Raw genomic sequence first — 72,089 nt, 5'->3', positions numbered from 1 at the left:
GAAATGATATTAACTTTCCTAAAAACAATTTCAAAGAGGGTTGGAATCGTAGATATCATTTCAAATTTTTAACATTATTTCAAAATATTATTTTATTGTCTTTTGATTTTTGGGTTAAAATGTGACTTGGATTCGCCCACATATCTGCTGGGCTGAATTCTTAACACTCAGATAAGCTTTATCTGTGAATGTGTGTTTGTGTTCCGCAGGCAATATAAGTGAACTTACTCAAACATAGCACTCGAACTGAGTTTAAACAAAATCACCATTCTATAACCCTGACCCTGTTGTACTTTTGGACCTTCGGCTAGTTAAAAATTCAGCATAGATATTCAAATATTGCTGTGGCTACTTGATTTATGCACAGATCATAAAAATGTCTACTAAATGATTTCATTACTCAACCCAAAACTCCATTCAATCTGAATGAAAATGGGTTTGATGGCCGAGTTCATCTATTCACTTCAATTTAACATGCTACATCTCTCCTGTCAGCAATATGGTTAATTTCCTGTATTTTCTGAGAAGGCAACTATCAGACTCAGTATTGATTAATGATTATCTGCTGGAGTGTGAATTGAGCACCATGTGAAACAGTCTGGTCTATAACTCTTCATGAAGTCACTGAAGCGGGTGATGAGGTGTGGAAAAAATACCAATCGATATCTGGTGGGAATAGACTCATTGCATGGAATTACATTCAAATCCCATTCGCACACACATCCCCATGGGAATATTAGCTTGGACTCAGTTTACTCCCTTTGAGTACTATCGGTTTCTAGTTTTTACTGTGAGTGGTTGTTCTTGCACTGCAATAGGCAGAAGTATGTCAAAGGACTTTTAATTTTGCAGTAACCTGGGTCAAACGCTTCTGGTAAACTATGCAGTTAAGGTGTATTTTCTTTAAAAGTCAACTATCTCCACTGCCTGATTGATATAAGATAAAAAGTAAGTCTCAGATTGTACAAGAAGCACTGCATTAAATAAAATTTTCTCACGCCATGTCTTTAAAATATGAACATTTATTTTACTCCATTATTTTCAATGGGGTTTCTGCACTCACCTGCTGATGGGCACGTGCATGTAAACAGCTTTTCATCTTGTTTTACATTTGAGCAACTAAATGAATGCTGAAGTCAATTTAACTGATTGTATCTTATTGATATTACAAGATTTATGCTGTCAAAGAAACTGTATACAATTGAAAAAAGTCACAATAGCTGTTCAACGGAAGTGTATCCGTATAGGAGGAAACACTAGCTGTGCATATACCCTATTGTTTCTCTACTTAAAGTATAATAATTAAAAGCTTCTGTCAGTAATAGATATACAGATGTTACCCTGGATACGACTTCATGGATGGAGGGAAAAGGGATTTTTATCTCTCATAAGTGGAGAAAATGACTCTACAGTTCTGCAAGGACATGTCTTTATGACAGTCTGTGCAAATCAAGTGATTATATATTCCCTTACTTGAAAGAGCTCCAGCAGAATAATGAGTTTTAAGATGCATTAAACCTTGTGTACATAAATTATCAAATCACACACAAAAAAAATTGTTTAATGTAAACAAATCCAGGAAATTAAGCACTTTTTTATTACACTTGCAGTTGGGGAAAAAAAGCTAGAATTGTGTGATGAAATATGTAGCAATTGCCTTTAATCTTATTCTTATTCCTATTAGTAATAGTAGTGGTAGTAGTAGTAGTAGTAGTAGTAGTATAGAATCACAAAATGTAAACTCAAAACTTTGGAATAACACAAAGCTAATAACCAGCAATTGTGGGATATAAATTTGGTGGTGAGGGGAAAAAAGGCAACTACTAAATGTACTGTAAATGCACATTTTTGGGGTTTGTATCTTTTTAAGTATGAAGAAAAAAGTCATTTATCTTTTATTTATTGTTTATCCTGCAGTAGAAACAAACTTGTACTGAGTGCTTCATTATTATGGAATGCAAATTGTCATAACACAAAATGATAGTTATGAAGATGTCTATTTACTGTTGTGTTTATGCATTTGAAGGTCTTTAGAGAAAATTACTGTTAATTGTCCTTAAATAGCTTTGCAAAATGTCAAAAATTAATTTGGATCACAGACAGTACATACCTGCTTGTTGCCATGCTCTATGAGTGAGTGTGTGTGTGTGTGTGTGTGTGTGTGTGTGTGCAGAAACCCACATCTTTCATTTACAATCTTTAGCAAACACACAAAGAGCAGGCGGAGGCTGCATCTGCTGACGTACAGCCAGTGGCAGTGAGAGAGTCCGTTTGCTCAGTGCCTCTGAATCACAGAGCATCTCTACAGGACCATCGCCAACAAACAAGCAGCGCAGGATTTTCAGAGATAACATCTGGAGAGCTGCAACATCTGACTCTGCAGTGATCCTGCAAAGCTTCTTTTATTATTATAATCCATCCCATTATCTGAGTTTTTTTTTTTTACTCATTATTTGCTTATTCCTTTATTGCTCTATTTTTTGTTGTGTTTTGTTTGTTGGTTTCCTCTTTAATTTCCACCTCTGATCTGTTCTTCTTCACCAATCCCGATGAACGACTCACATCTGCAGTTTCTTAAAGGACAGAAATCTGTAAACAGCACTTCTTTGCCTCCTAATGGCAGTTTGGCTGATTCTCCAGCAGGGACGCTGTGTGAGCAGGTCCAGATCCAGGCGGAGGTTTTTCTCACCCTGGGCATCGTGAGTCTACTGGAGAACATCCTTGTCATCTCGGCTGTGGTGAAGAACAAGAACCTTCACTCTCCTATGTACTTTTTCCTTTGCAGCCTGGCTGCTGCAGACATGCTGGTGAGTGTGTCCAACTCTTTGGAAACTATTGTCATTGCAGTACTAAACAGTCGCCTTGTGGTGGCCAGTGACCAATTTGTGCGTTTGATGGACAATGTGTGTGACTCAATGATCTGCATCTCTCTTGTGGCATCCATCTGCAACCTCTTAGCAATTGCCGTTGACCGATATGTCACGATATTCTACGCCTTGCGCTACCACAGCATCGTGACCGTACGCAGAGCTCTGGTGGCCATCGCCGTGATCTGGCTGGTGTGTGTAGTTTGTGGGATCGTCTTCATTGTGTACTCTGAAAGCAAGACCGTTATCGTGTGTCTGATCACCATGTTCTTTGCCATGCTAGTGCTTATGGCGACTCTCTACGTACACATGTTTCTTCTCGCCAGACTTCACGTCCAGAGAATTGCAGCATTGCCCCCGGCGGCTCCTGGTGCTGGAAATCCAGCTCCACGTCAGCGTAGCTGCATGAAGGGAGCCGTCACCATCTCCATCCTCCTCGGGGTGTTTGTGTGCTGCTGGGCACCGTTTTTCCTCCACCTCATTCTACTGGTGTCCTGTCCTCACCATCCGCTCTGCCTCTGCTACATGTCTCACTTCACCACATACCTGGTTCTCATTATGTGCAACTCTGTGATTGACCCGCTCATCTATGCCTGCCGCAGCCTGGAAATGAGGAAGACCTTTAAGGAGATACTCTGCTGTTTTGGCTGCCAGCCTGCACTTTAGGTGTTAATAAAACGTCTGATTTGAACTGAGAATGGATGTGGGAAGAAACCGTTTACCTTGATCTACTGTAGGATGCCAAAGCTTGGTGGTTGTATTGATTTTTCTCATTCTGAGGTCAAGTGGAAAAAGAAAACATTCAGAAGCGTTAAGAAAAAAAGTTGAGCACTGTGGAAATCTCAGGTGGTGTAAGAAAATAAGAGAACTTTGGGGGGTCGATCAGATGTGACCTTTTGCTTGTTGAAAAGGGCAGATCAATTATGTGTTGGTAATGTCTTTCATGTGCATACATAAAGGGGTCTGAAACAAAAAGGGTCTGAAAATCCTCTAAAATACATGCAACAGGTGAGTTTTGGGATGTACTGTACTGTAACTCAATATCGAACAACAACAACAACAACAAAAAAGAAATACGACAAACATTTAAAAGAACTATTTTAATTCATGAATTGTAATATTAATTAAGGGATTTAATGATATTAATCAAGTAAATCATATATTCAGATGCAGATTAAAAAAATAGTTTCTCAATAGTTGGAAAGTGAAAACACTTTCATTACTGTACTGTGCATGCATTAAGACATTGGTCCCCAACTTTTTTATCACCCCAGAGTGGTCAACACTTGGCAATGTTAATGCAGACCAGGGAGGGAGGTTGGGTTTGTATATTACAAATGTTTGTATTCCATACAAGCTGAAGCTGATCGCGGCATTCATTAAACTGGGTGCATCTGAGAGTTTGTGCGTTTGTGCGCGCAAGCTACACACCTTGATTAAAAATTATGAACTTGCTCAAACTCTAGAAAAGAGAATGGGAATATGGGAATGACTCCTAAAAGGCAGCCATCATTTGCGATCTCTAGCTGTTGATCTTCTTGCATAGAATTGGTGGATTCACCTGATTTGTTGACACAAATGGCTTGTGTATCCATTTCTTGGCCGCTCGCAGGTGCTTTTTACCTTAGCAAAGAAACTTTCCAAAGACGTTTGTTTCTTACTCATTTTGCTGCTTGTAGGTTAAATTTGTGTGCTCAAGTGACCAAGATGTAAACGAGAGAATACACTTACATTAAAAAAATGTTCAAAATAAAAGATTGTTCTGAATCAGATAATAGATAAAACAGAATTAATTAACGATTTCTTGTGCACCCCAACCAATTCGATACCAATCCACAGCCTTTTCGGTTAAGGACCACTGCATTAAGAGACTCTTTGACCAATGTCAGTTTTGCATGGCATTTATTTACATTCCAGCTCTTTAAACAATTGCCACAAGGCAATATGTTGAGGAAAAACACCAATTTTGTAAATGTATCGACAGCGAGCTATGGGTAACAGATGAATATAAAGTTGTAAATGCAAGCAAGAAAATACACTATAAAACAACAGCTCTGAATAAATATTCTATGTCCTTTGAAGAAAAGCTATCTGGAGCATGTACAAACTGACATCTTCAACAATGTTGTCAAAACGTCTATCCAAAACAACTGCTGTATAACATCATCCACCATTTTAGCTGAATTGGTCACATGACTAAAAATGAGTTGTCTTTTTTGAACGCCTTCATTTTTGCAGTCCACAGTGCAACACAAAGCTTTTTTAAATTTGTGCACTTTGGAGAGCGTTTTTTGGAGATCTCAGTGTGAAAGGAAGTCCAAATAAATTAGAAAAATATGCATTTTTAAACAAAAACATTGGACATTATTTGAGTCTATAAGTGGCAAAGCTATGAACACCTGAATGTTTAGCCTAATTGGTGATATTCAGTTGTCTCAGCCATCATGTGGTACAAGTCAGTACAAGTTCTAAAGGGGCATATAAGCTTTCAACAACTAGGTGTCTTGTAATAACAAAGCACATTTTCAATTGAAAAAAAAATGTATATTACTTCTTGGCTTTTTGTACGATTGATAATGTTGATTGCTGTGTTTGGAGGGAAATTTATGTTTAATTTTTAAAAATGCATCTTTAATACAAATTATTAAAGTTCGCATGAGAACGACTTGCTGAAGCATAAAATGCTAACATCAAGTTTTAAACAACCAGAGTACAAAAGTTGAACAAACTGAATAATACAATTAATAAGAAATATTTACAGTAACAGTTCAACTAGTTGCATCACACATTGTGACCCCAAAGTACAGTGTTCAAAATGTGTAAATAGTCTATTTTTGTCTACTCTGTGTAACAGTGTTTAAGCCATTTTGTCTGATAACTTTGCTTAAATGTTTGTGTTCAAAGTGGCTAAAGTGGAATTTTAACAGTGCTTAGGTCAAAGTTGCTTTAGGGCCATTAAATATGTTAGGAGTGCATTGGTTCTCTTTTAAGGTGTTGCTAACGTTTCATATTTTCAGAGTCGTATTCAGCTAAATCTGCCTTTCATTACCAGCAACAGTAATCTCAGCCCAACTGCTGCATTCAACATGTGGATTATGTAGCTGTCAAAGGCTCACATTTCTGTATTTTTGCATTTTAGTGGCAAAATGTAACTGAAAACTTGCCATATATGTTTTGTCTGAGATGTAATATAGCAAAAGACAACTAAGCATGTCAGTTACATCAGCAAATGACATTAATTTGGGGTGTTTTCTTGCCTTTTATTTAGAAGTCTAAAAAAGGCCAGACAGGGTTAGAAAGGCAAGATTCAATCTCAGGTCACCCAAAGCACAATCACCCTGTGCTTTTATTAATTATTAAGTGCTTAGTGGTTTAGGTTTGCTATTCAGCTTATTTTCTCTGACCAGTATTGAGTCTCACGGCAATGTTATCTATTACAGTAGCACATGAGCTTTAGCACTTGACTTGTAACAGTGGCCAAAAGCTTCTACTGATATCTGCAAAAGCAAAACAAAAAAGGTCAAATAAAAGGCTTTTGCTTAATGACAGTGTTTGTTCCTCTGTTCCTTGATGTTGATTACGCAAAGACATGATTCACAGTTTGCGCCGTCTATGTCTATTAGACAAATGGCAATATTCAATCATTCAATATGTTATGCTTTTTAAGAATATTCACATTGCTTTTGCAGTGTTCACAACAGCACCAAATGATTGAGATTTAATTGTTTAGCTTAATAGTTAGTATTATACATTAGAATTATAACTATTAGATTTATATTAAGTATTTTATTATTTATTTATATATATATATATATATATATATATATATATATATGTATATATATTTATTAATACATTTGTATTATATATTAGAATACTAATACATAATACAAACTAAGTTAATTAAGTATTTTATTAACATTAACACAGTTTTATATAATAAATCAGTTTGTCCATTAATTCAATAACTGCCATTTACTAATGTGACTTTATTGTAAGGTGGTAACTGTTTTACTATATAATTTATAAAGTTGCAAAGCTGTAACTTTTGAAATTTAATTTGTTTGAAGCATTTGTTTACTTGAATATTTATATACAATAATGCAATACACTTATTTTTGTCATACCTGTTAAAGTAATATTTTTGCAGCTTAGGTCAATATCGTGATAATAAACTTAAGCAATTACTCACAACAAGAATATTAGGTAACACTTACAATAGCAGTACATGAATAATGATGTGTTAACATGTAAACTAAATATTACTTTATTATGAACTAATGATGAGTTAATGTTTTTGCTAATCATGAGTAGGAACTACAACATAGGTCACATGAGTGATTAATGGCTACCTTAATTACTTGTTAGTACATAATCATTTGTTATTTGATGTGGTAATACCAAATTAGTTAGCTTAGTTTAACCATTATGAACTTATGATATGTTAACGTATAATTATATCATGACTTTACTTGGAGGGGCACATCATCATTAACCCATAACTACTCATGAACTCCTCATGCACGTCCGTCTAGTGTGTTTACAGTTTATACCAACAGAAAAGTGTTTAAAAGTGTTGACATTAACATGAACAGCTTAAACACTGGAGTTCATGAAAAGAAAAGGATAAGTCGATGATATTGTGCCCCTCCAAGTAAAGTGATGACAATTATACATTAACAGTTCATGAATTCATGTTGGTTACATTTAGCTTAAATTTAATTGTTAATTATTAATTAACAACCATATACTTACAAGTAATTAAGGTAACCGTTATTTATTCATGAACTCATGTGACTCATGTGACTGTAGTTAAAGTTAGTTCATGATTAGCGCGTACATTAACTTATCATTAATTTATTATAAAGCATCATTTAGTTTACATATTAACACATCATTAAAGTGTTACCGAAAATGTGATACTATCAAAAAATCTAATGTCTATGTGTGTACAGACTTGATTAGTCTTCCAATGATCTAAAATGTCCTCATTATTCAAAAATGTCCTCACCATCTAACGAAACCTGTTGAACACTGACTAGTATGCATTATTATACAACCAAATGATGTCTTCACACATTTAGTGAAGCAGTGGTTCAGGTATTCACTGTTCTCCAACTCATAAGAGAAACGACATATTCATCAGCTTACTTAAGCTAATATGTCAATAAATGCATTTTATTACTACAGTTATTTATATCATCTAAAGTGTCTTCTTAATACAACATAGATTTACTCTACTGTATATCGAATTGATCAGTAAATGGTGACTGAATGCAGTTTATAGTAGAATTCATAAAACATTGAGAAATTTGCAGTATAAACTGTTATATAGGGGGCAGTATGGTGGCTCGGTGTTTAGCACTGTCACCTCACAGCAAGAAGATGACAAGTTTGAGTCCCGGCTGGGCCAGTTGGCATTTCTGTGTGGAGTTTGCAGTGCCAGATGCCAAAATAGTTGGTGGTTCATTCCGCTGTGGCAACCCCTGATAAATAAGGGACTAAGCCGAAGGAAAATGAATGAACAAATTATGATGCTGTAAACTGATGAGCCAAAATATTAGGACCTCCATTCAGGCATGGAGTCTATAGACCCCTGAAGATATTTCGTGATTTCTGGCATACTGCAGATGCTTCGAGTCATGTTCGTTGCAAGGGGGAACTAATGTGGATTAAACTTGGTTGAGCACAAATCACAGATGCTCAATGGATTCAAATCTGTAAAGGCTAGTGTCAACACTTTTTACTTTTCATCGAGTTCTTTTCCTAGTTACACTCAATATGATCAAATATGATCGATATGATCAAAGACTTTCACTGAAACAAAATCCATACTGTGGCTTCAGTAAGGATTTTAACACTTTTAATGCTTCCACCCTGTACATGTTTTTTGCATTTATAAAGCGTCTGTGTTATGAGGTCGGTTTTCTGTGTGCTATTTGATTGGACAGGAATTACTTGACTGATTATTCTACTTAGCCTATCACCGAAGAAATGAAAATACAAACATATATCCAAATCTACTAGTGTACCCACGTAAAAGTAAAAGTTCACATTTTTAAAACCCTTACTGAAGTGCAATGACAAAACTACGCAGTTACAGTATTTGTAATTTGTTACTTGACACCACTGGTCTGCTGTAATGATTATGCAGATTCTAAGTATCAAATTGTCATCCACATGAATGTTCAAACTTAGTTTGCCAACCAATTATTGTCGAGAGCATCACACAAATGACACCTTGGCATTTCAGAGACACTGTGATCCAGCTGCCTTGCAATAATGATTTGGCTCAGGTCCTCATCCTGTCCATTTCTTCTGAATCTAACATATGATTAAAAAAGGTCTACATCCCTTCCAAGAGCCTCAGACCAGGGTGCACTTTACCTACCATCAAATTTATGTTCTACATTGCTTGCTAATTGTTCTGCATTGTTTTTAGATGATGATTGACTACTATCATTGTTTTTGCTTACTAATGAAGGTTGGATTTGCATTCTGGCATTCCTCTAGAGTATTTTAGAATTAAATATTAAAGAAAATTAAAATTTGCATAACCCACCAATCAATTTTGTGTTTAAATGATGTCTAATAGATGTTTAAATATAAAAACAAGTCTTTATATGTATGTGTGTGTGTGTGTGTGTGTATATATATATATTTATATACATACAATAATTACTTATTCATTCATTGATGTCCGTTTGATGATCAATCTATTTTTTAGACTATTGTTAGATGTCTATTACATTTTCACTGACAGACCAAATTTAGGCTGTTTCTCTATCTATGTTTAAAGCAATCCTCTCGTGTACGTCATCATCAACTGCCAGTGTTCAGTTACAAAACTCAGGAACGGAGGAGGTCAGGGATGTGTTCTTAAAATCGAGGATGCATCGAATGCTGACTTGAGTGCAGAACTCACTCTAGAAGTTATAGAAGTCATTGCGGCTGAATAAAGGAGGTGGGAATCACACCATTTTATACATTAATATATTAATAACATTCAGAAATTTAACTTTCCATAATAAGTTTCCCTAATCAAGACGCTGAAATAATCATTCACATCAAAATATTAATAAAGGCACATTAATAGTGTTTATATACAATTGAAGTCAAAATTATTAGCCCCGCTTTTAATTTTCTTTCTTTTTCAAATATTTCCCAAATTATGTTTAACAGAGCAAGGAAATTTTCACAGTATGTCTGATAATGTTTTTTCTTCTGGAGAAAGTCTTATTTGTTTTATTTTGGCAAGAGTAAAAGCAGTTTTTAATTTTTTTAAAAACATTTTAAGGTCAATATTATTAGACCCTTTAAGCTAATTTTTCCAATAGTCTACAGAACAAACCATCATTATACACAACTTGCCTAATTACCCTAACCTGCCTAGTTAACCTAATTAACCTAGTTAAACTTTTAAATGTCAATTTAAGCTGATAGAAGATTTATAAAATAAATCAGTTATTAGAAATGAGTTATTAAAAACAATTATGATTAGAAATGTGTTTCAATAATCTTCTCTGTTATATAGAAATTGAGGGAAAAATAAACGGGGGTAAATAATTCAGGGGGGCTCATATATATGTATAGACTTCAACTATACTGTGTATAGAAAAGAAACAAACAATGAATCATTGTATAACAGTTGTAATGTTTAAAAAGATTTTTGTTAAAATGAGTGAAGGTCATGTGACCATCGGGAAGAACGCAGCATCTCATTTCTCAGAGGAATTGTTCTCTGTTCTTTCTTCCTCGGTTACCAGTCAAGACTGCTCTCCACAAGATCACGAGTCTATTCTCTGCATTCTTGGAATTGAGAAACAGCCTTAGCCTTCTTTTAGGCAAGATGCCTGTGTTTGAATGTCTATTAAAGATATCTTTTAAACACAAACACACACACACACACACACACACACACACGCACATGTGCTTCCAGAGCACAGAGCACCAGAACAGCCCGACACAGTTTCTTCCTCAGGCAATCCATCTCATGAACCCTTGAAGATAGTGATTTTTAAATAAACATAATTTTTTTTTCATACACATGTACACCTATTTATTTAACAACATACTTTACATGTCAATTTGCATCTTAGCTGCACATATATAATGTTGTGTATTATAATTTAGGCCTGTACATATACATGTCAATTTGTATATTTGCACTCACTATTTACTTCTGTTTTTAAAATATATTTAACATCTGTTTTTGTCCTGTCTCTGTCATTCTGTTGAACTGTAGAAACACAAATTCCTTGCATGTGTGAACATACCTGCACTGTAAAAAAAATGCTGGTTGCCTCAAATTTTTAAGCTGAATCAAATTAATCTTATGAGTCCATTGAACTCATATTATGTTAAACTGACTTAAAACAACTTGCGTAACTTATAAAATTAAGTTAAAACATCATTAAAGTTACAATGAACTGAAACATATGTCAGGACTAATTGATCATAATTTTTTACAGAGGCAATAAAGCTCTTACTGATTCTGATTCAAATGCTGGTTGGAATATTAATGGTTGTGCATCCAGTAAAGTGTGTTTAAATATTCTTTCATTAATTTCACCAATAATTAATTAATTCATTCGTTCATTCATTTTCTTTTCGGCTTAGTCCTATTATTAATCTGGGGTCGCCACAGCGGAACAAACCGCTAACTTATCCAGCTTATGTTTTACACAGCGGATGCCCTTCCAGCCGCAACCCATCACTGGGAAAATGTAAATAAGTAATTTGGCAGCAAATTAATTCAAATCAGTTAATAGAAAGATTGGAAGTCAAACTTATGACCTTGCTATAGCTACCAATTGAGCTACAAAAAAACTAAAAATGATTCACTTTCAGTTGAAAGACAGTCAAGGCTAGTAACCTACAGTACAAACCAGCTAAGATAATCCATCTGTAACAAAGCAGAAGAGGGGGGTGGGGGGTTGGAACAAACATGATACAGAACAGTAAGATTCATCAACAATCAGTGAGGATTTAACGTCAATAATGACGTTAATAATCTTGCCTTTGCACTTTCTACACCTCAACTCCATACTCCTGGAGGGAAAGCATACTGATTTCAGTGATTCAGATGATGTTTTGTAGTTTAGCAGGAGTAATTGCCATCCATTATGCTTTGAGGCAAACCCCAAAACAAATGTACAGTACTGTACCACTTACAACCACAGGGGTCAATAATGCACAAAATTGTTGATGAACTTTTTGTTCATTATATTCTGTGCCTTAAACCTCCACATGCCGCCATGGAAAGGTCGCTGGGTTCCATGCACAGATTCATGTTGAGCTTCTCAACTGGAAAGAACGAGATTGAATATAAAAGAGTCATTATTTTGTGCTTTCGGACCCCCTGTAGATGAATAAAAGAACCCGTCTTAAGGAGAAAATCTTATCAGTCATTTATATACACACACTAAAAAGTGGATTTGTAATTCCCAGCATGCTCTGCACAAGATTATATGAGGACAGTAAGGGCTTGTCCAGATGCTTACACCTGAGGTCATGACCAGTTGATAGTGTATGATGAAGTAAGTTTGCATAACTGTTCCAGGTTTGAAAATGACAATAATTTCCCTACCGCACACTGTATCCATGTTGCTGCAATTCACTTTCCTTTGATGAGAACTGATAACTCCCCTACACCCTAGTAACAAAGTTTTTAAAAATATTTATTCCTAATCTACAATCATATTAATTAAAAAAAAAAAAAAGCATAAAAATTGGAAAGCAATACAACTCTGCTATCATATTTACCACCACCAAGCAGGCACAGGACATAAACATGACGTCAGATTGACATTTTATGTCATGGGACGCTGCATGATGTCAAAACCCAACGTCAGGCCGACGTCAGTGTCCAATGTCAGTACATGGATAAAAAAGATATAGATAAGAATCTCCTGTTAATGTTACATTTTTTGATATTAGGCAAGTTTCATATACACAAGTGTAAATGGTTGGAGAGGAAGCCTAACGTCTTCCATTTCAAGGCTGATTAAAAATTTATTTTGAAACTCTTAAAAGACTTTCAAGCCGTAAAGCGACCAGAACTATGAATATTCTTTAAAAGCTAATCTCCTCTTCTCTATGGTAAATGTTATGTATACCCGCTCTTATACTTTAATTGTTTTGTTTTTCTTCTTTCTCTCCTTCTTTTTTCTTTTGTTACTTTGTTATTTTGTAGTACTTGTTTTGCATTTGATTGAAAAATGTTCAGCAAATACAATAAAATGTTTTTTTTTAAGTTCAACATCGGACAAACATTGCATTTTGGTTACTTTCTAACGCAACCTAAAAACATCAAAATATCAACGTCTAATGATTTTAGGTTGAAATTGTGTGGACGTTACTATGACGTCTATCAGATGTTGGATTTTGGTTGCCATACCTGAGGAATAAATGTCAGTATTTGACATCAGTATGAAATTGGTTAGATTGGAATTGATTGGAATTGGAAAGATGTTGGCTTGACGTTGGATTCTGGTAACTTTCCAACACAACCTATCAACAAAATATCAACGTTATTTCACGTCATCAAAATAACATTGTCCTTAGACACTGCTGACTTAAATCTACCCTATAACGTCTTATGATGTTGTGTGTCTGCTGGGAAGATGACACAGATACACTTCTGAAGTGGCTTTTAAATGTCTTTACACAGTTTGTGTAATGCTGCTTGGTGGTGCCATAACTGCATTTACATACATAGAGCATCCAGCCAGAATTCATACCAGGTCTAGAGAATATGATCATATCACCCCAATTTTATCCTCCTTACACTGGCTGCCTGTTAAGTTTCATATTGAATTTAAAATATTACTTCTCACCTATAAAGCTTTAAATAATCTAGCTCCTATTTATCTAACCAACCTTCTGTCTCGGTAAAATCCAACTCACTCTTTAAGATCTCAAAACTCAGGGCTTCTAGTAGTACCTGACTGGATAGCAAAGTCGAGTAAAGGAGGTCGAGCCTTCTCCTTTATGGCTCCTACACTCTGGAATAGCCTTCCTGATAACATCCGAGGCTCAGACACACTCTCTCAGTTCAAAACTAGATTAAAGACCTATCTGTTTAGTAAAGCATACACTCAATGCATCACCTAGCGGGTTCCACACAGGCTTCTGCATCTTGCTTATATACACTATGAACAGCAGCTACGCTAATTATTCTCTTTTTTTCTCCATTTCCACCTGGGAATACTCAACCTGAGGTCCTCAGATTATGCAGAGTCACTGATTGGATCCTAGACCTGCGACGAGATGATCCCAAGGTGTCCATATCCAGGACCAGGCCGTATCCTGAGCTGCTGCTGCGCTGCTGCTCATGGGGGAGTGGAGAGCATGAGACTGATTCCAGTGACACTCCAGGGATAGACGAGTCTTCTCTGAGGCCAGCTTTCAGCCTCCACTGCTGAGACTGCAGCTCTGCACAAGACTTTTGGCCTGCGGAGAAATTAAAATGGTCGTGCCAAACTGAGTCTGGTTCTCTCAAGTTTTTTTTTTTCACTGTCCTATTGGTAAAGTTTTTTTTCCCTCTCCGCTGTTGCCACTGGCTTGCATGGTTCAGAATCTGTAGAGCTACGCATCAATGAATTTGCTCTTCAGTGTTTGGACTCTCAGTAACGATTTCAAACCACACTGAACTGAGCTAAACTGAACTGAACTTAAGCACTAAAAACTGAACCACCCTGATCCAGTTACTATGACCATTTATGTGAAGCTGCTTAGCCACAATCTACATTGTAAAAGCGCTAAACAAATAAACCTGAATTGAATTGACAAAAATACAAATAATTCATCATGAACAGTAAATTTCAAGATTTGTGTAAGAAATACTGTACATACAAGTTGTGTTAATTGTAAAATGTTGCACAATATATCAGTGCAGAAATGAGTATGTGTTTTGTCAAACATTTGTAGCTTCTATTTAACCCACAAATAAATGTACATCATTCTATGAGTTTATTTTGACAAGTAGACTTTGTGCATGTTTGACGGCAAATACAGGAAATGCATCATGGAACCAGAAAATGTGAAAATAGGAAAAGCCCCATTTTCTGTAAAAAGGGGTGTTATGCTTTACATTTGAAAGAATTTCTGTTAAGCTGACATGGTTATTTTGCTGAGGTGTTTTTTTCTTTTTCTTTTAACGATGAATTAAAATTGTTTACCATGTAGTTACAATGCCTGTTGAGAATCATTTAGCATGTCATGAAGCTATCAAATGAAAATGGCTAAGATTTATTCTGTTACCATGGAAATCATACAAATATTATTTTTATGCAGTGCATCTCAAACAGTTTGTTGGTTGAAATAACATTATTTTAATTACCAGCAGAACAATGATTATTGTTAACAGTACTATTTAAAGAATATTGACATATTGTTGATGCTTTGGTTTCTATTCTCATTACATCTCCCTCTTTTGTTTTATCTTTCTCCTTTGTGATTTGTATTTTGGGCATTAATATAATTTGTAATATCCCAGCTTTCAATTATTTATTTATTAGTTTTTTTATGTTATGCACCATTGTTGTGACAAAACTAATAAAATACACTATGAGGGAAAAGAATAATGTTTTAGAGTTCTATAAAAATGTCATAGATGCAGAACAGTCTGTGTGAAATCTGGCTGAAGTGTTCTTTTAATGCCAGACACGAATGGGGTTTCTTTCAGCACAAGGTCTTTTGAGATTTTTCTCTCAGCTGTGTCCACTTTCTGAATTATTTGAGGTCTAAAATCTTTTTTTTTTACTCTTCTGAACGAAGTAAACATGAAATTCAACGTTTTGTTGCTTTTTCAGATGCAGCTCGGTGGAACTAATTAATTTTCTGAATCAGATTTGTTGTCACAGGTCTACCAAAACAGGATAATCAATGTGGAAAAACAATTGGACTGTGAAAATTACACAGGCTCATGGAGCCAGAACAAATGTTGGTTTGCTAAATATCTAAATAGATGTGTGATTTCTGCTTAGCCATAAACCAAAAAGTGTAGGCGAATGCTAAGTCAAAAAGGTAAATATTCCTTAAAGAGTACATATCCACCAAGGAACCTTTCGTGCACGTCCATAATGGCGTGAATTCAAGGCAAAATCTTGAATTTGCTGCCATCTTTTGGCCAATAAATGACTCATAAAACGTATTAAAATTGGGAACATGCTATTTAACACGTGTGTTTTTATGAAGAAATGCGCTTCTAATGCCAGTTACTCTAAAATTTACGGTATGTTTCCGGATGCCTGACCTTGTTTTGATCTGCGGGTTGTCTTCACATTCCAGTAGGTCGGAAAAAATAACTGGGTCAAATTAATTAACCCAAACACAACAGTGGGTTATTTTAACCTTTGAGTTGCTCATTTAACACGACATACACGTAAGGTATAGCTTATTGTATATGGGTTAATATTTAAAGATTAATCATATCCTGTAAAATAAAGAACAATTGTTAAAAACACACAGTTTATTTAAAAACATCAAAAATGTGAAAATGTATGTGAAAAGGTGATAAATAAAAGACCAGGTAAGACTTAGGTGGATTACCAGGGTTTAAAGCTTTAAGAAATGACCTCCACTGATGTGGAAGCAAGTGGAACAGAAAGCGGTCAGGCATCAGTTTTAAAATATTCGTTCATCCTCTTAGCACATCTCAAAAAGTGCTTGTTTCATGTGCAGAGATATCAAGCTGGAACAAAATCAATTCCAATCAATTTGTTTGTGGAGATGTACCAGATTTCTTTTTTTTTTCTTTTTTTCTTTTTTTTGGCCACACAATTATAGGCATAAATGTAAAACCCAATGGCTTTATAGTGTGTAACACATATACACATGTATTTCACGCTACATAGAATCAAACACACAAAGTTATTAACCCTAATACTGGTCAGTTGCTGCATTAATATGTATACAAATAATTTATGATTCTAGATATCAGCAGCACCTGACAAACTGCACCTAAATTGCAATATAAAAATAAATATATGTGAAATATTTTGCTTTCAACACTGATAAGAAATTAATAAAATAAAAAAGTTAATTGTTTACTGTGTGTAAAAATGAATTACTACCTAACATTCATCTCAGTTCGTCACATAAAGGTAAAGTACCATGCGGTGATATTCCAAATAGTACACATCACTTTTATGAATATGGCTTACAGATGCGGCCCCTGTTTAGTTGACATTCTTCCTATACAGTTTACAGTTTTGGAATAATACAGTATATACAGTACTGCAATTAAATAAATAGACATCTTTTTTAGAAATCTGTTGAATGCACTTAATATAAAGCAGACAAAGTATTAATTTCTAAATCAGAGAAACAGGCTCTCACAATAAATGTTTGATGGACTGACAAATATTAATCAACATTATGATTCATCACTAAACAATCTGTCGTTTGTTACTCGTCATGGCAGAATGTAGGAAGGTGATGTTAATGTTTGGCCTTAGGTCATCTTTTAAGTTCACAGAGCTTCTTAAAAACCTGAGAACAGAAACATCTAATTACATTCACAAGCATATGAATTGCTTTTCACAATAAATGCTTTCAAAATCAACATTACTGTACCATTAGAATGTCAATGCTTTTGTCAAGAGCTCTGGCATTGAAATTGTTTGTGTAAAATTCTGATTCAGTAAATCAACTACTTAGAGTCGAAATACCTACCCATATGAACACAGCAGAGAGGACAAGTTTACTCACAGCCACTCCTATACAACCGCAAATTATTAAGTGGTGCTCTGAATTTTCATCCACCTGAGAAACTGGAAAGGTAATGTTTGACCATGATTCATTAATAAACTTGGTGGTGGAATCAAACGTGGTGGGTGTAGATGCACAATCTAAAGAGGCAGAAGAATATTATTATTTGAGGGGAAAATATCTTGAACAATGCATACAAATGATTAAAAGACCTACAGTAAGTAAACTAAAAAGCAACTTGCTGGAAACCTGTTTTGTGTATGTCTGTTTATGGTTGACAAAAATTCACAATATAATTGCAAACATCAATCAAATTGAAAAGTCAGGGCGGAATATAAATCTGCATGTTGTCACAATTGTTTTATTAGTAATACCTGGGATATTCAGTCGAATGTCCTTCTGACAGTTCATTTCTCCAACTTTGGCTCTTATGAAACACTTGTAGGTCCCAGAGTCTGCAGGAGCAACTTTCCTTAAGACCAAAGATGCATTTTTGTCCAGGGACACTGAATTGTTGTGGTTTTCGTTTTGAATGACTTTTTCCGACTTTATGAGGATTATCATCGTAGATTTGTCACTGCTGTTATTGTGTAACTTTGGTGGGAAACAAAAGAGAAAAAGGAAATGATGTATCTAGTGATGAATATAACATTTGTAGCACTAAAAAGGCTAAGAGAGAATTGTGATTCAAGGCAATTCATGTTTTCCTAACTTTTAAAGTTTACTCTATAAAGTCAACTGTATATTGAAAAACTTAAATTGTTACAAAAATCTAAAATAAATTAATGCTTCTTGAATAATTAAAGGGTGAAAAACGCTTGGTTGTAACATGTTCAAGTAATTTATTTTAAAAAGTTGACACAATATCAGATTTTAACAGTTTACATTTAATTACTTATCGTTTATTTAGCACACACACACCATGATCAGGTTCATTTCATTATTATAATTCTTTAAACTAAATATACTGTAAGTATGTATACTTTCAGTATGTAACTCTCAGATAATATGCACTCTATGAATATAGGCAATATATTTTGATGCATTTTAAACAAAACAGCTTTATTAAACAGACATGTTTATTAAACTATTATATTAGTGTCCATAAAATTGAAATTAAAAGACAATACAATTAAATTCAAGCAAAATATTGCAAAAAAAAAAAATTACAACCTACAAAATTTCAACTAAATTTTTACATTTTTTTGTTTCTCTTGATTTTTCCTCTTTTTTAAATTTGTATTTAAGATTTGTTTAATAACATATAAATTTAGGTGTACTAGTTTTTAGACTGTTATCGTAAGTTATTTTGTTAGATAATCTCCAGATTTGGCTTCAGTTATGACTAATGTAATGTATATGCACAAAACTAATATTGTATAGCTTCCTATTAAAAATATTAATTTAAAAGACAGATTTTGTGATTAGACTTATATATGCTAAACATTGTACTTCTACTAACTAAAAGGTTTAAGAATATTTGGCTTATACTTTCACTCAAATATATATATTTAAAATATAATTAGCTTGTAGTCAAGTAAACTTGAGTAGCCTATTCAATATTTTTTTACATCATTTTGCATATTTTCTGTTAAACTTCACAAGTTTATATAACAAGTCAGCTTTGAGGTGACATAATTCACAAGCATACTTGCATTAACAATTTACAGAAAGTAGGATTTAAAGTAGGGGTGACCAATCTTTTTCTTATGAAGGGCCAAAAACCAAGTATCATTGAGAGCTGTGCGCCAAAGGTAAATATACCAAACTATATTGCATTAAAGTTGCCATGGGTAGTTTCCTAATTTATTTAATAATATTTCAAAATGAATAGATACACTGTAAAAAATTTCCAGGTTTTCACAACAAGTTACTGTAATTTTTCACAGTAAATTACATTAGTATCCCTTCACAGTATTTAACTGAAAAATTCACAGTAATATGTTGTATTCATAATTTTATTGTGAAATTACGGCAGGTAGCATGATTACAGCAAATTACTGTGAAAAGGGCTATATCTTTTGCACGTTAGTTATAGAAATTCAAACCTTTTTTAATTCAACGTAGAAATTAATACAAATGAACTTTTAACAGATAATAACAGAATGTTATAGCCCCCAAAACGATTTGGTTACCAACATCTTTTTGGTTGTACTGCACCTTTATTTAATTTTATACAGTTAACATAGAATAGGAAATAATATTTAATGAACAACTGTGTGCTTAGCCAAAACATAATAAACTGGAAAAAAAAGTAATTAATTAATGAAACCAAAGACTGTTAAACAGCCAACAATTATTTTAATGTCAGGGTAAATGTCTGCTTTAGACGGTTTCATGAGTATTGGGCACCTGTCATCGCCTGGAGGTCACTAATCTCAGAATTAAATATATTTATATATATATATATATATATATATATATATATATATATATATATATATATATATATATATATATATATATATATATATATATAAATTATTATTATTTTTTTATCTATATAAATAAACCACAGATTAGAGTTTTAAACAACTACATTGTAGCATGAAAAACAGTTAAAACTTCATTTTCGGACGCAAATAGAGCCATCGAAGACGGGGCAATTGTCCCAATGTCTAGCCTGAAGACAGGCGCCTCTCGGCGGATACATGAGTAATGAGCGCCGTTACCGCCTGGAGGTCATAGATCTCCGCTACCGGCAAAACACACTTAAAATGACACACAATCTTTACTAACAATCCACAGATTTGAGTTTTGAAGAACTACATTCTCGCATGAAAAAGTGTTAAAACTTTATTTCATTACATATTACAAGCAATATTTATAATATTATGTGCCTTCTCATCCACCATTACAGCTTGATGCAGCTTGGTGCAAAATGAATCCTGGGAGTAAAAAAATAATAATTCTCAATACACTCCAAACGAACTTTATTCTTATTGTTAAAATCAGAGATATGTAATATTTTGAATGGCGAAGAAAATAATTAACTTTATATTTCACTCAATATATTACTTTTGCACTGCTTCGGTTCAGGACTCGTGTGACATTGAATCAGATTCAGATATTTTATCAGACGTGTTCATGAGCTCTTAGTCATCAACAAGCAATTCGTGTACAAGCAGTACACGAATCAAGCAATATGATGAAATATTAATGAATTATATGTTTGCGTCTTACAATATTATACAAAACGGAATCGTTTTCAGGGGAATTCGACTCTTTACTGTTCACTTAAAGGAGCCGAATTCGACTCTTTACTGTTCACTTAAAGGAGCCGATTCATTTAACAGAACTGACTCGACTCGACCGCAAACAAGCGCCATCACCACAGACAACGCCGTCGTCTCTTCACCCAACGGATTCATCCTCGGTAAGTGTTAAAATATGACTTTTGTCCGTTAAATGATTGTTGTATGTGTATTTCTGTATAGTGCATGTCATTTAACAGGAATTTACCGAGTACTTCAGTTGTACTCGAACGTACAGGGTTTAAGCGCGCCTTTTTTTAAAACAAAAAATTAACGACGCCAGATGGTGATTGTAGTGTTTTCTGAGGTATTAGCATAACGTTAACGTTAGTTCCTGAAAAAAGAAAGGGAATTTTCTTTAATTAACTTCTTGTTAACTGCATTTTCTGTTTCAGTACAAGACTGAAGTAAAGGTGAAATGACTAAAGTTAAGGTAAGCTCTGACCTTCACTTAAGTTAACGTTACGGTTAACGTTAGTCACCATCATGTAACGTTACGTTAATTTTGTTCACTGTAACGTTAACGTTAAGTTAGTTAAATAAACTAAACTCATTATGAAACAAGTCTTAACTGTTTTATTAAATTAGGCTTATAATACAATTCAGTTGTATTCTTTTAAACTAACACTAACACAGTACATATTGTATATTTCTCACTGGTGTTAATGCAGTGCTAACATTTAACTGTTACTAATGAGAACTAATTGTATATTGTCACTAACTGTAGATTTTATTTTTTGGTGTTCAGGTGTACCTGATAATAGCTGAAGTGTGAGGTGAGTGTAAATTCTGAGCACACAAATATAACCTAAATTCATTATCACAATCTAAACCTATATATAGAGAGAGAGAGAGAGAGAGAGAGTATGTGTGTGTATGTGTGTGCGTGTGTTAGATTGAGTCTTATTCTACTCTTATTATATTCATATTTTTTTGCAGCCACAGCCATTGATGTTGAAACACTGATGCTACCAATCACCCCTCACTTGATTATTAAAGGTAATGTTGATGCCTTCCTCATTTTTATTAGATTTTTTAATGTCAGGTTTTTCACAGATTTGTTGTGAGCAGTTTCTTGTACAAACTCTTTTTCTTCTTCCAGAAGTTCCACCAGTACCTCCAGTAGTAGTAAATATTAGACAAAGATTTTTTTAAACTATAGTTTTTATTTTTATTAGCAATTTTACTGGGCATGTGTGTTTGTTTGCTTGGTTTTTAATAGGCAGAGCATGGAATGTCAACTTTGTTTCTACAAACAAATTTAATTATTCACAAACACCTCTAATTTAGTTCTTTTTTCCCCCTTTTAGTCTTATTCCTTGGACTCGGAGGGTCGAGTGGTCATGGGACCTCACCTGGATTTCACAACAGACTTTGGATCTGGTCTGAAACTGAAGTATGCTGAAGATGCCTTTTGCACTCTGGAATTTACGGTAATGTCTACAATAAATATTGTAACTGAGGGCTTGTTTTGGGGGGGGTTAAACAAGGAATGTATAGGCTAATACTTTCTAATGTGCTAATGTATAGCGCAAGTCATGACTCCCCTTGTCCCCTTGTTATAAAGGGCTGTGTTGCAGACACAATTTGTTTGTCTGTGCTGGAGACCGGAGGGGGAGCTGTCTTTAAAAGGATGGGGCTCTTATATCATATGTGAAGTTACCTATTCAGGTGAGTGGATTACATGCAAGTCATTGCAAATGCATAAATAATTGGAAATTTTTACTGGGCAGCACAAATTAAGTGAAACTCAAAAAACGTTGAAAAATATTTGGAATATTTGCAAAAAACTTGATTGAAATGAATACAACACAAGTGCTGTATCACTTCAATCAAGTTTTTTTAGCAAAATATTCCTAATATTTAAATCATGAAAAATTAGCTTGATGCAAGAAACATCCTGCTAGTATTCAAGAGCAAGTACTGTGATGCATGTGTTAACTTTGCAATAAGTGTGAACCCAGCATTAGATTATAGTCCGTAAACAGAAGGTGTAAATCAAATCAACTGTTTTAAAATGCTCTGCCTAGGTCATTAAAACCACTATTTGTTGTTGGACTGTTCTTTATTTTGTGTTTGTGATGGAAATGTTTTTCAGATGTTTTTGTTTAAATGATTGCAGTTTGACTGAGCTACAGTATTGTCAGCATGTTCAAACTGAGCTAACAGTAATTTTGCTCTCTAGTGCAGCAGTAGTGTCCCAGTAGTGTTGTATGAAGCTAACTGTTTGTCTGCCCTTTTGCTTATAGGTGCTTTTTGGGCACCAGTTTGGAGATGGAAGACAGACGAAGTCAAAGAAGCAGAGAAGACACATCAACCAGCAAGTGTGTAAAATTATCAGGAAAAAGATTGACCTTGAATAGACGACTGCCTAATTTAGCAAGAAGTTTTTTCTCTTTCTCTCATGTGTGTATGTATGTATATATATATATATATATATATATATATATATATATATATATATATATATATATATATATATATATATATATATATAATGAGAGAGAGAGAGAGCGCACTCTGAAGCACTGCTTTTTATATGTATGCTACATATGATGTCAGATTTTTTTATTAATATGTTCTTATAGTATTTTTTGAGGCTTCACCTTCACCTTTTGAAAGTTTTCTGAAATGTTTACACAGATGTCATTAAGCTGTTAAATAAATCTGTAAAATGTATGTGTGTTTGTTTTTATTTTGATTTTAGAGTCTTTTCAGATCACCCAAAAATGAAGATTCTGTCGTCATTTACGCATCCTCAGGTTGTTTGGACACAAAGAGGAATATTTGATATTTTTATTCCTGTGTTTAACAAAAAAAAAACATTTTTAACAGAGCTGGAACAACCTGAGGGTGAGTAAATCAAGATAAAATTTTCATTTTTGTGTGACCTAAAATTGCTTTGAAATTTTACAGCACCAAACTGTTAAATTACAGTAATCCGGGATATAACTGTAACTTTACAGTTAAATCAGGTATTTAAACTGCAACCTACTGCTAAATCACAGTAATCGTTTTGCAAATTCACAGTAAAATATAGTTAATTCTATAAGATAATACTGTGAAATTACAGTAACAGACTTTATTATCTACTGTAAAGTTACAATATATGGTTGTAATTTCACAATAATTTAATGTGACAAAACCACAGTAAATTACTGTGAACTACCTCACAATAATTTACTGTGAATTTACATAAGTAATTTACTGTGAAAGTAATGCAATTATTAGCCAGTAATTTACTGTGAATTTAAGGTCAAATTTTTTACAGTGTAATATTACTTTAAATTGTGTTATCTAAAGCAGTATAACTTTTTAAATTATAACTTATTGCAATAATATAAAACATAAACAATCACATTTATAACACAGTGGAGTTCAATGCTGAATACAATGGTCAAACAGAATCTGTCTTTGACTTGATTTGGTCTCCAAAGTCTCTGCATTGTCGGGTGACAGTATGCACATTTAAACAAAATCTGATTAATTTACACCATTTAATTGAAGTGTTTAATTTTAGTTAGCTTTTAACAATAAAACAAACAAACAAACAAACAAACAAAGAGTTACATTAAATTTGATTTGACAATCTCTAAAACCATCCCCATCATTCTTCTCTCAACTTTGGCCCACGAGTCCTAGTTTGGGCATCTTTGATTTAAATAGTACTTTCATAAACTAGTATTGCAATTAACTAGTAAATTATCCCTATACCTATTCATTTACTTGTAGAAAAATTGCAAAAAGAAAATTGTAATTGGTGTACTCAGCCAGTGTTTAGCTTATCGCATGCTCAAAGTATACTTTTATTAACAATGCATACAAGTGAATTACTAGTAAACTAAAAATATTGTTGATAAAATCTTAAAATATTTTTCTTCATCTATGAAAAATGTAGTTGCGAAATAGGAGTCAAGTGCAACGGATGTAAAAGGAAATGCATGCGTGTCAGTACTTTTATTTAACGGGGGCTAGGAAAGCGTGTTGCAAAACTAGCAGTTAAAAACCCAGTGCTCAAGTGTTGTTATATTTTTTCTTTCTTCTTTTTTTCCTTCTCACCTCTGCACGCCTTGTCTTTTTAACCACAAACTGCATTCAATGTGTGCAAAAAATGACAAGCAAACACAAACTTAAATATGCATACTTTTTTACTCAAACCACACTCAAAAATGTCTGCTGTTTGTTCAAACTACTTATTAAAATGAGCTGAAACAGCAGAATTCCCGAGGATTTTTGGGGACAACTTGTTAATGTTCAATCCACTAAAAAATGTAAAAACTAATAAGCTAAATTAATTCCTTCATGTTGTACTAACACAAATCATTTGTGTGGAACCCTTTTTTTTACAGTGCACACTATCAGAGTTATAATTTTTTTTTAAAAGTAAGACATTTATGTATTTAAATTAATTTAAAGTATTTATGTCTCTTATTAATATACTATATCAGACATTTAAACTTTTACCATATGTTTCATTTAATTCTCAAAAATATATTCAAAACTAACATCAAGTATACTTCACTTTTACAGAAAAGATTATGAGATTATACAGAGAGTCCCCTACACTTAAAAACAATGTTTACAGTTTGTTCAAACTACTTTAAATTGAGCTGAAGCAACACAATTATTGAGGTTTTGGGGGACAACTTAACTATTTTATGTTCAATAACCTTAAATTTGTGAAAGAAAAAATTATAAATTAACTTAATTAGTTCATGTCGTCGTAACACAAATCAATTTTGTGAAACCCAGCATTTTTTACAGTGTAATAAATATATTTTTTCTAAATATTTCTATTCATTTAATATTTTCTAAATATTTAAAACAGTTTTAATAACTGCTTTATAATTGTACATGTTCAAGTTTACATAGTAAAATATCAAGTTCAGGCTTAAATGGCTAGGAGAAATAGTTATGTATATACATAGTAATAATATACAGAAATAGTAATAATATACATACTATATGTATATTATTAAATTAACTTAAATAGAATATACAATTACAAGCATAAACTAAACTGTTTAGTAAACTATTATTGTATTAGAATTTAGTCACAAGGAGTATTGAAATAGCGCATTCACTTAAAAATAGTAGTTAATATTAATATACCTACTTTATTTCAGTATAATAATATAATAACTTACTTATGATTCTTAGCAATTACCCAAAGAAGCAGTCTTGACAGGGAATACACACAAGCGACTTGTGTACTTATGTGAACTAGGGATAGGGATGTGCAATTCTGAAATAAATAAATAAATAAATAGAGGGTAACCACAATGGAACTATGGTTTTATAATTGTAATTTCATGTGCATTTTCCAACTTCAATAATATTTACACCCAACAGCAATGGTAAAATCATCGTGTGGTATTAAACTTCCCATTTAGAATTTTTGCTTTCTTTTTGTTTCTTTTTGTTGCGCGTTTTGATTTCTCTTTGAGAGGCTGTGTGAACTTCGCCTCAGCAGCGTAACATTATACTACTTTCATTATATACAGTAGCTATAATAAAAGCAGAATGACACTTGTGCTTTGGTGATTTCCAAGCTGTTTTTGGTCATAGATGTTGCAGGTTAATGAAAGCCTCCTGTTTAGCCCTGGATGACCCCAGCCCAATTTAAACCAGGATCCACATGTAGAAATTAACTCACATCTATGGATTGAGTAATTTATTAGTTTTTACAAATTTAGGTGTGTTGAACATAAAGTATTTATAAATTATTATAAATATTTATTAATCAAAAATATATAAAAGTTGTCCCAAAAAAATCAAGAATTGTGTTGTTTCAGTTCATTTTAAATAATTAGTTTGAACAATCAGCAAACGTCTCTGTTATGAGTGCATGGTGTTTCAATATCTTCTCCTATCATCCATTCTTGGTTCTGTCACAGCACAGCACACGGTGAATTTATAAATACTTTCATACAGCGCTTTGAGTTACTGAAAATTAATTACAGTACATACTCAATATAATGATTTGGGATCATTGATAATTATGATAAGATCTCACACAGCATATGAGGTGTTTATCAAATCAGTGTAAGATCTTTGAGGATGTCCGTATAATGTAAATAGGATGCATTTACCTGTGGTCATTTTTGATTTCACACATACTGTACAAGTATGGACATGTCTCACCTTGTACCACGTGACTGAGGTATATTTCTGACACTTCTCTAGGGCAAAACAGGGTAAAACAATGTCCTCATTGCAATCAGCGGTGAAATCTTTGCCAACTACTATACCAAGGGTCAGGGCTAAAAAAAGAAACATTAAACACAATGAAAGCATTAAAATAACTCTTTAAAAACACTGAAAAAGTGACTTGGTGCTTGAATGGTTGGTTATTGGGTTATTGGATTTATTTAATTTATATAATCATTTTACTCCAAATGGTTAAATTATGGTTGATTTTACCATAGTGTAACTACAATAACCGCTTTTGGGATTTAATTGGATTAAAATAATGTTTGTTTTTTCATGTATGCTGGATTTAATGCGTTGACCTAAATTTTGATGTTTTGCTTTCAACTATCAGCAACCCTTATACCCAGTAACACTTTATAGTAGAGTTGTATTAATGCTATAATAATGCTATGATGTAACATGGACAATGAGCAAATCATTTATTACAGTATTTGTTAGATAATTACATAACATTTATGTATTATATAACATTAATCAATGGTAATGAAGGTAGCTCATGTTATATCACATATTAACTAATATAAAACACAACTTTGGATTTTATTAATGCAATTTTTTTAGTAATAGTTGGACTGTGAATAATAGCTAAATGATGTACATGTATTGATAATTCTTAATTCATGTTAGTAGATACATTGACTAATGAAACCTTAATGTTTAAAGTGACAGAAATCTTACTCACCTAGCACTATTAGGCAAATCATCATCGTTCTAGTGAATTGATTTAGATCCTCTTAAACTTTGCTGCTTCCCACACGTTTACGCAACACTTACAAAAGGCGTGGATTTGACAGTAGGCATGTTTTTGCCGACAATTAACTTAAGCTTATGGATCATGTTGCAAATCTATTAAGCATGTAAAAAAAAACTCTAATCAGATTTGTTTTTCAAAGAAGCTGACGACTCCACAATTCCCCTCATATAAACACATTTGCATATGTTGTTTTATTATTGTGCAAATCCGCGGTGGTTTTCGTTTAATTTAAATATACAAAATAAACCTAATGTTTTGCACTTGTTTCTAATCTAAAGCAACAGTCTCCGAAACCAACACCAGTCGGTACTATACATATGCAGTGTGTAGAGGTGTCTGTTTGCATCGTTTGAACCAATCGAGATTTGCCGAGACGTGAAACCTCACACTGTGGTTGGGTCGCTGAAATCATGACCGCCTTCTGTTCTTTTCCTCTCTCTCTCTCTCTCTGATTGGCTGATTTCCCTGTCATTGCTGTAATACTTATCCAAACGATGCCTATAAACTTTCTGCTGCTGGTTCACCACAAAGATCTTAACATGTTTTGTGTTATGTACACCATTTCTCTTGACATAAAGTAATATTGTGCATGGACAATTCTTAGAGTTAAACAGAAATCTTATTATTTATTATTATTACTTATCTGTTATTTTAGACGAATCAGCAAATTTGATTTTGTATAAAAACTTTATGTAAAAACGACTATTCCCTAGTAATTTTCAGATTATAAAAGCCATTACCACTGGTGTTCATGAGAAGTCATGTGACCTTCGGTATTCAGAGAACAGAAACTTTGAGGGGAAACTTGTTTGGAATGCTTGTTTTGTAGCTTTATTTTGTGGGGAGAAAAGGCTTGTCTGCTAACTTTTTGATTCTGGACATCTAAATAATTAAAAAATACTTCATAATGTTTATCTTAATTATATTTTAGCAGCAATTATTGATGAAAACTATTCATTTTGTTAAGATCACACATAGACGTTTTTTTAACATGATTATAAAAAACTTTAAACCTTTTTAATGTTTTTTTTTTTATAATTGATTTGTATGTCAAGATACAAGTAAAAAATAAAGTTAATTGAATAGTGCTCTAGGGTATATATATATATATATATATATATATATATATATATATATATATATATATATATATATATATATATATATATATATATGTATATGTATATACGTCTTACATACTGTCATTGTTGAGGTCTAATCTATATTAAAGCTAAATAGTTTTTGTTTGTATATCTGAAATGAAAACTGTAAACTTCAAAATCATATTTTCTTTTTATTTTATTATTTGGGTGTCTTGTTAGAATTTGACATATTCTGTTGTTGTCTCTAAAAATAAAAAAAAGAAATAAAAAACTAGTCTTGGAAGGAAGCCATCCATGAAGCTATCAGAAATCACGCACTCGTTCACTAATGTTTATTGCAATTTCTTTTTGAACAAACAGAATCATGTTAATATATTATTGGAACTTTTTTGAGTATTAGCTAAAAAATACATTTTTCACATTTAATTGTAATGCAGGGTAAACTTAACATACATCTTACTATAAGCTAGAGAAAGTCTTTTTGACATCAAATAATGCATACAATTTCACAAGTCTTTTCTTGTTTTTTACAGTTGCTTTCAGAGTAAAAAACATGATAACAACAGCACAAGCCCAAACAGTGCATGGAACTATAAGGACTTTAAAATCATAATTGGCATGCAGAGCATCTACCTGGCCAACTGCATGCACATGAGGCTTTATGCAACCTAAAAAAAACAAACACACATATGCGCGCACACACACACACACACACACACACACACACACACACACACACAATATTAATTTGTCACATTTATCATTCATAATCAAAACACAATCTGTGAAAATGAAACAAAAGACATTAATGGGATTTTTTTTTGTCTTTGGTAGCTACATCTCCTTTACTGTAATTTGCTCCATTATGAAGTACAGTAAACTAAATTTACAACTTAGTAAAATTGACAGCTATATAAAACTTTTTAAAATTGTAATTAACTGTGATGAATGTGTACACTTTAAAATATATTTCAAACTATTCAAACTATTATTAAAATGAGCTGAAACAACAAAATTCTTGAGATTTCATTGAGACAACTTATTTTTTAATGTTCAATCCACATAAATTTGTTAAAAGTGTTAACTTAATTGATTTGTGTTGGGTCAACATGAAGGAACTATGTGGAACTCTGCATTTTTATACAGTGTATTGAATACTTTGAACAAACTAATAACATGAGTAAATTTATATTTTCTCACCTTCAGAATACTCAATATTTACTTCCTGAATATAATGACCCAGTGGAGGCCATAATGTGCATCTATAGGTGCCACAGTCGTTTTGTGTCACAGCAGGAATAAGCAAAGAGTTGTCCTCTCCAATTTCATAGGAATGAGCGGCAAACTTATAGAGTGTGGTGGTGTTTTTCATCAAATTCTTTGAAACAAGTCCAGTCAGCACATCAGAAGCTCCTTCAACCTGTCAAATAAATTGACCTTTTAACCCACGCAGGAAACATTCCTTTATGTGTTATGCAATTAACTATTGGATTAACAGCTGGAGCATTTTAAATTGTTTGGTACAAACCTTGTACCAATTGATTCTCCTATACTTCACACCTTTCTCTGTATTAGCTCGACATGGTATTTTAATCCATCCTTTCTCCTCTATCGATATTGACAGGTGAACCAGAACATGGACTAGGGGAAAGACATTTTAAAAAGATATATCTGAGGTTACACTTTATGTCGAATAAAAACACGCTAAAATGAAAGCAAATGGTAGACATAAGCGGAAGGTAAACAATGTGTCCTGTTACACGAATGTCTTATATGCAACAAATTAAATGCAAACAAAATATGCAGATGCATGTACGAATAAATGCATTTTATACTTACACATTAAAAAGTAAGTATAGTGCATGATCAAAGCGTTGTTACGTGCACTTTCTTTCTTGCTTTCAAAACGAAACCGAAAGAAAGACTCGATGATCAACGGCCGATTCTACTTCCTCCTCCTCCTGTTCTTAACTTCATCGCACTTTAATATTACTTAAAGTTTTTTTTTCACTTGCTAACAAACTTTTCAAATCTGTAGTCACTTTTTCAAAACGCTTAACACAATAGCACAACATCGGCCCGTTGTGAGCATAACATTAACATTATTTTCACACAATATTTAGTCAACACATTTCTAAAATATTAGCAATTCTTTTACAAAACTTTCCTCATATCAAAACTTGTATTTTGTTTATTCCAAGTGTTTAAAAGCAGCATGACAGACAAAAAAAACCTACTGTTTCAAACTCTAAATGTAAGATGAAGCAACAGTTTTATAGACCATTTTAAGGGATGTAAACAAAAACAATGGTCCCAATGTATTTCCTGTTTCACATTTTTGATTTCTATACCTTCCGAGAATCAAAAAAGAACCACATATTTATAAATATTGTAATTAAAGCTGTTTTAACATTATGTTACAGTTATGGAATAGTTTGATAACAAGCAGGAACTGTTGATGGGCCAATGACATTTCCACATTGAAATGGTCTGTTTTGACAACAGCATCAGATTATTATTTTTTTTTAATTACTCAGAATTTACACTTTTTCTGTGTGGAGGAGGCTTAAAACTCCTTTCCTTTTTTATATTGAACTAAAAGCAAATACCTGATTGTTATATAAATGTTGTAGCACTAAAAGTGTTTTTATATTTTTTGGCTGTAATCATAGGGGCACCATTTTACATTTACAAACAGTAGCACATATCACATTATCTGTATATCTGTGCTATATAGAATAGAATCAGTAAAATAGAATCAATGATGAACCATTACAGGTTCTTTGTATAATCTAGCACTTAAATTAAATTGGTTCCCCCGAGATTACGACCCAATACTCTTTTTAGAGTGTTTATTTTACAGCAATTTCTGTAAGAGAAGCATTGAACACATGATGATTATTTCTAAGTATATTTCTAAATGAGCTGTTGACATGAAATTGACCTAAATATTGTTAAAACTCAAACAATCTAAACATACCAATAAATTAAACAAATAAGCAAAAACATCTGAAAAATTACTTACGTGTATTCATGATTTATTCAACAACATATTCTTTCTTTTTTTTTACTAATTTGCATTGTGTCATTATTTAATCCAGTTATAATTTGTCCAATATAATATATATCCAGTCCAATATTCAAAATCATTAGCTCATTTAGTATTATAAAATATATATATATATATATATATATATATATATATATATATATATATATATATATATATATATATATATATATATATATATATAAATTAAAACAGCATAAAAAAACATAAACAAGTGGACATGAGAAAACTAAACTAAAATAACCCAGAAATAACAAACACAACAAACAACAAAATATTTTCTGGTTATTTACTTTAATTTATTGTATTTTTAATGAAAATTGTAGTTATCTCTATTCGCACATAGTTGCCTTCTAAAACAATAATTCCTAATGTAACAATTAATAATTAACTGATAGTTTGCAATATTTTGAAGTGGAAATATTTTCAAATTTATTAATTTGCCGTACGAGAATATTATATCATTATTTACTGACCCTTTAGCTGTTTAAACCCTGTTGTCTTTCTTTCTTCTGTTGAACACAAAACATGTTTTATAAGACATCAGAAAACCTGCATACATTGACCCATATTTTTTGTTTATCCTCGCTATACTGAAAGTCAATGGTTACAGGATTTCAGACTTCCTCAAAATACTTCTTTAGTGTTTAACAGTAGAACGAAAATCATAAAGGTTTGGAACGACTTGAGGGTGAGTAAAAAGTGAGTAACTTTTATTTTGGGGTTAATTATTGACTTTTTGTTGTTGTTTTTTCGGCACGGTTGACAAAACAAAATCTAGAAAATATTTCAGAATTATAACTGCAACTGTACTATTATAATCCGAATAATACACATTAATGGGTCACACTTTACAATAAGGTTCATTAGTTAATGTTAATTAATGCATTTACTAACATGACCAAACAATGATCAATACATTTACTACTGTATTTGTTCATGTTAGTTTACATTAGTTAATGAAAATACAGTAGTTCATTGTTAGTTCATGCTAACTCATGGTGCACTAACTAATGTTAACAAGCATAGACTTGGATGTCAATAATGCATTAGTAAATGATCAATTATGATTAATAAATGCTGTACATGTGTTGTTCATGATTAGTTCATGTTAGTAAATGCATTAACTAATGAACCTTATTGTAAAGTGTTACCCATTAATGAGTTCAAACCAATTGTGTCCTTGACACCTGCACACTAAGCGTTTTTGTTTCTTTTTTGCTTATTTTAATTATAAACAACACAGAAAAGCTTTACCGGGGGTTACAATGCCTGTTAAACAATTGAACCACATTTTCTCTTCAAGTTGACTTTGAGAGTACTTACAGTATAAGCATCTGTACAAATTAATTTTTACAATTTTGTTGTCTGTATCCTGTTTGTTCATATAAAAATATATTAACCTCTGAGATCCATAAAAAACACAAACATTAAGAAATATACATATAGATTGCATATACAGTACATATAACAGTAGATTACTGGGGGTGGAAAACAGTAAACACAAAGTGCAGAGTACAGATCTATTGAATTTCAACTGTTTCTCAATGACAACCTTCAATTAAATAAAATGCAGAGGAGTTAAAATAATCAATTTATCACAAAACTACACTCACAAAATGAAAAACTCCAACCCTTTCAAAGGCACAGACAACCTTACAAAATATTTACAGGATGAACTGTTTGATTGTTTTGTTGCTATTATTTTTATTTTCAAATCTCAGTCTTTACAACTTGAACTTTTTCCATTTGTGTTTCTTCGTACATCCTGTTGTTTTCTTCTTGTTCTAAATTTGACCTGATCACACACCTGTGAAAGGAAACTTAAAGTCAGTTAGGTGTCAGAATCACTGCAATCACACACACACACACACACGCGCAAGCGAAAAACAGACATTCTCTCACATGCTCGAAGCAATCAGTCTATGCCTTTTCTTCCAATAACTAAATACAAAATTAAACTGAAAACAAGTCAGTTACAGTGAAACAAGCCAGTTTATAAACCTAGCTGATGTTTGCAACCTGACCTGTTTGCTGCAATGCTCTTACAAAATTCTGCAGAAAAACAAAATCCACGTCCTGTCATAAGTGAGGCCCCCTTTGCTTCACACATATCCCCCCACTTACATATATCAAACCTTTGCTCTGCTTCCTGTTATGTAAAAGCAGTACAGAAGAAAATGTTTTCAGCAAAAGTGCCTTAATCTGCGGATCATTATTACTGTTATGACAGAAACAAACCCCCCCAACCAAACACACATAAAGTTGAAGTCAGAATTATTAGCCCCCCTGAATTATTCACCCTCTATTTTTTTTTTCTGTTTAACAGAGGGAAGATTTTTTATTTAACACTTCTTGTTTTTCAACAATTCTAACCCTAATAGTTTTAATAACTCATTTCTAATAACTAATTTATTTTATCTTTACCATGATGACATCATGGTAAAGATAAAATTCTGACTTCAAATGTATAGTTTGTTTTTTTATTCATTTTAGTAGTATTATTGAATCATTTGCATATTTTTATATTAGATTATATGTAATATATTTTTATTATTGTCATTATTATTATTATATTAGCTGAGTTGATGTACTACTACTGTAGCTTTGTTTACAAACAAGTGTTTCACACTCACACACAGGCTATTTCTCGTTATACATACAATTAATTTAATTAATCTGTCTTGCAATAGATGTAAAAACCAGCAACAGCAAGGGCTCTATTTTAACGATCTAGACACAAAGTCTAAAGTGCATGGTGCAAAAGCATTAAGAGCACATCCGAATGCACTTTTTGTTATTTTAAGGACAGAAAAATATGCTCTGCGCCCCAGCGCATGTCTAACAGTGTTGTGCTTATTCTCTTAATGAGTTATGGGTGTGTTTTGAGCATTAAACCAATCAGAGTCTCATCTCTCATACCCTTTAAGAGTCAGTTACATCACGCCATGGCACATTTGCTATTTGCATGGCAGACTTTGTAAGTGGAAAAACTGAATGCTTTACTAGCAAGATAACAGTTAAATAGACCATCTGCAGTGCGAGAATAAATAATGAGCCTCCTCCATTTGACCTCTTTACTTTCACTTTTCTTTACTTTCACTCTTTACTTTACTCCTTTACTTTTGTGAATAAGGAAACGGTCATTCGTTAGACATTCATTAGCCTGCATATTTCATTTAGAATGTTCAGTTTTAGTTTTCCCAGGTTCAGTTTTAATTTTCAGCAAATAAATAAATAAACAATAATAACAAATTGTGGTCAAAAAATGAGTTATGTCCAAACACACGACCTATGCCCCATATGATCCAAAACACGACAGGTGGACAAATCTAAACTTGTTTTTATTAAAGCAAATATAAATATGCATACAATAAATAATGCTGCTAATAATAATATTATACAAAAATCAAACTGTCATGAATAAACTGAAAAAAAAGCTTTTACATGTTTGGTGGAGGACTGGTAACTGTCAATGATGTAAGAGGAACGTTCGAGGTTACTAGAGTAACCCTTCGTTCCCCGAGGAGGGGAACGGAAGCACTATAAGTGGATTTGATTTGTAAAATCCACGCATTGGGAGGATTCGGATCAGAAGCCGCTTGTCTGGAGAGTATTGAACGGGCCAATGAATGAAATTAATTGGCAGCGTAAGCTTGCGCAGGTGTGCGACATCTGCAATTATCTCAGCATATAAGCACACCTGAAGCCAGCAGACGCCATCCTTTTAAGCTGAAGAGACTTTCAAACAGCTAAGGGACAGTCATTATGGCGACGGAGTATAGTGCTTCCGTTCCCCTCCTCGGGGAACGAAGGGTTACTTTAGTAACCTCGAACGTTCCCCTTCGGGGGGAACTTCAGCACTATAAGTGGATTTGATTTGTAAAATCCACGCATTGGGAGCCCATTGAAAGCGCCATAATGACTGCACCTTACCAACACCCCCGATGAGGAGATAGTCAAGCAAGCGTGACGCACCCACATCATGGGGGGCGCGGTCCTCCAACGTGTCCCTGGCCCTAATTTATCCTACTTCAACAGAAGTTTTACGGATTTAGATATATTTTTTGGGAAGTCGTGAGCATCTAGATAATTCTAGGAAATACGACAGTACGTTGGGAAGCGTGCAATCCCGATAGGGAGGACGCTGCGGAGGCCATCCGTTACCCAAGGGGGGGATAGATGGCAGAATTTACATATGGACTAGCCCTAAAAAGGGGGAGTACGCATAGCAAAAGAGTGGTTAGCGGAGAGGGAAGACACGGGTCCGCCCAGGGGGGGGACTTAACCGTGGCGGAATAAGCATATGGGATCGCCTAGTGGGGATCACGCATAGCAGGCACCTATACCCAAAACGCGGGCTGACCAGCGGGCAGACCTACAACGTAGTGGGCCAGCAAGTGACTCCTCCGCTGAGTCAGTGCTGGGGGCCACGGAGGAATCTGCAGGGCTCACCTGACGGGGAACTTTACTGACAGAAAAAAAAGGGCGCACGTACCTCCGTGTTAGGGAGAATAGCGCAGCAAGCGTGTTTCAACACCCTACCGAGTTGTCTCCTCAATCACCAAAGGGTTACCTAATACCCTTGAGGAAACCGGCTCCACTCGCAGATTGTAAAACCTTGCAAATGTGTTGGGTGTCGCCCAGCCCGCAGCTCTACAGATGTCTGTTAGAGAGGCGCCGCATGCACGCGCCCAAGAGGATGCAACGCTCCGAGTGGAGTGTGCACGAACTCCCGGGGGACACGGCTGACCTCGACTCGAATAAGCGAGTGAAATGGCAATCTTTGTTTTGATACGGCACTTCCCTGCTGCCGACCGCCATAACAGACAAAGAGCTGCTCAGATGATCTAAAATTCTGAGTACGGCCCACATAAATGCGCAGAGCGCGAACTGGACAAAGTAAAGAAACGGCTGGGTCTGCCTCCTCCGGGGGCAGCGCTTGCAGGCTCACTACCTGATCTCTAAAGGGGGTGGTAGGAACCTTGGGCACATAACCGGGGCGGGGTCTCAGGATGACGTGAGAGTAATCCGGCCCGAATTCCAGGCACGAGTCACTGACCGAAAATGCCTCCAGGTCCCCGACCCTCTTGATGGAGGCCAACGCAACCAGCAGAGCTGTCTTCAGGGACAGAAATCTTAGAGATACTGATTCGAGTGGCTCAAAGGGATCGGATCGCAGACTCGTGAGAACGAGGGCGAGATCCCAAGAGGGCATGAGAGGGGGGCGAGATGGATTAATTCGCCTAGCACCCCTAAGGAACTGGATGACCAGGTTATGCTTTCCCACGGTGCTGCCAGCTACCGCGCTATGATAAGCGGAGATGGCGGCCACGTAAACCTTGAGAGTGGAGGGCGACAGCCTGCTGTCCAACTTCTCTTGAAGGAAAGAGAGCACAACACTAATCTGGCAATTTCGGGGGTCTTCTCTGCGAGAGACGCACCATTCAGTGAATAGACTCCACTTCAGGGCGTAGGCGCGCCTCGTAGAGGGGGCTCTAGCCTGAGTGATGGTATTAACCACCGCAGTCGGTAGGTTACCTAAGTCTTCCTCGCGTCTAGGGACCACACGTGGAGGTTCCAAAGATCGGGGCGAGGGTGCCAGATGGTGCCCTGTCCCTGAGAGAGTAGGTCCTCTCTCAAAGGGATCCGCCAGGGGAGGGCCGTCGCGAGGAGTGAGAGCTCTGATATCCAGGTCCGGTTGGGCCAAAGGGGCACAACTAGCAGAACCTGTTCCTCGTCCTCCCTGACCTTGCACAGAAACTGCGCGAGCAGGCTCACTGGGGGAAACGCATACTTGCGCATGCCCCGAGGCCAGCTGTGGGCCAGTGCATCCGTGCCGAGAGAGCCCTCGGTCAGGGAAAAAAACAACTGGCAGTAAGCGTTCTCGGGGGAAGCAAACAGATCGATCTGGGCCTCCCCGAATCGCGCCCATATCAGCTGAACAGACTCGGGGTGGAGTCTCCATTCTCCAGGACGTAACAGCTGTCGTGAGAGCGCATCGGCTGCACGATTGAGCGTGCCTGGGACGTGAATGGCGCGCAGCGATTTCAGCCGCGGGTGACTCCAGAGGAGCAGACGGCGGGCGAGCTGAGACATGCGGCGAGAGCGCATACCCCCCATGCGGTTGATATACGCCGCCGCCGCCATACTGTCCGTCCTGACCAGCACGTGTTGCCGCTCCAGCACCGGTAAAAAGCGGTGGAGAGCGAGGAACACTGCCAACAGCTCTAGGCGATTGATATGCCAATGCAGCTGGGCACCCTTCCAGAGGCCCGCAGCCGCATGCCCGCGACACACGGCCCCCCAACCCGTGTTGGAAGCGTCTGTTGAAACAACAACATGGCTGGACGCCTGTCCTAGAGGCACACCGGCCTGTAGGAACGAGGGGTCGTTCCAAGGGCTGAGGGCGCGGCGACACAGCGCAGTAACCGAGACCCGGTGTGTGCCCGCGTGCCATGCGCGTCTGGGGACCCGATCGTGAAGCCAGTGCTGAAGTGGTCTCATATGGTGCAACCCGAGCGGCGTGACGGTGGCTGCGGATGCCATATGCCCCAGGAGCCTCTGAAAGAACTTCAGTGGGACCACTAGTTTGCTGTCGAGCTCCCTCAGACAGTTCAGCAACAGGCGAGCGCGTTCCTCGGAGAGGTGCGCTACCATGGTGATCGAGTCCAGCTCCATCCCGAGAAAAGAAATCCTCTGCACGGGGGCGAGTTTGCTCTTTTCTCGGTTGACCTGAAGCCCCAGTAGGCGGAGATGCCGAAGCACCTTGTCCCTGTGCATAATCAATTGCTCCCGCGAGTGGGCTAAAATCAGCCAGTCGTCGAGATAATTGAGTATGCGAATGCCCGCGAGCCGAAGGGGCACTAGGGCACCCTCCGCGAGTTTGGTGAAGACCCGCGGAGACAGAGAGAGCCCGAAGGGGAGGACCTTATACTGCCACGCTCGACCCTCGAACGCAAACCGCAGAAATTGGCGGTGGCGTGGAAGAATGGAGACATGGAAATACGCGTCCTTCAGGTCTATGGCTGCAAACCAATCCCGAGGACGAACACATTGGAGAATGCGCCTCTGCGTGAGCATTCTGAACGGCAGCCTGTGCAGACAGCGGTTCAAAACTCGCAGATCTAGGATTGGCCGTGACCCACCGCTCTTTTTGGGTACGATGAAGTATGGGCTGTAAAACCCACTCTCCATCTCGGCTGGAGGAACCGGCTCGATTGCACCCTTCGCCAGGAGGGCAGCAATCTCCTCTCGCAAGACAGGGGCAGACAGGGGGTTGACCCTGGAGAAATACACGCCCGTAAACTTGGGGGGCCGTTTCGCGAACTGAATCGCGTAACCGAGTCTGATTGTGCGTATGAGCCACCGCGAGGGGCTGGCCCGCGCTAACCAGGCAGGCAGAGCCCTCGCTAATGGAGTCATCGCTACAATCGCTGACGTACCAGCGGTGGGGCAGCGCGGAGTGGGTGTGCTGATCCGGGAAGCACGAGGGTCCCGCGGAAGAGCTGGAGGAGAGCGATTCGCTCTGGCTCCGCACCCTGACTCCGGAGAGGGGGCTGGAGGGCTGAGGGAAGGGAGACCGTCCCCCCAGCGCTCGTGAGCCACTGGCGAAGCACGTAGAGTCTGCGAGCCGGAAGGCAGCGCGTCCCGGACTGGCAGAACTCGTGCAGTCACATCCGGGGAAGGGAAAAAGTGCTCTTTTACTGATGTTTGGTGGCACTGAAAAGTACCGTTGTTATCGGGGCCCCGCCCTCCAGCGGGGAAAGAGCAAGTTTCCTCTTCTCCGGATGGCCTGTCTCAGGGACGCTTCGCGGTCCGTTACCGGACTTAACGGCGCCCTGGTCAGGAGGGGCTGCCTGCTTTCGAGGTGAACGCCGCGCCCGCTTGGCCGGAGGCGCAGGCGGGGGCGGGGCAGCACTCGTTGGCGGGCGCCCTCGGCGAGGAACAGCGGAGGTGGATGGCTCGGCGGGCGGAGCGGGCTTACGGCCACGCCGATAGATGACATTGCCCATCGCATCCGACTGCTCTTTAACCGCCTTGAATTTCTGGGTGAATTCACCGACAGTGTCGCCGAACAGGCCAGCCTGGGATATGGGCGAGTCAAGAAAGCGAACTTTGTCAACGTCGCGCATATCGGCCAGGTTTAGCCAGAGGTGGCGTTCCTGAACCACAAGTGTGGACATCGTCCTCCCCAGCGCACACGCGGCGGACTTAGTAGTCCGAAGAGCATAGTCGGTCGCGGTGCGCAGCTCATGTAATAAGCTTGGGTTGGACCCGCCCTCGTGCAGCTCGGCCAGCGCCTGCGCTTGGTAGCGCTGGTAGGTGGCCATCGCGTGCAAAGCAGAAGCAGCCTGGCCCGCAGCCTTATAAGCTCTGGCTCCGAGGGAGGCAGACAACCTACAGGCTTTGGACGGGAGGCGGGGCAAACCCCGCCACGTAGAGGCGCCGCGCGGACAAAGATTGACCGCGATAGCGCGCTCCACTGACGGGATCGCCTCATACCCCCTGGCAGCTCCGCCGTCAAGGGCGGTGAGGGCGGAGGCACACGCAGCACGGGCAGAGAAAGGTGCCCTCCAAGACTGCGTGAGCCTACTGTGCACTTCCGGGAAGAAGGGGATGAGAGGCTTCGAAGGCTTCGCCTTCTGGTCCTCTACGTAGCACCCATCTAGTCGGTCTGGCCGCGGAGCTGGGGGATAAACCATCTCCAACCCCACGGCCGAAGCAGCCCGGGAAAGCACGGCTAACATGTCCGCTTCAGGATCCGATTTGACAGCGCTCACCTGCCCGGAGGGGGCGAGCGGGTTCGGATCTTCGTCGGACAGTGAAAGCCCACCCTCCGATGCCGCGGAGGACATCTGATCTCCGGTGTCAGCGAGTGTGAGAGCTACCATCTGGTTAGACGGATCACTCTCACCACCCGAAGCTTGGATGGAGCGCCTTGAGGAGCGAGAGGTCCGCGAGCCCGTGGGCGGCGGATTATCTCCCACTGAAACCCTCAGATCTGCCCGAGCGCCCGCTGCTTTTTTAGAACAGGAGGCAACTGGGGTGGCTCGCTCTCTTGCGAAAGTTAGCCGCGATCTTAGCTGTGCAATGGTCATGGCATCGCAATGACGACATGAACCGCCCGCAAGCACCGCATTAACATGCTGGACCCCCAAACATGCAATGCAGTGATCGTGTCCATCATCCGGAGCCAGGAAACCCCCGCATCCAGAAACGCACAGTCGGAGCGCCATCCTGAAAAGGACGTGCTGCACGACTGTGTTGCTCTTTTAGGAAAGTTGCAACTATACGCACCGCTCTGGAGGACCGGACCCAAAGAACCGCAGGCAAGGGAGTAACCCAGCTCGACCGTCTGCCACCGCGAAGGCCCACTCTGGACCGGGAGACACACTCGTTCGCTCTGAAGTGCTGATCAGCAAGAGGAACCCTCATCGACTCACTCAGAAAGGATCTGAAGCGAAAAGGAAGGCGTCTGCTGGCTTCAGGTGTGCTTATATGCTGAGATAATTGCAGATGTCGCACACCTGCGCAAGCTTACGCTGCCAATTAATTTCATTCATTGGCCCGTTCAATACTCTCCAGACAAGCGGCTTCTGATCCGAATCCTCCCAATGCGTGGATTTTACAAATCAAATCCACTTATAGTGCTGAAGTTCCCCCCGAAGGGGAACTATTTTTTTGTGCTTGCATTAAAATAGATATATGAACGTAAACGAAAGTAAAATGTTATGTTTAATAAAAATGCACCTTTAAACACCAATGTTTATTTGATTACAAAAAAAAATCCCATGATGGCAAAGCTGAATTTTCCTGTCACCCAATCCTTCAAAAAAGCAATAGTAAGCTGATTCAGAGATATTTCAAACAACTATTGATATTAAAGAAAAAATGCTCTTTGTGTTATATTTGTAACATTAAAAACATATTTACTGTTGCTTTAAGTAAACATACTTGCAAAGAAAAGAAACTAAATGACATCTAGCTGTGGCTCAAGGGTGACTGAAATGCGGTATTGCATGAATTTAACATTTGCATGTGATGCGCACTGTCTGCGTGTTTCCTGGAAATCTATGTGGGAAAAATTGAAATAAAGATCGTTAGATTGACTGATCAAAAACGATATTATACTCACCCCCACAGCTATGATGCACAAAATGATTTTGGTCACACTGATGAGAATAAAGCTGACTGCAGCCCAAGAGGTAGACAGATCTATAACAGCAAGACAGGAATCTGTAGCAATAATGGTGCTGGGATAAACTGTGCTCGCCTGGACACATTCTTAAAATGAAAAGAAACAATATATCATTAGTCGTTCACTTTCTAAAATTAAATATGCAGTCAGAAAATTTGAAGATGTGAGTCCTTAAAATTGATTGTTCACCCAAAAATGAATGTTCTGTCTCACCATTTCTCTCTCTCTCTCTCTCTCTCTCTCTCTCTATATATATATATATATATATATATATATATATATATATATATATATATATAGAGAGAGAGAGAGAGAGAGAGAGAGAGAGAGAAAGAGAGAGAGAGAGTTTTTATAATCGGTTTTCCCATTTAAGGTAAATGCACAAATAAAACAGGACCTGTTCTAAATATGGACTGATGATGATAATTACACATGCTAAAATTTTAAAGTAGTCATTTATATTTAAAAACACATGCTTGTGATAAAACGTACTGCACAATATTGGGGGAAATTACATGTTCTGAACTGTAGAGTCTGGCTTGCAGCAAATTGGAAATTGCTGATGTAAATTTCATAATGTTCCACAGTAATCCTCGTCTTAAAGAGTCCTTCCTTCCTCCCCGGTTCCTCCCCCATTTTCTTAGATCGGGCAAAACAGTAGCCCAGTGGTTAGCATTGTTGCCTGACAGCAAGAACATCACTGGTTCTAATCCTTACTCGGCCAGTCAATGTTTCTGTGCGGTGTTTCCTCCCACCGTTCAAAGCCATACATCATAAGTAATATGACTAAACCAAATTGGCACCATAGTCAAGTTCCTAGCCAACAGTATTTTTCCCTCATAAAGCAATTTATCACTAGTCACAAATAAGCAGGGGAGTTCTCGAGATATACCTGAGCTCAATCTCTCCTCTCGCCCTGTAAACGGAAGGGAGCCCAGACCTCGAGGATCCTTTGAGCTCTGGGATCTCCCAGGACAGCATACCAAACAAGCTTAATCAATCATCAGCTAAGTGTGAACTCTTGAATTGTAAAATTCTGAAAGAACCCATTTTTAGGGTCAGAGCTGCAGCACTTAATAGAAATGTCAAATAGATTGAAAAATATTTTTGAGCTCTTTTAAAAAACTTGATACTGCAGATTTACTTTAATTGGAAACATACAAATTCTTATTGTGCCCAATTGCCAAATAAAGCCAGTGCTGATTAAATTAATTAGTTTATGTGTGGAAACATTTCATGTCCAAAGGCAACAAAAGCAAACATGAGGTCTATAACACTTTGTCATTTGCCAGCAAAAGTTCAAGAGTTCATCGGCAAGATTCTGTGTGTACAGTGCATGTCAGTGGTGCTGCTAAAAATAACAGAACCCGCTATCATAAGTGATTCTTTCTGCACTGCAAAGTGAGGCAACACATTAAATCTTCTACAGTAAACTGATAACCTGCTCTGTTTCCGACAAGCTTCAAACACCACGAACATGGAGGACAAATAGTTTGTCATCCAATCAAACCTGACATAAGAGAAGGACTGCCATTCCAGAGAGAAAGCAAATGGGTATATTTAGATTAAACATGACCAAAACAAACCCTGTTGATAACTAATTGTGTTTAATCACCAAACTAGTCTCACTCAAAAAAAGAATAATTTTGCTGCTTAATCAAAGTACTTATTTAAAATGAAATGAAAATATCCAAATTCTTGCTATTTTTGTGAGACTTAGTTGTTTTATGGTCAGTTCACTTACATTTGTAAAAACAATTAAGTTAGCGTATTTGATTTGTGTTTAGACAACATGAATGAATTGTGTGGAAGCCTGCATATTTTATTTACAGTGCAACCCATCCCTACTGACCAGAGGTCTGAATTACCTGAGATGTTCAATCCAATGAAAGAATCATAGTTTTGACCTCCAGCGTTTGCAGCCAGGTAGCATCTATATGTCCCAGAGTCTGAAGGCTGCACATTATGTAACTCCAGGGTCTCTTTCTCTCCCAGAAAAACAGAAGTTAGATTATTTGTAGAATTGAAGTATGTAACCTCGTTGCCTCTTTTCTTGATAATAGGAGAGTTCTACAAAATAAAAAGCACAACTGTGTTAGGATATTTGGCTGTGGTGTGATGATGCAGTTGGATTGATTGACCTAGTCAAGCGCTGCACCTGCCAGATTCTGCAGAATCTGCTATTGATACAATAACATGTACACCCATATTAATAACCACGAGGCAAAGGATATCCAGATGGTAACTCACCTCGATTTCCAGAACCTTGTACCATATGACGTAACGGAATTTTTTTGTTTGGTTTGTAGCTTTACAAGGAAGTCTGATGACATCATTACAGTTTCCATCAATAACAACAAAGCCAATTGTTGTTTCCCAATGCAAAGCTGTCATAGTGAACAACAACAAGGCTGCAAAGAGATAGCAAATCCATGATGATGAGCAAACATAGTGGTACGTTTGCATGACAACAATGTATTAAAGACAGTTTGAAGCTCTAAGCTATAACATTAATATTGCTGTTTTTTATACCACTAAACCCATGCAGCTCTAATAAAGGCTTCAAGAGAAATTCAAAAAACCACAAGCCCAATATATACAGGCTAGTTATCAACTCGTGCTGTTTTGACAACATTATTGACACATTTTTAAATGTGTAAACAGAAAGGGTTAACATTTAGGCCTACACTACAATGAAACTTCTCAAACTAAAAGCTTGTAGCTAACTAACATTTTGTAGCTAACTAACATTTTGGGTTCAGGTAACAGTGAACGTTTGTTACACTTTGACATTTTGCTTCGGTCTCATGATTATCTTACTGAATTAAATAAAATAAATCCACGTTACAGTCAATAAATATAAAAGTGTATTAACTGACAATTCTCACTGTTTGCACCACTTTCATCGTTCAAACACATTCACATTCAACAGGATCAACGTTACATAACCCCAAAACCTCAAAACTAAACTATTTATCAGAAACGAAACGCTACGAAAATAGAGCAAGTCACTATTTAAAAGGGGAACAAGTAGTCCTCTGTTTCTTTTTAACAGTAAATGAATGTGTTTCACAATTAAATACTTAAATATTCTAAAAGTATGTTTGATGTTGACTTACCTGAAATCTTCGTATAGCTCATTCTGAGTTCTTTGCATTAGCAAACCCATCCATGGACCACGAGAGATTATGTGAACACAGTTGTTTCTTATCTCTGTACGAAGTACGGCGTCATGTACAGTACTGTGTGAGCAAGTCTGCAGAATACTATTGAATACATGTCTCAATTCCGCCCTCTAGTGTTAATATGAATTATATGAATTATTCAGCATAAAGAATAGAACTAGTCTAAGAAAAAATGCAATTAGCAATGTTTAGTAATGCTAAATGTAGGCTACTTATCACAGTTTTTACATTTACCACTTTTCAGTGTATGAAAAAGTGATGTAAGTAAATAAATAAATAAAACTGTTTGTTGAAGACGATGTTGTAAAAAGTTTAGAGTTTCTAAATTGCTCATTTAAAAAAAATAATAAAATGATTCAGATAAATTGTTTTAATAAAACTAGCAAAAATAATATTAATAGAAAATTAATAGTTTAATAAGCTAAGTAAAACAGTTTATTAAATTATTGATACATTAATTGCAAAATTATTGTCTTCTTTATGAAAATAATGTACTTTCAGATTTATTACACACCGATAATTATAATATTTTAAAAATAATAACAAAACAAATGTCTGAAATTAAAACTTCTTATTCAGTCAGCACATAACATGTCTTTGTTGCATTCATTCGTTCGTTTTCTTTTTAGCTTAGTCCCTTTATTTATCTCGGGTCGCCAGATTAATAAAGGGACTAAGTATAAAGATTAATAAAATGTTTTTATAGTTTAATAAAAATTAAGAATAAAGATTAATAAAGGTTTATTCAACTGCGGAATGAATCGTCAACTTATCCAGCTTGTGTTTTACACAGCAGATGCCCTTCCAGCTGCAACCCATAACAGGCAAACACCCATGCACGCTCATTCACATACACTCCAGACAATTTAGCTTAACATGGGCAAACAGGTAAACTCCACACAGAAGTTCCATCTGATCCAGCAAGGCTCGAACCAGTGACCTACTTGCTGTAAGACGACAGCGTTACCCGCTGTGCCACCGCGCAGCCTTGTTGCATTCATAATATAAATTTTTCTATAACATTTTATCAAATTAAATTCTAAATACTATATTAGATATTATATTATGGATATATATAATGTATATATATGTATATATATATACACATACATACATACATACACACACACACACACACACACACACACACTCACATATATATGTATATATATATATATATATATATATATATATATATATATATATATATATATATATATATATATATACACATATATGTGTGTGTGTGTGTGTGTGTGTGTATGTATGTATGTATGTATATATATATATATATATATATATACAGCAATATGTATATATATACAGCAATATATATATATATATATATATATATATATATATATATATATATATATATATATATATACATACACACACATATATATAATATAATATATACACACACACAGAAATCTTGTTTGTGACTTTTCAAGGTATGTCAATAAACGGAAGACACCAAAGTCTTGAAAAATCTGATTTTTGTCAAATATAATGTCAGAATGGAAACACTGACGCATTAGAAACTGTTGAAAAGCAGTTGCCGGAAAATGAGTGTCTTCATAGTGCATATTTTCATGGTTTCAGAGAAGGTGACTAGGGAAAAATAACTTGTTTTGCAAAGTCTGTACTGTGGCGTACAATAAAGTCATCATAATATTAATTGTACTTATAAAAAGCAGTTATACAGTACAAGGGATAAATACTTAAAGGCATAGTTCAATCAAAACCAAAAATTCTGTCATCATTTGCTACTCTACTTGTGTCTTTTTTGTTTACTTTGTCCTACTATGATTGTCAATGGCTGTCATTTCTCAACATTCTTACTGTAAATAGAACCACTTGAGGGTGTGTAATTTTTCATTTGAAATATTGGGGGGAATAGGGTTTGAAAAAAGGGATAAACTACTGTACATCCTTTTAAGGAGCCACTTGCTTCTGTTGTGGAAGTTGCAGATATTTTTACCAAAGATTTTAGCCACAATCATCTCCTGTTTCTCTCTCTTACTCTCTCTGTCCGGTTCGTTTGAAGTCTTTGTTTTCCTTTGAGTCCCATTTGGAGTCACAAATGGCTGAATCACTGAGCCGTAAAGCTGCTTTTCCCCAGCAGTAAATAAGGCGTCTGTGAAAGTGGTTGATGGTGGACTTGCTTTTCCTTTGTCCGGAAATCAACCCTCTCCTCTCTGGATACTGAGGTCCTCCTGGCCATAACTGACTGTATACGACATGCTCTCCTTCATCCTGTTTTCTTCATGTTGGGGATCCCCCGATTTTCTCCTTTTCCTCTCTCCTTCTTTCTGTCTTCTTATTTGTTCATCGCTGACAGGATAGTGAGGGATCAGGTTATTAATAGGAGGCTTTATGAATGGGAAGAGGAAGGCAGAGAGAGAGGGTTGTGATTACGCCATCTGGATTAAACAATGCCTGGGGTACTTCGGGACGGACACAATGAATGGGGAGACAGCAGGGGGAAGTGGGAAGTAAAGAGAGCCTTGCAGTTATGCAGGCAACTACTGTATACATGCTGCCATACATACATAGATTATGTGTTGTGTTTTCTCTAGCATGAAGCTTGTGTTAGCAGCGATATTTAGAGTAGTAATTCTATATTTAAGGGCGGCACAGAGGCTCAGTAGTTAGCACTGTTGCCTTACAGCAAGAAGGTCACTGCTTTCAGTCCCGGCTTGACCAGTCGCCATTTCTGTGTGGAGTTTGCATGTTATCCCCCACAGTCCAAAGACATGCGCTATAGGTTAATTGGGTAAACAAAATTGGCCACAGTGTATGAATGCGTGTGTAAATGAGAGTGTATGGGTGTTTTTCAGCACTTGGTTGCAGCTGGAAGGGCATCCAGAATAGCTGGAGGTTCCTTCTGCTGTGGTGACCCCAGATAAATAAGGGACTAAGCTGAAGGAAAATGAATGAGTTCCACATTTATATACTGTATCTTAACATTGAAAATACAAATAACTAAATAGAAAAATGCTAATTAAATAATTTGCATAGTTTGTCATTCTGTAAATAAGTTTATTTGCACTTTCAAATTGCATTATGGGATTTTGATCTCTTTCAATGTGAAAGTTTTGATCAAAGTTATATTGTGATATAGTGTTTGAATTAGTCAAGAGCTAACAGTACTTTAACAGATGTATTACTATTATTATTGTTTTATTTACAAGGTGTGGTTTTAAACTAGCAGCACGGTGGCTCAGTGGGTAGCACAGGGCATCGGCTGTGCTGGAAGGGCATCCGCTGCATAAAACCTGTGCTGGATAAGTTGGAAGTTCATTCCACTGTGGCAACCCCATATTAACAAAAAAGGGACTAAGCTGAAAAGAAAATGAATGAATAAATGAATGAATGAATGAATGAATGAATGGTTTCAAACTACTCAAATGTCAACAAATGTCACTTTGTTAAACTGTAGTTACAGTTTCCACCTCAAAGATCAAGGTTTTGTAGGGCAGTTTCGATAAAGAAATGGAAAGCACCTGTGAAGCAATTCAAGACTTATTATTGAATTAATAAAAACAAAAAACTTATGGTTAAAAATTTTAAAATCATACCGTGGCTTATGACCATGTACAGACTTTGTCAATGTGCATGTAATGTAAATCCAACACACACTTTTGGCAATTTGTACTTATTTGATGTGAACTTTTCTAATCTTATTTATATGTTACTGTACAATCTGTTGACATTTGAGTAAGAGCTTGACCTTCATTTCTACCTTTTACATAAAAAATGGTATAATATAACATGTTTTCCCTTACATTTTTAAACTAAAATAAAAACTGCAAGTAAAATACCGATTTTGAAAAAGAATGCACATTTGTATTTGAAAATAGCACCATATAATGAGTTTAAACTCAGTTTAGTCAAAGTGTACATGTCTTTATTTTTCTTAGCCTGATTTTTTACTTAGAAATGCAGATTCATTTGTTATCTTTATTACTATTATTATTTTTATATTTATTATAATTTAAAAAATTTTGTTTTACTTGTTAATTATGTTTATTTAGTTATTTCAATGGGAAGTTATAGGCTGTTGAGGGAGGGAAGTGTTTATTTGGGGTAGTGTTAACAACAACATGGAAATATTTTAAAAATGACTGTTGTAATTAATATTCCATGTAGAAATTTGAAATGGAAATGCAGGTTTATATCCTAAAATGCAACACAAATGCAGATCAAAACGTATTTTATGCAAAATTGGCACCTTAGTGAAACAGTTGTGTTTCATCGCTTGCATGTGCAGTTTTGTTTTGATGTACAGTAGTAGACTCTGATGGAGTCTAAAGAAATGTGTTCGTAGTCATGGAGATATTAGTTGTTATTACTAAGTTTTATTATCAGTCTCTCTCTCTCTTTGTTTTCTTTTTTTTTTTTTTTTTTTGGTACAGTCGGCAGCAGTTCCCTGAGGTTGTTAGCAGCCACAGCTGCGTGTGTGTGTGTGTGTGTGTGTGTGTGTGTGTGTGTGTGTGTGTGTGTGTGTGTGTGTGTGTGTGTGTGTGTGTGTGTGTGTGTGTGTAAAAGTCCATGTTTCTGTCAGTGAGCTTGTTCAGAGTGCTCTTTCTGGCATTTGATTGAGGATTTCCTCTAGATGATCATTACCTCTGCGCACACACACGCACACATAGAGGAACGCCCCAAATGTTCCATCAATACACAGCAGACTCTCAAAGCCTCCACAGCTGGGAGATTTTCCCATGCGAAAACACAGTACAAAAATGCACTCATACACACAGACACACACACAGTGATGTAATAGACATCATGAAAATACTGTATATTACAGTTTAACAAAAACATTGTTGACAATAACAAACTCCTACAGTTGTTACGAGAGAAATAAAATTAATACAATTTTCTGTCCATATTATTTGGCACAGCACAAACAAACGATTTTCTTTGGTCTGTGTGTAAATGACTTAAAGAATAAGTAAAAAAGTTTACAAACTAGTGTGTTTGTGATTATTATACAAAATAATTTAACACAATCTTAAATATTGCAAACAAATACAGGCTTACAGTATAAAGCAGTAGAAAATAATGTTTTGTACTGGTAGGTGAATGGCAAAAGCCATCAGAAACCTACACTATGCAACAACAGGTTGACCAGACAAGGCCAAAGGATGAGTCTTTTAGTCATAGCAAGAGAAGATGGTCATTCAAAATTGTGATTTCTAGAGAATTGCACCTTTACAACATCACTTTCATGAATCATGACCATTCATTCAAGTTCCTTACAAGCCTGGTATTTCACAAAAGATAAATGTGTAAGTAGACTGAATAATGCAGCTCAGCACTGCAGCTGGAATTGCTCATCAGTTCAGTGCTGAATAGGGTAAGGATCTAAATCTTGGCACACAGTACCTTGACTTTAAAGAGAATTTGGACTAAAAGCTCTATCAGACCAAAACTTTCATCAGCAACAATAAAAAGGTAAGACTAACCTTTGTTGTTGAATTCAGTATTGTTGACCCTATTGGTATAAAGAAGCATTGTGTTCGTCATCAAACTGGGGAAAGTCCATCCTGAAGTGTGTTACGAACTCAGTGAAAGGTATCATTTTTGGAGGGGGGTGGTTTTTTATAGCAACATGCAGTTTTTTTTTCTAGATCTTGGCCCCCTTCAGACATACAATTTTTATGCAGTACAACAAGCAGTTTACACATTAAAACTGGTAAAGCAGATCTTTTATGCTGAAACATTGAATTAATGAAATGCCCCACCCAGAGCCCTGATCCAAACCTTATTAAAAATCTCTGAAAAATCCTTGATGACAAAGTTATGGCTAAAAAAAACAATAGACTCAATAAACTGTGCAAGAGACAGATCAAGATCCCTCAGAGCATATTAGTGATGTCTTTGAGAGATGAAAATTAGCTAAAATTAGCATTTTGTTTTCAGGCTACAGTGTGTAGGTCCGGTAATTTCATTTTAATTTTTATGGTGATGAATAGACTCTTTTCACATTTCAGTAAACTTAGAGAGCAGTGAATGGAAGAGTATCATAAATAAATGTATTGCATTCTTATTTTCTCAAATAACAAAAAAATAAACTCAACAATAGTGTTATTATGACTGTCTTGTCAATACACGCATTAGAAACATCTCGCATAAGTGTTAGATTTTTTTTTTTTTTGTAATTTGATCCAATATGATATAATATAAAGTATAGCTTTAATAGTGTACATAAATTTAAAAAAAAAAATTTAAACTTAATATTTAAGAGGATTTAAGAAGAACATGTCATTGCTGTCTCGTGAATAGGGTCCATTGTTTGTTTAGCTGAGCATAATCATAGGATGAAACTGCACTAGGATGCTTTTACATACAGTATACATATAAACAATGAATGTCAATGCAGTGTGTCTGTAAGTAAACATAAGGTGTGTGTGTGCTTTGTTTTGGCTCTGCTGAGAGCTTCCGCCATTGACCCAGTTTTGTCCTTATTAAAAATACCTTGATGATACTTGATGCTGATTATGATAATGATTAATGTCCCGTCTCCCTCTGCACCCGTCCTGCTGTGTGGGTGTCTTATTGTTTGATTGTTTTCTTTCGGAAGCATCGCTAGCACGATACCGAAAGTGACCCCTCACCCCAGCTCGCCACCCCTGAGCGCTTAATGTCTGGGAGGGTCACATCTTCTGCTTGACGGCATTCCGTACTGATGGATCTGGAGCGTTTACATTGTCCAGCAATTCCCAACTGAGGGAATTCCGCTTCCAGACTCCTGAACTCTGAACACAAACAATAAGCGTGTGAGTGAGTGAGAGACTGAGAATTTGAATCAGTGATGCGTCTTCCTTTCATCTCAAAGCTTGGGGGGTGAAATTTTGAGAAGGGTTTTGAGTGTTTTGAATTGTAAATGCAATAGATGGACTAAAAGTGAAAAACCAAAATTATTAGGGTAGCATGCAAGACAGTGTTTTTATTTTTTTATTTTATTTTTTGTCAGATGTGTAATGCAGTTTTTGGTAGCACCTTATTTTAAAGTGCTCCTGTTATGTTCTATGTACTTATTATTGTAATATCAATAAATTGTGCATAATTGCTTGCAGTGGACGGCACGGTGGCTCAGTGGTTAGGACTGTCGCCTCACAGCAAGGAGGTCGCTGGTTCAAATCCTGGCTGGACTAGTTGGCATTTCTGTGTGGAGTTTCCATGTTCTCCCCGTGTTCACGTGGGTTTTCTCTGGGTGCGTGGTTTCCCCCAGAGCAGCTGATTCGAATGTTATCACTCAATTGAATGGGCATTATCAGTGGTTATCAGCTGTTCGATGTGGGCCAGTAGGGGCCTTCTGTGCCCACTATTAGGCTCAGAAGGCTGTTATCATCTATCCACATGGTTAATCAGCTATAAGTTAACAAAAATTATTTATATTAAATTTATTATTTATATTATTTAATATTCATTTCCCATTAATTTTATTTTATTAATGCTACCCCTACCCTAACTATCTGTAATGTAAAAACAGATCTGGAGTCTTCTCTATTAGTATAGTGGATTAACCATCCGGATGGATGATAACAGCCTTCTGATCCTACCAGTAGGTGAAAAAGGTCCCTACTGGCCCATATCTATCAGCTGATAACCACTGATAACGGCCATTCAATCAAGTTAAAACATTCAAAGCGGGTGCCCAGAGTCTTAAAACATGTACTGTAGGTGAAAATGGTAAACAAAAATTGGCCATAGTGTATGTGTGTGTGAATGGGAGAGTGGGCGTTTCACAGTACTGGGTTGCAGCTGGAAGGGCGTCCACTGTGTTAAGCTTATGCTGGAGTATTTGGCGGGACTAAGCCGAAGGAAAATGAATGAATGAATCAGAAACATTGTTATTATATTGCTTGCAGCTAACTTTTATTCAATCACTAACTAGTTCATATTTTCATATTTTTAATTAATATCATACTACTTCATTGTGAAATAACAGTGTAAGAAGGATGCCTTAAATTAAAATGCAATGCATTTTTTGCATGCATATATTGCATTGTTTAAAAATACATACAAAACACCCAAACCATAGAGTAAGTTAATGTAATCAATTATTACTCAGTATTAAATGAATAGTTACAGTAACAAGGACACCTTAAAAGTGTAACCAAAGGCTCTTTAAGAAACCTACAGTTATTTTCAGGTTAATTAACTAAGTAATTTAAGTCATTTTGATATGTTTGATAGGTTTTTAATCAGTAAAACACAACATTATTCTTCAGATTTTAAGCATTGAAAAAGAAACATTGTTTTTATATTGCCTCTATAACTTTCTTAACATGGTGTCATGTTGGCACAGTGGATAGTAAAGTTGCCTCACAGCAAGAAGGTCCCTGGTTCGAGCCTCAGCTGGGTCAATTGACTATTGTGTGGAGTTTGCATGTTCTCCTTGTATTTGCATTTGCATTATTTTACCTCTGGGTGCTCCAGTTTCCCCCACAGTCCAAAGACAGACCATTTGAGGGATGTAAACAAAAACAATGATCCCAACATATTTCCTGTTTTACATTTTTAATTTATATAGCTTCTGAGAATTAAAAAATAGTCACATATTGATAAATAATGTTATGATAGCTGTTTTAACATTAAGCTATGATTGAATTGCCTCTTGTTACAGTTAAGAAATAGTTTGATAACGAACAGGAAATGTTAAAGGGCCAAAGACATGACCACACTGAAATGGTCTATAGTGTATACTGTATGTGTGTAAATGCAAGTGTGTATGGGTGTTTCCCAGTGTTGGTTGCGGGTGAAAGGGCATCCGCTGCGTAAAACATATGTTGGATAAGTTGGCGGTTCATTCCGCTGTGGTGACCCCTGATGAATAGAGGAGCTAAGCCGAAAAGAAAACGAATGAATGAACATTCTTAACATTTAAATGGTATTTTAAGGTCACTATTTTTTTGTATGTTTAGAGAACTGTATGAAATAATACTTCATATCTAAATGTCAGCACAAAACATATATAAAATTATATCTATACTGAAAAAAATGATTCAAAGATGATTCCTTGGATTTACTAAGTTTAAGTAAAGTGGTTGTAAACTATTTATTTAGTTGAACATTACTAAATTTAATTTGTTTGTTTAAATTCAACCCCACATATAGTTTGCAACAATTTTGCAGAAATAATTTTTTTCAGTGTAGATCCATAGACAAACAATATGAGCCACGCAGGATGTGTAAACATTTTGATAAAACATTAGGCCAAAACCCTCACATCCTATTATTTCAGGCAAATTTTTTAAAATTGTGAACCTACTTGACATTTTACCATCCCATGAGGCCACAGGAGAGAATCTGTAAAAGGCACTGAAGGTCAAACACCGTGAAGAACCAATCGTGTTTTATTTATTGCACTTAGAAAAGTCCCAAAGCATAAATATTTTGAAATGCATCAATTTTTTATTTCATTTAACTATTAATATAATTACCGTAGACGTCAGGGTTCTGTTTGCACGCCGGATACAGCCCTGTCAGTGAATTATGGTGTCTGGGAATCGTCCATCTGGTGTGTGTGTGCTCGTGTGTGTGAGACAGCGGTGAGACAGTCATGGTGGGGTCGGACACGCATGTTTTGCTTTCCTGTGTGCCCGTGACAACTTCCTGCAGAACAGAAACCTCAGGGAGTCATCGCACACAAGAGCCAAATATGAGCCCACCGGAAAAAAGACTTCTTAAATAGTAATGGAGTTTCCATGAACACATGCGCACCGGGGAGTCTTCCTCTAGTCATCCTCAAGCATTCACTGACCTGTCCACTCAAAGTCTGTCAAACGCTGAGTGTGTGAAGGGGTTTTGAAAACATTTTGTCAGGCATCTTTAGAACGAGAGTCATCTGATGACACTTTAAAGAAAATAGAAATGAAATTAAAATTCTGTCTTTGTTTACTCATCCTCCACTTGTTTCAAACCTGTTTGTGTATCTTTTTTCTGTTGAACAGAAAAGAAGATATTTTGAAGAATGTTGGAAACTGGGAGCTTTTTCTATAATGGAATGTCAATTGTCAATGCTTTCAAATGTCAAATTATTTACTATTGTGCTCAACAAAACCTTTCATAAAGATTTAGCATAAAATATCATCAAGGTTTAAAGATGAATTAAATGTTTTGATTGGTTTCAACCCAGGCTCATTCTGATTACGTACCCCTGTATATATTTCTGGAGAGAGCAAAATATGTCCCAAGAACTACGTTTTTTGCCATTTTTGTTTTCTCGAATCCACCAGAGTACACTTCTTGAGATCTCAAATTTCTCTCGCATGTGTCATTCCTGCCTGCTGTTCTTGCGTAAATCCACCAGAAATCCACCATTCTTCCCTAAACCCAACCAATAGCATTTTAAAAGCACCGACTGACCCGTCCACTCCTTTCCTAAACCCAGTCGGCAGTTTTAAAACGCAATCCAGAAAAAACGAACCCCGATGTTGTGGTCAATGCCGCTCTACATTTCAGTTCCGCCACCGACACACTGGTAACTGGTCAATAGGGAGGTAAGCAGTCAGCTGGTAAGCAAGAAAGTTTAGTTTAGTTTAGTTTAGTTTAGTTTAGTTTAGTTTAGTTTAGTTTAGTTTAGTTTAGTTTAGTTTAGTTTAGTTTAGTTTAGTTTAGTTTAGTTTAGTTTAGTTTTGTTCTGTTTTGTTTTGTTTTGCAATCTATAAAAGTCTTTATTAACCCCTATAGGGCCCTTATTAAAATACTCATTGTAAAAAAAAAAAAAAAAAACTGTTAGAGGGCATTATAACAAAACTTTAAAAAAATTATGACTAGATATTGTGATTAATGTCCATAAAGTTATTATATATGGTCCTTAAACTAAATAATTTTGTGACCTTAAATACTAATGGACATCAAAAATTATATGCTGTGTTATTGTGTCTATGTTTTGCAAACTGCTTAGGCAGTTATTTAGTTGTGACGTTGGTTAGGGACATCTTTTGTGTTATTTGTAGGTTTGAGGGTGGGTAAAGTTGTAAGAGATAAATCAACAATGTAATTACAAATGTAATTGCAGGAATTCATTACACATTTAATGACATGCGGCTAGAGATGTACACAATGAGTACATGTTACCAAATTATAAATGTAAAATATAGTATTTAAAGCTACTGAATATAAAAGAGACCAAAGACTATTTAAAGTTCAGCATTAGTTCACTCCAATTTTTAAAATTATGCTATTAATTACTAACATTCATTTAATTCCAAACCCATAAGACCTTCATTCATGTTCTGAATACAAATACAAAATCCAAAAGCTCCCTGATCCTCCTATACGTCAGCATTAACCGATTGTGACATGTATAAAAAGCAGTCTCATGAACATGCTATGCTGACACTGAGGAGAAGAATAATCTGTTAAATAAAGTCATTATTTTTGTTATATGGCCCTAAAAGTACATTCTTATTGCTTGATAATATTCCCGTTGTTCCCAAATATACAGTTTTTGGTTATTTCTCTCGACTCTAAACAAATTAAGGCTGTTGCAATCTATGGAGGATGAGGGAGCTCCCAGATTTTTTATATGAATTATCTTAATTTGTGTTTTAACGACGAACAAAGGTCTCAGCGGTGACATGACAATGAGTGATCAATAAGAGAATTTTAATTTGTGGGTGAACTTATCCTTTAAGGATCACAATGCAGCTAAAAAATACACTCTCAGAAAAAAAAATCACAGATATGGACTTTTTAAGTACTAACGTACCTTTAATGCAGTGGTCTCAAACTCAATTCCTGGAGGGCCGCAGCTCTGCATACTTTAACTCCACCTCTAACTCACACCTGCTTAATAGTCTAGTAGTTTGGGAAACCTTAATTATTCGGATCAGCTGTGTTTGATTAGGGTTGGAGCAAAACTGTGCAGAACTGTGGCCCTCCAGGAGTCGAGCTTGAGACCTATGCTTTAATGAGAATAGATGGAGTCTTTGAATAGATAGGTCACCTAAAATACTGTGAAATAAATGACTGTAAAATGAATACTGTAAAATTTTAAGTGTTTAACAGATAATTATGTACCTGCCGCAAAAAAAGGCCATTTTTAAATGGTAATGGAGTCTTCCTCGAAAACAGACCTGATGCTCGAGGTCTGTCAAACAAAGTGTGTGCGTGCCTAAATCCATACACTGGCTGTAGACTTAGTGTTCCTGCCAAAAACTCAGAGGAGGGAGTTTCCTTCTGGGACAAGAGTCACTAGGCAACCACTCAGTCATTAGTAAACCAGTGTCAAGGTTTGAGGTCTGGGAGGAAAGAGGTTGTTGGGTTTTGTTATGAAATGCATCTAATAAGCCAAGCGAACGACCCAAGGAGACCGAATCAATCCCGATTTATGGAGCTCCAAATATCAGAGTTAATCCTATAGAATCAGCTGTGAAATGATGAAATCACAGCAGCGAGAGTGCGATTTGACTTCAGGACGTCCGGCTGGGAGACATCAGTCACACATTAGACACTTGCAGATCTGCATCGGATGAGGGGAATTCAGACTGAACCAGCTGCCAAAACAACACTATCACTGCACAGCGTTAAAGCAATTCATTATCATGAAATATATTCTGTAGGCTTTGAAAGTCTGAGCGGACTTGTGCAAAAAGTGACTCTAGATTCATTTTAATTTATTCATTATAAATTTTAATGAATAAATTAATTTTTTTAATTTCAGGTAATGCTTCTTAGAGTTGTCGGTTTTTATGTACGTGCAAAAATTTTAAAGTCATGGATAAATAGAAGGTTTTTAGAGATGAACGTACACTCAAAAAATATTTTTGTTGCTTGTTCAAATTACTTAATTAAAATGAGCTAAACAACACAATTCTTGAGATTTCGTTAGGACAACTTAATTGTTTTATGTTCAATCAACCTAAACTAAAAAAAATTTATAAGTTGACTTTATTGTTTTATTTTTTCCCAACACAAATAGATTGTGTGGAACCCAGCATTTTTTACAGTGTACACTCAAAAAAGGATGTTTGCTGTTTGTTCAAACAACTTATTTAATATAAGCTGAACCAACGCCTGAATGTTTAATTGAGTTTAATTTTGGAACAACCTAATTGTATTAAGTTCACTCCATTAATATTTGTAAAAACTTATAAGGTGAGTTAATTTCCTTCATGTTATCCACTGGGGAAAAAGATGTCTGCAAAATTGTTGCAAACAATTTATATTTGTTGAATTTAAACAAACAAATTAAATTTAGTACTGTTCAACTTAATTTGTTTAAATTCAGCCCAAATAAATTGTTTACAACCACTTAGCCTAAAAAATGTAGTAAATCCAAGGGATCATATTTAAATCATTTTTTTTTCAGTGTCCCAAGAATTTTACAGTATATCGAAACTGGCATGTCCATTCAATCCATAGAAAAGTAAAAAAAATATGAATATATCAGGCTTAATGGACTTGACAGCTTCTAAAATCTGGCATTTATGATATATACACTTTGTTTAAAAACTGCAAAGCTTTTGGATCATTGGATCTACATTATGTGATGTAATACAGATGTTTCACAAACATTAGAATCAGGTTTAATTACTATGAATAACCACCATATGGTTACCAAACATTTTTTACAATAGAAACTCACTAAAATAAGTGTAACAAGCTTATTCATATTTTTTGTTCATCTTGTAAGGCATATTTAATTAAATATTTTATTTGTAATTGTATATCCACTTTCTTTCACTCCAATCGATTTAACCCCCTTTCAAATAAAGAATTTATTATGAGCACTAATTCTTTTAATAAGTACAGGCTAGAATAAGAATGTATTTTCATATTTCACGATGTACAGTACAAATCTGTAAAAGTGAATGCTGAAAGATATTTCACCTATATTTTAAAATTAGAATTATTAAAGTAGACTTTTAATAGTATTTTACTTTCTTTTAGTCTGTTTTATATTGCATTTACTTTGTAAACTACTGATGAAAAAATGTATAGCTATTGAGAAAACATTTGAACAAAATGACAATTGTTCAAAATAACAAAAAAGTGTTTACAATAATTTGTAACAAACACAATACTGTTCTAATTTCATATCAAACAGTTAAAAAAACAAAACATTTGGTGAAATAACGATGAATTATGATGACAACACATGAAAACATTTGTTATTCTGACCAACTGTCACTTTCTGTCAATCAATGAGAAATAGCCAGATTAATGACCAAAATTTAATTAGAAATTAGGAAGAAATGCTACCAAAGATTTATAGAATAAAAAATAATATCCTAAATAATTTATTATGTCTTTATAATATGTTATTTCTTTGAAACTGAAAAGTTAACTATTTAACTCTTTAATTTAGAGTTAACTGCTAACTATAACTTATCATTTTAGTGATAAGTTATAGTAAGTTGTCAAAACACACCTCAAGGCCCCATAATGCAATTCAAAGGTGTAAATAAACATAGAATACCTCTAAATCACAAGAAAACCATTGATTCATATAAGAATAACGCTTGGAAAGAATGCAACTGCTGTAAAAGCGGTGAACAGAAAAGCAATCAAACATATTTGCAATCTCTCTCATATTATAAGCTTGTACACTTCTTAACCAGTTCACTCAGGCAGGGTTATTCTTTATCACAAGTCTGAATTTGAAAACAGCCACTCAGCTTGTACAGTAACCTATGACCTTTATTCAAGCATCTAAGAGCTCGGATGCTTAATCTTCACCCAGACCTTCGACCCTGCTTTCTCTTTATCAAGCCCCCCCTCTCTTGCTCTATATTACCCCCATCCAACCGTCCATGTTGACCCTGTTGGTGATTTATGCAGCTCACAGATGCACAGCTGCGGCAAGAACGAAGGGTAGTATTTACCGTGACTAATACACTCCAGATCTCCAAAAACACATGGAGACACAAGGAGAGAGATATGTGTAAAAGAATAAAAAAAATCAGGCCAAAAACGTTTCGATTCGGACCTTCGTAGAAGTTACAAATCAACTATGATGAAGCGACCACATATAGAGAACGAGAGGCGGTAAATTTAGTTATGCATGAAACGATCGACGGGTTTTATGTGAATTAATGTTTGTTTTTCAGATGACTGACTGATTTGAAGCCCCTAAAAATGAATCCCCATGGGAATTGATCTGTACTTGCAGCACTCGCTTGCTTTTTAAAAATATTTTCCATGTTTGGGGGTTTTAATACTGAAGGAAAAAGATGCAAACTCACTATACATACTCAGAAAAGCCACATTAAATCATGTACACTGTAAAAAGTGATTAGTTACTTGAAGCGAGGAAACTAATTGCCTTAAAAGCAAGTTGACTTCACAAAGATAATGCATTATAACTTGGAACTGTTAAGTTGACTTAATTTTTAGAATTATGCAAATTGTACTTACTTTTTATGTCAACTAATCCTTTTTTACAGTATCAGACTGTTTAAGCACATCTGTTTTCAAATAATTACTGTAATCTTTCCAATATTACATATTTTGTGCTTCATTAGGTCTATAAAATTTACCCTGTATTGAATTTAGAACACACACTGGAGTCTGAAAGAGCAGATTTATTTTACTGAATGTGATTTTGCTACAGAGAAGCTGGGGGGAAAAAACAAATATAATAAAGGTGTATTAAAAAAAGTGATGTTTACTTTAATCTAAAAAAAAGCAAGTGCAATATGCATAATTATAAAACATTAATTCAACTTAACAGAAAGTTACAAAGGGTATACATTTTTTTGTAAAGTCAACTTGTCAGCAGTAAGTTACTTAAAAAATTGTAATTCCATTGCCTTAAATTATTAAATAAATGGGTATGATTATAAAGAAGTATATTAAGTCAACTTAAAAATTCTCAGTTTACTCACTTTTTTAAGTAAAGTCAACTTGTCACTTTTAGGGCAACAGGTTTATTAATTTTTATTAATTTCTTTTATTATTAATTTTTTTTTAGATAAAGTAACTAAACGCTGTAAAAAGTGATTAGCTGCTTAAAGCAAGTAAGCCAATTGCCTTAAAAGCAACATACTGGCTTTACAAAAATAATGTAAGTAAACCCATTGTAACTTGGAACAACTTAACAGTTAAAGACTTCACTTTTATAATTATGCAAATTGTGCAGTTTTATTTAATGATTTTATTAATGTGATGTAAAAGGAAAGTTCATCCAAATTCCGTCATTATTTTCTGTTTACAAACTCTTTCACTTTCTTTCTTCTGTCAAACACAAAAGAAGATATTTTGAGAAATGCTGAAAACATGCAACCATTGACATCCATATTTGTTGTTCCTGCGATAGATGTCATTGGTTACAGGTTCACTTTTTCTTCAAATAAATCTCCTTTAGCTTTTAAATGACTAAAGAAACTCATAAAGGTTTGGAACCACTTGCGGTAGAGTAAATAGTGAGTAAACTTGCATTTTTGGGTTAACTATGTACCTTTTTGAATCTAATCAGACTGTTTATTTGTTTCTGACGCACTTATAACTAATGAATGGTTTAGTTTTTTTTTTTTCTTTCATTAACACGTAAATACCTGTGCATTACTTAAAAGTAAATTAAATCATTGTGTGGGTTGTCAACATACAAACACTGAAATCCTGCATACAGCTGGAACTATTGCCCATGCATAAAAGTCTTATCTGTTGATGTTTTGATTTAAAACATAATATGCTCCATAAAACATTACAACACGATCATATGTTAATTTAAGTTGTTTTAACTTAATTACATTATACAGCATTTAACTTGATATATAAAGTCAGTTTATATGATGTAAGTTGAAAATGCTTGTAAAATTGATTTGGTTCAACTTAAAATTTTAAGGCAGCTGATGACTACTATATGTAGATTTAAAACACTTGACAAAATGCCCAAACAACAACTATGCAACAGCAATAATTGCATGAGTACTCGTCTTTAATATTATGCTATAAAAATGATTTATTAACCCAAAGACATTGGGAAAGCTCTTCATTCAGCTTAGCCTATATAAAAAATACGGAGAAGTTTTTAAGTCCTTTCAACCAAAACATTTTAAATGTCATGTGTCATGCACGCATAACTGACAGAGGACATTTGAAAATTGAAAAAATAAATTTTATTTTCACCATGGCGCTTCACAATTTGTGTATAAAATGTATAAAATCTCTTTTTAAAAAAGAAAACAAGAAAAAAGACATAATTATGCACTGCATTTTAAATGTTCACATCACTATACAAAACACACAGAAAAAAAAACTCGAAATTGTCGCTTGTCTGAATGGCGAGTCTTCCGAAAATCTCTGTTGCGAGGAGTCTCGCTCACCTTTCGCTCTCCCTGAGTGTCACTTCACCTCCCGCAGCCGCTGCTGCCACTGCTACCGGCGAGACATGCGCAGTGAAGCGATTCCCCGCATGCGGACACAGTCAGTCGAGTCCTTTATCTACCAAAGCCAAAAAGAAATAAATATACACATAACATGGTATCTAGACTCTGCAAGCATATAGCATACCTATGTTATTATATCTTTGTTGACGTTTAAAATTTTAAGTCTGACAATTGAAAATGTCTTCTGCAATTTAGGCCTTGATTAAATATCTACAGATATCTACAGGGTAGGCCCACGGTGTGTATGGCATGCAAAGAGTAAACTATTGAGAAGTAGGCTAAATTGCTGAAAAATTAGTTAGGTAGTCTATTAAAGAAAACCAAACGTGAAAAAAAAGTTTTAATTGTAGGCTACTTGGATAAGCCATTATAATCAACATGACTAAAACTAGAAAAAAAGAGCTGCCAGTTTGTGTCAAATGTGTTCAAAACCAAATGTAGTTATATTGTGCTTCATACTTAAGCCGTATCGCATTTCAAGGTTCTTTCGCACTTCTGAGGTGCGCAGGTTTGCGCGTCCTGCCCATCTCCCATCCATAAATGTTTACTGTTGCACGTTATTTTATTGTATGTGTACTTAGCATGTACTTACAGTGTACTTAACTTATAGCCTAACCACAGGTTAGGTTCAATGGTAGGGTTAGAAACAATACCAAGCTATTACCTCTAATTATTAGCCCTGTATATTAGGCCTATGCAACTATATATTTACTATAAAGATAAATGTTTATAAGGCTATTTCTGTTTTTAGACACTGACCAAACAGATTTTATTGCATGTTAGTCTATTTGAATCTTACCCCTTTTCTCTGGCTGCTGAGACAGAAAGTACAGATGGTGCGCGGCTGTTTTCCTCCACTATCCCCCTGCGCGCTGTAAACCGCGCTCACGCAAGGCTGCGCGTCCTCTCCTCCGTCCCCTATCAGGAGCACATTGGCCAGATGTGAGATGTAACTGGAGGCCAAGCGCAGAGTCTCAATCTTTGACAGCTTTCTGTCAACCGGCTCGGTGGGAATTAGAGTCCGTAATGCTGTGAAAGCCGTGTTGACGCTTTGTGTCCTGTCACGTTCCCGCGCGTTTGCTGCGTTCCGCTGCTTCACTATAACCACACTGCCTACGGTGGTCTTGCGCGACATCCGCCGCCGCTTCTCCGCGCTGGGACAGCAGCCGTAGCTCTGCTCCGAGCTGCCGTCGCTCTCGCTGCGGTTTTCCTCATCCTCGGACATCATAGAAACATCCGGGTACGCCAGATGAGTGGCTATGGGCCGCAACATGGCAAATGCCATCACTAAACAAATGTTTGACCTCCGATATGATTGAGAAGAGCTGGATGTGATATCCAAATTGAATCCAAATTGAAATACTGGCTTGTCGTCAAGCACTAGCCACGCAAACACTGCATCGCCGAACTCCCGGTGTGTGTTTCTGAAGGGTTTCAGCAGTCGATCAGCCTCATCACATGTTAAAGATCCTCTTAATGCGCGTCTGTAAAGTCATTCCGTGCGCGAGCAGCTCAAGCAGCTGAAGCGCTCACGGTCTTATAGGACCAGGGAGGAGCGGTCAGTCATATGCAAATAAACACAGCCACATCTCACAGACCTGCCGAATCTGACCTCTGCACATTATTTCATTTTAATAGATAATATTTTGAAAACAATTTTAAATTCAATGAAGTGACAAAGTTGTCTAATATGATAAAGAAATTTGAGCTAAACAAAAAGCAAGAATCATCCACGAATGAAAAGTCTTTTGGACAGGTCCAGTGGCAGCACCATATAGTAACCTTAATAGTTTTGGAAACAAATTAAAGCAACAATGAAATAATCTGGGGGTCTGATATTGTAAATTGCAAACAAACTAAATAGTATTTATAACTTAGCTCATATCAAAAGCTTTTTGTTCTGGACAGGTGTCAGATATATGGGAGTGCCATAGTAATGTTGAAAATACTTTTCTATGTAAATACCAACAATTTATTATAATCATTTTACACTTCCTCTATGTAGGCTACTTACTTATTAACCATTTGCAGTAACTCAAATCACAAACCCTGAACTCAAACTTAACCTTAACCTATGTAGTTAGTTAAAAGTGCTAAAATGTTTCATTTCTTTTTAAAACAAAAACTTTGTATATTTCGATTTATTTTAATCATAATTTTTACTATTATTATATTTCACCCAAAACATAAAACTATGTAATTATTTACTCACCCTTCACTTGTCATAAACGTTTTTGAGTTAGTTTTCTTTCTGCTGACTTCCATAGTATGTTTGTCGTACCATTGGTGTCAACGGTTATCAGTTTCTAACATTCTTCACAATAGGCCTATCTTCTTTTGTGTTCAACAGAAAAAAAGAAACTCATAAAAGACGAGATTGAGGAAATAGTGTGTCCATTTTAATTTTTGAGTGAACTCTAAATTATGTCTCCTTTATTTAAAATGACCATACATACTCATTTAATATATTAAATTAAGCTGTGCAGTTATTTCATGTCAGTCATCACTGTTTCTTGTTACAAAAAAAATGTTTCCCTTTTATTTTTAAGCATCATTTGTGTTTATTACTTCAACTTGCCAAATGGCAACATGATAATATTGCATTTTTATAAGGCTGCAGGTTACTCAGTTTAGTAGTGGTGGTATTAGTTAACGATGTGGAAAGAAATCAAGAAAAACCGACTTTTAATAAAATAGCTGGTGTAATGAACTGCAACGAAAAACCAAACGAAACAGAAGTTGCACCTGCAGGCAGCCGAACTCTCAGTCGGTAATTATTCTCTAAATGTAGTGCTTTTATTGCGCAGCCATTTGAAAGTGAGGCGTTTAAAATAACACAAAGTCTGTAATGAAAGTGCAACAAACACGCTGGCAAACGCACTCCAATGATACACAGAATCAACCTCATGTTTATTTACACAGGCACTTCTGTCTTTATTTACCAAGCATTTGTTTTTTTTAAACAAATATGAAAAAAAATTAAAAACTTTATTTTTAAAATATGTTAATTGATTATAGATCAATCAGAAGTGTAGTATAATTTGACTTTAAATACCAGTCATTGAGATCTGCGCTAGAATGACATGATGTAAATGTGATTTGTTGACCCGCTGCGGTTTGTTTTCATTCAGTGGCTAAACGATCATGAGAGCACGATAAAGAACAGCAGGGGTCTCTCTCTGTCAACTCTTTTCTTTTTCTCACTTTTCTTTATATAATCAACCAATACTTGTCAGTTGTATATTATTTTTATAGTCCCATATTCAGACTGAAATTTGTCTTCTATTTTGTCCCTGGCTTCGAACATTTTGTTGCTTCTGCTTCAAACTCACTCACAAATATAAGTTTTCCCTTTCCTTCTTGTCATAATTGTTGACTGGCCTTGTCATATAAGAAAAATGTGTCTTGCTGCTAAATGATGAGGATTTCTCTAACTGAGTTTGTGTTTCAGTGTGAAGGAATGCAAGAGTTTAAATCAACCATATGTGCTTATGTGACCAAACTCACTAACCTTTGACCTCTCATCTGTGACCTCAGCTTATGGGCAATTTGACCATCCTCATTTGCCCTAATAATCTCCTTGAACCAATATACACAATAAAGCAATGCTTTGTTGGAACAACAAACAAATGAAACAAATTTCACTTGATCTTCCTAAATAGTCTTAAGTTGTGACCTTGGACCACAAAACCAATCATAATTGTGTTTCAAAAATTAAATTGAGATTTAAGCATAATCTGAAAGCTGAATGAATAAACTTTTCATTGATCTATAAATTAATTTATTAGGACAGGGCAATATTTGGTTGAGATATTTAAAAATCTGCAATCTGAGGAAAAAATTATAAAAATTTAAGAAAATCATCTTTAAAGTTTTTTCAAATTAAGTAGTAATGGACATTATTAATCAGAAAATAACTAATGATACCACCTGATGCAGGACTTGCTATTCTGGGATAATCACAACACATTTCTCATCTCACAGATGGACTTCAGCAGTCTTTGTCTTTAGGTATGGTTGTGGGTAAAAGGCTTGTGCTCTAGCATTGGATATCATCTTCAACCCTTAATTTCAATTGTGGATTGCAGACATGATTTCAGTAATACAGTATACAGAGGACTCATTCCATTGGAAAAAATTTTAGTTTCTGGGGTTTATTTCTCAAATAACTGGAAACGAGACCAGCCACTCAACCTCTAAGACTTAATTTATCTATTTTGTTTATTATTATTTACTGATTTCTTAAAACTAAACTATGTTGTCGTTGTTTTACTTATTGACTCATTGTATGGGATTTATCCTGGACAGTACAGAGTGTTGTGTATGTGTTTCTCTTTGATTGTTCATGAAAAATTCATTAAAATATAAATATTTATTTTTTAAAAAGAAATTAACTAGTGATATATCCACAGCAGGAAATTTACAAAATGTTTTTCATGATCTTTACTTAATTCTCTAATGATTTTTTCACATGTTAGAAAAGCGATAATTATCACTTACACAGTGCATTTTTGGCTATTCTAAACCTGTGCAACATAGGACTGTCTTTGTGCTCTAGGGTCACATTTGTTTGTTGTTCCAGTAAAGCATTGTTTAATTATGTAACAACAGATTCACTTCAGCTTTGAGAGTGTGGTCACACTTGACAGGTTTGGTCTTATTAGAACACACTTTAATAAATAATCAAAAACAAATTTAACAGAATTGATGCATGTCTCCATCAGAAAATCTAACATCTATGGAAACTTATAATTCATAAAGATATCTTTACTGTCAAAAAAAAGTTTCTTTTGGATTATGGAATTGTTCTGCACTCTAAAAACGTGTACTTCTTACTAAAATGTTCTATGGCATCGCTGTGAAAACCCCTTTTTGGTTCTTCCTGGCACTAAGTGTGCACTTCCATCCTAATCTTGGTTTGTGCCAAACAAGCATTCTAAAACCTCTACAACAGGGGTGCCCAAACTTTTCTAATGAAGAGCAAAAAACCAAACTTGATTGAGGCTAGTGGACCGAATTAAGGTAAATATGTGTAATTTCGCCATGTGTAATATTGCCATGTGTAATTTCCTTATTTATTAATTCATATTCTTTTCGGGTTAGTCCCTTTATTAATCAGGGGTCGCCACAGTGGAATGAACCACCAACTTATCCAGAATACGTTTTACACAGTGTATGCCCTTCCACCCGCAGCACAGTACTGGGAAACACCCATACACTCTTGCATTCACACACATACACTACAGCCAATTTAGCTTATTAAATTAAACTATAGCACATGTCTTTGGACTGTTGCAGAAACTGGAGCACCCTGAGGAAACCCACGCACATGCGCTAAGTGTTTCTTTTGTAGAGCTGCCCCCCCTCCCTCCTCCCCCATAAAAATTTAATTAGAAATGAATAATAATTTCTAATTATGTTAGCATTATTGCTATAGTACTTTGTTGTTCAGTACAGGTGAATTGGATAGGCTAAATTGTCCGTAGAGTATGAGTGTAAATGAGAGTGTATGGATGTTTCCCAGAGATGGGTTGCAGCTGGAAGGGCATCGGCTGCATGAAACATATGCTGGATAAGTTAGCGGTTCATTCCGCTGTGGCTACCTCAGATTAATAAAGGGACTAAGCCAAAAAGAAAATGAATGAATGAGCGTATTTTGTTGTTGTTGTTAATAATAATGACATTATTGTTACTATTGGTGTTACTATTATTTTTATCATTGTTGTTAGGGTTAGAAATAGATCTGAGATTAATTCAACTTAAGCAACAAGTTGGCAGAAGCTTTTTTTGGGTGAACTTGCAAAGTTTTGCTTGCAAAACTAATCTTTTTAACCTAATGAAGAAAATTTTGATTTAGGTAAACAAGTAAATGTGTTAAATGTAATTGTACAGACATTTTTACAGATTTTTGTAATGTAATGTGTATGTATATAGCACATTTATTATTGTGTATTGTCTCCTCACACCACCACCAATGTGCAGAATCCACTTGGATGAATGCGACGACAGCCACAGGACAACAGCGTTATTGGTGGAGTGGAGAGACAGTGATAGAGCCAATTTGGTGGATGGGGAGGATTGCGAGGCCATGTTTATTAGGAGCCGATGGAAGGACTTTGGCCAGGACACTGGGTTTACATCCATACTCTTTATGAGAAGGGATTTTTAATGACCACAGAGAGTCGAAACCTCGGTTTAACGTCACATGATCTGAAAGACATCACTCGCTGACAGTATGGTGTCCCTTCACTATACTGGGGAATTTGGACTAACATAGACTGCAGGTTGAGCGCTCCCTGCTGGCCTCACTAACATCACTTCCAAAAATACAAGTAATTTCAACTTTTTTAAGTTGAATTTTTTACAGTGTATAGACAAACCCAGCAGTTGAGTTAATATGCATTTATTTATTCAGCTTTCAGATTATGTTTAAATCTTAATTTTGAAAAAAAAGATAATGGTCACAAATTAAGATTATTTCCATTCATTCCCATTTTTGAATTACTTTAGGGGATCTATAGAAAATTCTACTCTGCATTTTAACAAAGTGGATTTTATTAATATAGTAGTTTGAATCAGTATGTTATACATAAATGTATTATCTTTCCATTTATATAGATCTCATTTCACTGAGAATTGGATAAAAAAAATATTGATTTTGAATATGGGGTGGACTCATTTCTGCTGAGCACTGTATATAAAAAGTACTGTCTTTTGATTATCGTTTTTTTTTTTTTATATGAATGTGCATGACCAACACAAAAAATGCATGGGTTTTATGCATGATTACATACATTCTCACAGTAGTCATGTAAATCCATGCATTTAATTCAAAAATATAATTAAAATTAAACTCAAATAGTTAACCTAACATTAGTTTTGTCCCATCGTTGCATTAATCCAGCATTTTGTTATTAGTGTAGTGAATGGATCAAAGCAGATGTCATTAGCAAGAATACAGATAATGTTTATATATGTTTGCTGGCTTGGTTTGTGGTCAAGGGACAGGAGTAGGGCTGTAGTCTGTGAGCTTCTGCAGGGACTGAGCTCATGCAGAGATGGTTTGTTTATAGCCAGAAGCGGGTGTTGGGTAAATAAACACAAGGCAGATGTTAAGAATGATCTAAGAAAGAGAGAGTGAGACAGTGGCAAATGGTTTCCAGACCCTCTTTCCCTGTCTCATTTATTTTCTCGGAGCATCCACGGCCCGTAATATGTCACTTGGTGCAGCTTTCACAAACATGCCAGTGTCACTTAAACCCTGGGCTTTCTGTCCCCTCAGCTGCACCAACAACCCCCTCCCATAGCCTACGACACCTACCACACTTTCAAAACACCTGCATGCTGTTTTTACAAGCCTGGGGAGGGCAATAATCAATGAAGTTGATCACTGATATGAGAGTTCCAAACAATCACCAGTTAAAGCTTTATATTAAGTTTCAAAGGCATTTCACATTGTTTACATTAAAAAACAAAAACATTTTAAAAGAATTTACAGTACAAAATATACATTAAAATTACGTTTTTAAAAGAATTTACAGTACAAAATATACACTAAAATTACGTTTTTAAAAGAATTTACAGTACAAAATATACACTAAAATTAGGTTTTGGGGGCAAACTTTTAAACATGTTTAATAGACATGCCCATTTCTTGACAATAAAAACAAGAATGTCTCTACAGGCCTGTAGGTGCACTGGCTTTTGAGTTTATTTATTTTTTTTAACAAAGTGATATTGCCAACTACTGAAATACTATTGGCAAAATAATAAATAAATCTCTTGTCAAAAGTTCAGGGTTCACATGAGCTTTCCATTTTTTTACATTTTCGAATCACTTTATGGGATCTGTTCTGGCTCGACAACTTTTGAAATCGAAATTTTGACTCCACATTTTAACAAAGTGATATCACCAAATGCTGACCTCTGCTACTGGCATGCATTATACTGCATTTTAGTCATGTATTAGGGATAGTTTTGGCAACATTACAGTCTGAATGCAAAATGCTATTCAATGTAAAATAATAAATAAATATCTTGTCAAAAACTCATGGTTCCCGTGAGCTTTCCATTCATTTACATTTTTAGATCACTTAATGGGATCTTGTTCTCTGTCTCAACAATTTTTGGTATCGAAATTTTGACCACATTTTAACAAAGCGACTTTTTGAATCAATGTGAAGCACTTTAACGACTTTTGGGCACAGCCATATCACCCTGCAGCCCAAGACCGGTTACTCAGTGAAGCTACGCAGGGCCTGATCAGTAACTGGATGGGTGACCACATGGGAAAACTACGTTGCTGTTGGAAGTGCTGTTAGTGAGGCCAGCAGGGGGTGCTCAACCTGCAGTCTGTGTGAGTCCTAATGCCCCAGTATAGTGAATAAGACACTATACTATCAGTGAGTGCCGTCTTTCCTGGCCAAAATCCTTCCTTTGGCCCTTACCCATCATGGGCTTTTGATCATCCCCATCCACCAAATTGACTATCACTGTCTCTTCACTCCCCCTATAGCTGGTGTATGGTGAGCGCACTGGCGCTGTTTTCCTGTGGCTGCCATTGCATCATCCAAGTGTGTGCTGCACACTGGTAATGTAGTGGAGAGACCTCCCTCATGACAGTGAAGTGATTTGGGTGTATGGCCATACACATTAAATGAGCTATATGAATACACACATTGTATTACATTTTGTAAATGACACAGTATTTAACTGTAATATACAGCAGTATGTTGCTGTATTTTAAAGTTGCATTGTAAAATTTACTGAATATTTTACAGTAACATAACTAAACTATTATATACTATCTTTTGGGAAACAGCAAATCAATGAACTATGCTTGTAACGACGGAACTTGCGACCTTAGTTGACTAACGATGGTTTTGGGAAACGCATCCCAGGTTGTGAATTATATTTTATAGCCTATGCCATGTAACAATTTTGCTTTTGACCTAGATATCCAGTCAAAGCACGACGCATCCCGGCATTATGTACATATTAGCTATTATTATTATTATTATACATTAGTGGACATATTGCGCTTTTTTAAACAAGCAGATTTTTTTACTTTTTCTGCATGCGTGTAAAAGAGAAATAAGCAGAGAAAATGAACAGACGATAAATAATTTGCAGCAGTGGTCAAAAGTTGCTGGCGCACCAACTACCGCTGCCGCCATGGTGAACGGCGACAAAGGGAACAAATTAAAGTAGGGACATCTGTATATATATATATATATATATATATATATATATATATATATATATATATATGAAAATAAATGGTGCTGTAAATGAAAATAAAGTATTTTTGTTGTAACTAATTTAAAGTAAGTTACTGGCAAACTGCTGCAACTAAGTTATTGTAGATTCTACA

At 35.8% G+C, this 72,089-nt stretch overlaps 4 protein-coding genes and 1 long non-coding RNA gene across 11 annotated transcripts; 2 read left to right on the top strand and 3 right to left on the bottom strand.

Annotated features, from left to right (window-relative positions):
* Window positions 1-2,528: 2,528 nt before the first annotated feature.
* Window positions 2,529-3,578, top strand: mc3r (melanocortin 3 receptor). The gene has a single exon (NM_180972.2). It carries the CDS (start codon window positions 2,550-2,552, stop codon window positions 3,531-3,533), a length of 984 nt encoding a protein of 327 aa, NP_851303.2. The 5' UTR covers window positions 2,529-2,549; the 3' UTR covers window positions 3,534-3,578.
* A 9,480-nt stretch (window positions 3,579-13,058) lies between these two features.
* tcf15 (transcription factor 15) lies at window positions 13,059-64,225 on the bottom strand. Of its 3 annotated transcripts, none has more exons than XR_015496809.1 (3): window positions 63,516-64,225; window positions 62,654-62,771; window positions 13,059-14,321 (listed from the first exon to the last, which is right to left on the bottom strand). XR_015496809.1 is itself a non-coding variant. In NM_130972.1 (2 exon segments), coding segments are annotated over 2 exon segments (552 nt in total). In that variant the 5' UTR covers window positions 64,002-64,174; the 3' UTR covers window positions 62,428-62,705.
* Window positions 16,324-30,886, bottom strand: LOC147835666 (uncharacterized). 2 transcript variants are annotated; one of them, XR_015498062.1, is made up of 8 exons: window positions 30,746-30,886; window positions 30,435-30,547; window positions 30,107-30,326; window positions 29,540-29,574; window positions 26,981-27,099; window positions 17,957-18,176; window positions 17,547-17,722; window positions 16,324-17,363 (listed from the first exon to the last, which is right to left on the bottom strand). XR_015498062.1 is itself a non-coding variant. In XM_087264853.1 (5 exons), the coding sequence occupies exons 1-5, from the start codon at window positions 27,754-27,756 to the stop codon at window positions 17,331-17,333; spliced, it is 573 nt and encodes a 190-aa protein (XP_087120979.1). In that variant the 5' UTR covers window positions 27,757-28,195; the 3' UTR covers window positions 16,324-17,330. The 2 variants fall into 2 exon arrangements, 1 of the variants encoding a protein (XP_087120979.1); XM_087264853.1 differs by lacking the exons at window positions 29,540-29,574; window positions 30,107-30,326; window positions 30,435-30,547; window positions 30,746-30,886 and adding an exon at window positions 27,732-28,195.
* LOC137490333 (uncharacterized) lies at window positions 20,883-23,217 on the top strand. 2 transcript variants are annotated; one of them, XR_015498063.1, is made up of 7 exons: window positions 20,883-20,958; window positions 21,232-21,269; window positions 21,585-21,612; window positions 21,776-21,835; window positions 22,147-22,269; window positions 22,404-22,507; window positions 23,086-23,217. It is a non-coding gene; the product is annotated as an uncharacterized LOC137490333 (long non-coding RNA). The 2 variants fall into 2 exon arrangements; XR_015498064.1 differs by lacking the exon at window positions 20,883-20,958 and adding an exon at window positions 21,102-21,143.
* On the bottom strand, window positions 32,252-45,397 carry LOC100535806 (uncharacterized). 3 transcript variants are annotated; one of them, XR_015498061.1, is made up of 6 exons: window positions 45,297-45,397; window positions 44,428-44,588; window positions 44,046-44,247; window positions 42,115-42,263; window positions 33,105-33,786; window positions 32,252-32,868 (listed from the first exon to the last, which is right to left on the bottom strand). XR_015498061.1 is itself a non-coding variant. In XM_087264851.1 (5 exons), the coding sequence occupies exons 1-5, from the start codon at window positions 45,316-45,318 to the stop codon at window positions 33,697-33,699; spliced, it is 624 nt and encodes a 207-aa protein (XP_087120977.1). In that variant the 5' UTR covers window positions 45,319-45,397; the 3' UTR covers window positions 32,252-33,696. The 3 variants fall into 3 exon arrangements, 2 of the variants coding, with proteins under 2 accessions (XP_087120977.1, XP_087120978.1); XM_087264851.1 differs by having other exon boundaries at window positions 32,252-33,786; XM_087264852.1 differs by having other exon boundaries at window positions 32,252-33,786; window positions 42,115-42,194.
* Window positions 64,226-72,089: the final 7,864 nt, after the last annotated feature.

Source organism: Danio rerio, chromosome 8 (assembly GCF_052040795.2).
Source record: "Danio rerio strain M-AB ecotype USA chromosome 8, GRCz13ab, whole genome shotgun sequence".
NCBI classification, from domain to species: domain Eukaryota; kingdom Metazoa; phylum Chordata; class Actinopteri; order Cypriniformes; family Danionidae; genus Danio; species Danio rerio.
This window is presented reverse-complemented; position numbering and strand designations above follow the sequence as displayed.

Bases quoted from the DNA above. Each gene is read 5' to 3' on its own strand.
- mc3r (NM_180972.2), top strand. From the start codon at position 2,550: ATGAACGACTCACATCTGCAGTTTCTTAAAGGACAGAAATCTGTAAAC.
- LOC100535806 (XM_087264851.1), bottom strand. From the start codon at position 45,318: ATGAGCTATACGAAGATTTCAG. The intron at 44,248-44,427 runs GTGAGTTACCAT...TTTATTTTGTAG, and splicing joins ACAAGGTTCTGGAAATCGAG to AACTCTCCTATTATCAAGAA. The intron at 42,264-44,045 runs GTAATTCAGACC...TTTCATTTTAAG, and splicing joins CATTGGATTGAACATCTCAG to AATGTGTCCAGGCGAGCACA.
- LOC147835666 (XM_087264853.1), bottom strand. From the start codon at position 27,756: ATGATGATTTGCCTAATAGTGCTAG. The intron at 27,100-27,731 runs GTGAGTAAGATT...TTCTTTTTTTAG, and splicing joins GATTTGCCTAATAGTGCTAG to CCCTGACCCTTGGTATAGTA. The intron at 17,723-17,956 runs GTATTACTAATA...CTGCCTCTTTAG, and splicing joins CATTCGACTGAATATCCCAG to ATTGTGCATCTACACCCACC.